The sequence below is a fragment of the Hippocampus zosterae genome, chromosome 1, assembly GCF_025434085.1.
Source record: "Hippocampus zosterae strain Florida chromosome 1, ASM2543408v3, whole genome shotgun sequence".
Taxonomy (NCBI): domain Eukaryota; kingdom Metazoa; phylum Chordata; class Actinopteri; order Syngnathiformes; family Syngnathidae; genus Hippocampus; species Hippocampus zosterae.
In genome coordinates this window covers 8567533-8626851 of record NC_067451.1, presented here as the reverse complement: position 1 = coordinate 8626851, position 59319 = coordinate 8567533, and the positions used below count along the sequence as shown (strand labels likewise).

The 59319-nt window shown below is 44.1% G+C and overlaps 5 protein-coding genes and 1 long non-coding RNA gene across 10 annotated transcripts; all 6 read right to left on the bottom strand.

Annotated features, from left to right (window-relative positions):
- Nucleotides 1-4139: 4139 nt before the first annotated feature.
- LOC127593930 (uncharacterized) lies at nucleotides 4140-4514 on the bottom strand. The gene is made up of 2 exons (XR_007960560.1): nucleotides 4362-4514; nucleotides 4140-4305 (listed from the first exon to the last, which is right to left on the bottom strand). It is a non-coding gene; the product is annotated as an uncharacterized LOC127593930 (long non-coding RNA).
- Nucleotides 4515-12422: 7908 nt separating this feature from the next.
- On the bottom strand, nucleotides 12423-18711 carry emx3 (empty spiracles homeobox 3). 2 transcript variants are annotated; one of them, XM_052085448.1, is made up of 3 exons: nucleotides 18133-18711; nucleotides 14035-14261; nucleotides 12423-13080 (listed from the first exon to the last, which is right to left on the bottom strand). In XM_052085448.1, the coding sequence occupies exons 1-3, from the start codon at nucleotides 18491-18493 to the stop codon at nucleotides 12910-12912; spliced, it is 759 nt and encodes a 252-aa protein (XP_051941408.1). In that variant the 5' UTR covers nucleotides 18494-18711; the 3' UTR covers nucleotides 12423-12909. The 2 variants fall into 2 exon arrangements, with proteins under 2 accessions (XP_051941408.1, XP_051941496.1); XM_052085536.1 differs by having other exon boundaries at nucleotides 14035-14219.
- Nucleotides 18712-21387: 2676 nt separating this feature from the next.
- ccdc69 (coiled-coil domain containing 69) lies at nucleotides 21388-30782 on the bottom strand. Its single transcript, XM_052079348.1, is given in 10 exon segments — nucleotides 21388-22805; nucleotides 24718-24815; nucleotides 25041-25160; nucleotides 25228-25329; nucleotides 25421-25494; nucleotides 26006-26093; nucleotides 26182-26390; nucleotides 26868-26913; nucleotides 30184-30270; nucleotides 30272-30782. Coding segments are annotated over 10 exon segments (1149 nt in total). The 5' UTR covers nucleotides 30434-30782; the 3' UTR covers nucleotides 21388-22642.
- Nucleotides 30783-32841: 2059 nt separating this feature from the next.
- On the bottom strand, nucleotides 32842-34734 carry ltc4s (leukotriene C4 synthase). The gene is made up of 4 exons (XM_052057189.1): nucleotides 34657-34734; nucleotides 34112-34211; nucleotides 33811-34047; nucleotides 32842-32993 (listed from the first exon to the last, which is right to left on the bottom strand). The coding sequence occupies exons 1-3, from the start codon at nucleotides 34724-34726 to the stop codon at nucleotides 33933-33935; spliced, it is 285 nt and encodes a 94-aa protein (XP_051913149.1). The 5' UTR covers nucleotides 34727-34734; the 3' UTR covers nucleotides 32842-32993; nucleotides 33811-33932.
- Nucleotides 34735-34883: 149 nt separating this feature from the next.
- Nucleotides 34884-49031, bottom strand: maml1 (mastermind-like transcriptional coactivator 1). Of its 3 annotated transcripts, XM_052057065.1 has the most exons (6): nucleotides 48639-49031; nucleotides 47583-47913; nucleotides 40298-41641; nucleotides 38304-38543; nucleotides 37513-37642; nucleotides 34884-36479 (listed from the first exon to the last, which is right to left on the bottom strand). In XM_052057065.1, the coding sequence occupies exons 2-6, from the start codon at nucleotides 47904-47906 to the stop codon at nucleotides 35569-35571; spliced, it is 2949 nt and encodes a 982-aa protein (XP_051913025.1). In that variant the 5' UTR covers nucleotides 47907-47913; nucleotides 48639-49031; the 3' UTR covers nucleotides 34884-35568. The 3 variants fall into 3 exon arrangements, with proteins under 3 accessions (XP_051913025.1, XP_051912862.1, XP_051912947.1); XM_052056902.1 differs by having other exon boundaries at nucleotides 47583-49031; XM_052056987.1 differs by having other exon boundaries at nucleotides 38304-38540; nucleotides 47583-49031.
- A 1848-nt stretch (nucleotides 49032-50879) lies between these two features.
- On the bottom strand, nucleotides 50880-58141 carry canx (calnexin). Of its 2 annotated transcripts, none has more exons than XM_052063675.1 (14): nucleotides 57935-58141; nucleotides 57787-57860; nucleotides 56699-56757; nucleotides 56490-56631; nucleotides 56319-56400; nucleotides 54848-55040; nucleotides 54582-54771; nucleotides 54277-54390; nucleotides 54038-54194; nucleotides 53285-53500; nucleotides 52242-52361; nucleotides 51553-51673; nucleotides 51353-51468; nucleotides 50880-51163 (listed from the first exon to the last, which is right to left on the bottom strand). In XM_052063675.1, exons 1-14 carry the CDS (start codon nucleotides 58136-58138, stop codon nucleotides 51104-51106), a joined length of 1848 nt encoding a protein of 615 aa, XP_051919635.1. In that variant the 5' UTR covers nucleotides 58139-58141; the 3' UTR covers nucleotides 50880-51103. The 2 variants fall into 2 exon arrangements, with proteins under 2 accessions (XP_051919635.1, XP_051920384.1); XM_052064424.1 differs by having other exon boundaries at nucleotides 51009-51160.
- Nucleotides 58142-59319: the final 1178 nt, after the last annotated feature.

Genomic DNA, 59319 nt, shown 5'->3' with positions numbered 1-59319 from the left:
TATTATTATTATTATTACTATGAATCCCTCCTGACAAGGAGTCAGACTGAACGGCGATGATCGGACTCGATGTGTGTTAACGTTCACTCAGATGTGACAGTACTTCCTCATTTTAAGATATCATCTTTGTTGGGCAGAATCCCTGAACCTCTTAAATGTCGCTTTTGCCACTGCGCTACTAGATAGCCGGAAAACTTCATGGCGAATGGGGCCCATTGTTTAATTTTGCTTTGTTTCCTCTTTTGCTGCGGTTCAAAATGTCAACAGGGGGCGCCATTTGAGCCAGAAAAGGAGGCCTTGTTAGGCAAAGCTTAAATGGTTGTTTAATGATGCCGTGTCAGGGAGGAGACACCTCATGCCGCTGGGAACCGGATTATCCCCCTTTTGTCCGCTTGGACCAGCTCAAAGGCACGCACAATAACACCCCCAGGACTGAAGCACCTCTTAGGCCCCCCACCGGGGGGGGCCACAACGCCCCCTACCGAAGACCGAGCCTCTTAAACCCACCTCACCCTCCATCAACGGCACAAGGGGACCGCGCGCACATCCTGCCCTGTGACATGAGCTACCGTCATATATCATTGCTGTGATGTCATCACAAAAGATGACAGCATGATCAGCTTGCTTATGTATCTCACATCATAACAGATGTGATGGAATGGATCAAGGGTGTCCAATCCCGGTCCTCGAGGGTCTCTATCCCACCTGCTTTATGTCTCGCTCCTCCAACGCGCCTGATTCAAATGAGCAGGAGCCGTAATCAGGCTTCAACAGAGCGACACAGAGCTCTCTGATAAGATGATCATTTGAATCAGACGCGTTGGAGGAGGGAGACATAAAAACAGGCTGGATGACATTAAGGAAATGTTGGACATGTTATATGATGGACATAGATGATGACTGACATGAGCTGTGACATTTTAGACACATGAGATGACGGACACGTGACATGATGGACTTGGTCGACATTAAACATGACGATTGTATTTGTGGAACGGCACGATCGAATGGACGTGTTGGCACGGGCGGCCATGTTGGTCACACGGCGCGACGAACACTTTGGCGGCAATGTTAGCGTGGCGGCGAGGAGATGAGCAGTCGCCATTTTGTCCCACCGTGCCAAAAAAAAAGATTGGGATGCAGCGGCCAGATGGTCAGCTCCTCCCGATCGCTCACGATGCTGAGGCCGCCTCTGCGACCAGTCAGTGAGCAGCCGCGGGGGCATATGTTTATCACTGCGGCGACCCGGCCATTAGAGAGCCGCTTGTTTGGAAACGTAAAACAAGTCAGGAGACAAGAAACTTGGTAGCTACGGTGGCTGTCGTTTGGAGTCCCTCGGTGATGCCTTCGCTCACGCCGGACATTGAGCCTCTTTGCCTTCCTCAAAACAGCCGGGGGAGGGGGCTACCCCACAGACAGGGCCAGTGTGATGCACACGTGCACGTACATACACAATAAGGCAGGAAGCTATAGACATGTCAACTGATGCCACAAGAAGTTAGTCACTTATTTTGTATGTGTGTGTGTGTGTGTGTGTGCTGTGTGTGATGTGCAAGTGAGTTTTGCATGTGTTATTTTCTGTATTTGTGTGTAAGTGTATGTGTGTGTTATTGTTGTCGTGTCTGTGTGGTGTGTTATATTATAAAATATTTTTCGACAACGCTTTGTGTGTGTGTGCGTGTGTGTGTGTGTGTGTGCGTGTTGCATGCTGTGTATTGGGAACTGGGAAGTGTCCCCATCCCTTCCCGCTCCCTCTCAGTTGCGCCCACTGTTCTGGTTTGACGTTAACACCTCAGATGTTCTCAGGATGCTTTGGGGGTTGCTCATAAGGGGGCTTCTGTGGGTGATAATGAAGCTAACACGTTTTCACACGCATCCGCGCATACAACGCAACGCAGGTGAAGAAACATGTTGACGAATGTTAAAACTTACTTCTTAAACTTTTTGTGTCCGGGGATTTTTTTTTTTTGAGGCATGTATTTGAGTGGCGATTATTTGCGGATTTTCAAGTGTCCGCTGTAATTGACTGTTTGTGGATATTAAGTTAAACATTGTATTCAATATATTTTGGTGACTTAATGTTACACACAGTAAAATACTAATAATAACACCACCAAAAACCCCAACACACACGATTTACTAACCTGACATAAAGATCAATGATGTCGAAAAAATAACACACTCACACCACACGACACTAACGATACATACACAAAAAATGCTAACACTTTCAGATTGTCACACTAACATCATGCAAACATGTGCAAAATTCCATCAATAAAACACAAAACACCCAAATGCACAACCAAAGTAAGGCAATAGTTTGGCGGTGTTTTCATCAAAAGGAAGAATGATGACAAAAGTAATAGATTCATAACGGCACACGGTGTGTGTGTAAATGTGTGCGTGTATGTGTGTATTCCAGTAAAGGTTCATTAGCATGACGCACTTACCAACACGTTTAACACACGCAAACTTGTTAGCGCGTATTTGGTTACGTGGGCAAAAATGGGCACCGGGAACACTGATGCGTGACTATGGTTAACGAGCTAACGCTAAATGTCGACAACACCTGAGCTCTCGCATGCACGCACGCAGCTTGAGCGGAGCAACAACAAACTACAAGTGACGAACATGCTTGCTTTCACTCTGCGACATGCGGCTTATTACCAGAAGATGACAGAGAAAAGAGTTTCAGGGAGATTTACAAATTTAAAAATCCTTTTCATTATTATTCTGATGATATTACTATTTTTATGATAATGTAGGTGTGTTAATTTTGTTCCCCCCCACACACAAAAAGAATTGTGTGTGTGTGTGTGTGTGTGTGTGTGTGTGTGTGTGTGTGTGTGTGTGTGTGTGTGTGTGTGTGTGTGTGTTGGCATGGTTGCATTGGCCATCTGCGTCTGGCGCTGACATTGGCGCTAATCACGGCAGCTAATGGCGTCTCATTAGACGCTGGCCATGATGGCTCCATCAGATGTGTCACTTGTACACAGCTAAATGGCTAAACGGCTCACAGAGCAAACGGCAAAATGGCTAAATAACTCGACGATTCAAGGGCCGAAGGGGTAAATTGCTAAATGGCTAAAAGGTAAACGGCTAAATTGGTAAACAGCTAAGTGGCGAAATAGGTTAGCACATAAGTGGCTAAAGGGCTAATTTAACAGCTAAATGGCAGTGTTGTGTCCAAGGACTGGCAACCCGAGGCCAAGGCCAAGTACTTGACTCTGAGGCCAAGGCCAAGGACTTGGAAAATTTTCCGAGGCAAGGCCAAGGCCAAGGACTTGAGAAATTCTCAGAGGCCAAGGCCATGGACCAAGGACTTGCCTCCAAATCCAAGGACCAAGGACTGATTTTGAAGCCGAGGCCTCGCCGAGGACATGTATAAAACAATGCTATCATACCACTTGGCAGGTCTTCACGATTTGCAACACCCCTCCATCATAACCCCTTGCACTCCCTAACGCTTGAACGAAGTGTTTTTATTCAAAGAGTAGAAATCAGGGTATGTGTTATTACTACTGAGAAAAACAAAAAAGCACATGATATACATTTATGAATGAATGTTTTAGTGCAGTTGTTTCTTAATATGAAGTAAATCAACACTCAACAGGCATGACGTGGCACGGAAGACAAGTTGAGAAATGACTGCATAGAAGTCGATCACTGAGTGCAGAAAAAGCGGTAATCTCTCAGTGATAATTTTACAGTTTACCGGCAGCGAGTCCCAGGGATTCGCTGATCGGAAAAGTATGAGTCCCATTATGCATTGAGAGAGTCCCAAATTTCCAATTCTGAAGTGGTCTACTGATTCAATTGCATATGATAATAACACAAACAACAACTATTCTAAATTATAGAATAACCAATACCGTTTCATAATATTTTTCATAACGATTAGCCTACAAATCTAATGACCAACTTGCCTCGTAATCATGCCTCTCGTCGAATCTTGCTCTCGTGTTCTGCGCATACATTTCAGGTGAGTTTAGTGATACGCCCTTTGGACGATTCATACGAAAAATCAGACTGGCATTCCCATTTCTTAAATATCGTAATTAGTAGACCTTTGGGAGTTTTTTCCCCTGCCATCTCAAACTTTCATCCGCGCAATTCCTCAGTTTGCGGACTAAAATACCCAGTAAGCAAAATTGGTCTGGCCCAGCTCTGGGGCAGACACGGCAGTACACTCGGCCCACATACCTCAATGAATGACGGTCCTACAGTGGCCCACGTCTGGCATCCACGATGTGGGCCGCATTCGGCCCAGATCTGAGCCGCATTGTAAAACCATATCTGGCCCTACTCCGACCCGACCCTGGGCCAGAACAGGTTCCTGATATCAGCCTGAATTCAACCTCAATAAAGCCACATCTTTCATGAGCCATATTTGACCCACATTAAAAAAAAAACGACTGTTATGAAAATATCTTTATTGTAATAATTTGTGAACCTCACATATAACTCCACATGCACTGGAAAAATGCACTTTTCTTTATTTAACAGTGAACACAAAGTCCAAATTGGGATGCAAATTACTCTTGAACTGTATTTTTCTGTCCATCAAATTGTTGCGCTCTCCATGTCCTCTTTTCCTCTCATGCTCTCCTGCCTGTCACCATCCCGATCAGTAGCCAGATGCAGCCATCTTTTCATTGTGACATCAATTTCCTGGTCTGAGGCGCAAGATGTTAGGCTGTTAGGTCTCGCAGCGGCTGTAAGAAAACAAGAATGGACAGTGTGTGTGTCGGTCACGAACGAGACGGTAAAAAGAGACGGCTCTTTGAAGGCTATTAAAAAAGTAAAAAAATGACCATGTATAGTAAGGCGTTTTTAGCCGAAAAAACGACCATGTATAGGAAAGTGTTTTTAGCCGAAAAAAAAGGACCATGTATAGGAAGGTGTTTTTAGACGAAAAAAAACGACCATGTATATTAAGGCGTTTTTTGACGAAAATAACGACAATGTACAATAAGGCATTTTTAGCCCCGCAAAAAAAACGACCATCTATAGTACGGCATTTTTAGCCGAAAAAACACGACCAAGTATAGGAAGGCATTTTTAGACGAAAGAGATTTTTTTAGACGTTTTTTTCGTCCAAAAACGCCTTACTATTCATGGTCGTTTATTTTCGGCTAAAAACACCTTACTATACATGGTCGTTTTTCTTTTTTTCAGCTAAAAACGCCTTATAATATACTGGCTGGTTCGCCGCCCTCCGGGCGGCTCATCAGCTAGTTCCTGCGGAAGGCTGGTAACGTGGGCCTTCGGCCCACAAAAGTGTTGTTGCTTGGTTCAACTTTTTGTTCATCTTCATTGCTTATCGCGAAAATAAAGAGATGTTTTGCTCTACTAAATAACTAACAATTTCATTGCAATGCTTGTGGGTAGACAACATTTTTTCGCCAAGATGCCCGCGCGATCGTAGTGAGCCACTGCCTGAGCGGCGCAGTGGCGGCGCGGTGAAGTAGGTACATTTTGAAAAGGGACAGACGGAAGGACAGACCGCGTGCGGGACGACGCGCAATATATATATAGATTGTGTTTTTTTGGGTTAAAACACCTTACTATACATGGTCGGTTTTTTTTCGGCTAAAAACGCCGGTCATTTTTCTCGGGTTAAAAACGCCTTCCTATACGTGGTCAGTTTTTTACGCCGAAAAACGCCTTACTATACACGGTCGTTTTTTTCGTCGAAAAACGCCTTACTATACATGGTCGGTTTTTTTCGGCTAAAACACCGTACTCTTCATGGGGTTTTTTTCGGCTCAAAACACATCACTGCTAAATGGATATGAAGATGGGATCGCAGCCATGCTAACCACTGTTCCTATGTGACATCCATATTGGCACGGGCAAAATTCTCATCAAAGGCAACGAGTGGACATTGAAATTAAATCGGACTTTGCAATTGATTTTTGTGATGTTTACTTTTTTGTCAATGCCAAAATTGCTCAATCAATGCAGAACATTTTGGTGGTAGTGATGGTGTTGGGGAAGGATGGTGGTATTAAGGGAAGCCATTTTTTTCCTGTGAAAAGTCACCTTGCAGTAATTGTACAGCCTTGCAGCACAATGCTTGTTCTGTCTGTTTTCTTACCATCCACACAAGGAATGCACGACATCCTTACCCATCCTGGTTTCGCATTCCTGTAGGCATGCAGCTCAAAAGGGGCATATTGTATGCTCTTATGTTATACTGTGAGTTAAACGGCTAAATGGGTTGAGGGCTAAATACAGTAGCTATATGGGGAAAATAGCTAAATGGCGAAACAGTCAAAGGGCTGAATAGCCAGACAGCTTAGAAGGCTGAATGGTTAAAAGCCCAAATGGTTAAACAGCAAAATGGCGAAACTTGACATTCTCCCTTCAACAGAACCAGAATTTTACTTCACCAGAAACAGAACCTCCTTTTAAAGGGAACCGCAACTTTCATTACACAGAATTGGGATCTTTAAGTAGCACGATAAGGTGTGAGCAGTTTGCGTTGTTGTCCGTCTGTCCATCTGTCCTGCCGTCCGTCTGTCCTTTTGGCTGTTTGTCTATCTATGGCTGCCACACTGGTACAGCAGCTGGAGGTTCAAAGGTTAAACGTGTTCTGCATGGAGCCGCTTGTCGACAATGACAGGCGGGAGGCGGTCCAGCGGGAGGCGGTCCAGGTGGCCATCTGCAGCTCGGCAGTGTCAGTTTGAGAGAAGAAATGAAGCTCCTTTTTTACAGAGCCGACCGTAAACGCATCACAAGGGTGGTGTGTGTGTGGCCACACACACACACACACACACACACACACACACACACACACACACACACACACACGAGTTTTGCATCAAAAGAGATCAATAGTCAGATGATGAAATGGATACCAAATTATCCAGCAATCCATCGACCCATTTTCTGATCCGCTTATCCTCAAGAGGGTCGCGGTAAGACGTGCTAACCAGTCGATCACCGTGCCGCCAGCTAACTAATTAAACAGCTATATCAGAGTTCATGAGCAAGCTCTGCAAAAGCCTGATCTCGATCCTAGTTTATTTGAATCAGGTGTGTTACAACAGGGAAAGATGGAAAACATTCAGGACGGCAACTCTCGAGGACACCTATGAGCTAAATTATTCATTCATTCATTCATTCATCTTCCAAGCCGCTTGATCCTCACTAGGGTCGCGGGGGGTGCAGGAGCCTATTCCAGCTGACTTCGGGCAACTGAATCGGTTGCCAGCCAATCGCAGGGCACACAGAAACGAACAACCATTCGCACTCACACTCACACCTAGGAACAATTTTAGAGTGGTCAATCAGCCTGCCACGCATGTTTTTGGAATGTGGGAGGAAACCGGAGCACCCGGAGAAAACCCACGCAGGCCCGGGGAGAACATGCAAACTCCACACAGGGAGGCCGGAGCTGGAATCGAACCCGGTACCTCTGCACTGTGAAGCCGACGTGCTAACCACTGGACTACCGGGCCGCCCTGAGCTAAATTATTAAGCGCTTAAACATCTAAACAGTTAAACAGCCAAAGGGCTATATGGTTCAACTGATCAATGGCTCAATAGCCAAAGTGCTAAATAACTAAATGGCTACATTCTTAAATGGTTAAAGGGATAAAAGGTTCAAAACGAAATGGTTAGACAACCAAAGGGCTAAATAGTCAAATGGCTGAACTGCTCAATGGATAAATCATCCAAGACTAAATAGCTACATGGCTAAACAGCTAAGTGGCTAAAGGACTAATTGGCTAAACTCATACAGTACATGGTTAAATAGCCAAACAGCTAAATGTACAAAAAAAAAACTAAACGGCAAAAAGCCTCAACCTTTCCTCCATCAAGGTGAGTCATGAGTCGGTGTTGGTGCGGCTGGATGGATGGCCGCTGAAGTTGAGGATGAGGAGAGAGGAGCGTTGGCTAAGAGCGCCGATGCATATTTGGAACCGTGAGTCGCCGCTTGGAATTGAAATGGATTTCCATGGGACAGGAGAAGTGAACCAATCTCTTTTTTCGTCAATGGATGCTACAGCTTCTTGTTGACTTTGAAACTTAGCTTGTAGCCGACGTGTGCACATTTTGAGCATGACGTCTCTGATCCACTGGATAAAGGACACTTTGATTCTCTCCTCTTTCATCTCAAACTGCTTCAAACAACAAAGCGTGTGACGGAAAAGTGGTTAGGACTGCACGACTGTCCGTGTATTATGTTATGTGTTGTGTTTATTATTTTACTTTATGTTAACCGTTTTGTAAAGCGCTTTGTTACAGCTGCCGCTGTTGTGAAAGCGCTATATAAATCAGCATGTATTGTATTGTATTGCATTGTATTTTTTTTTCCTCTTTCGGGTGCATCATCGCCTTCTTGTCAAGTTTGGTGGCCCTGACTGCTGCTCTAAAAACACTATCAGAACCACTCAGCAAAATTTATTAGCTCAATTTGAATATTGTGGAAGAGCCAACCACACATTCCAACCTCGAATTTATGTTAGCTTTCGTCTTGCTGTTGTTGTTGTTGTTGTGTTGTTTCAGGTTTCTGAAGAGTCTGCTAATAATAGTTGTGCGAGTGTGTTGCGTGTTGTCGCCAGCGCAGTTGTAAAGTTGTAATGTGAAACATATGCAGGCCAATCTGTTGCGTTATTTATTCCGTACGTGCAACCACCGTTTCACGCATCATCTCTCGGCGCTGCATGACTCTAATTAACGCGTCATTAAAAGCATAATTCGTATCATTATCCTTTCGCACTCCACCAGCCAGCAGCAAGGCGACGGGGCGTCAAAGGAGGAGAAGAAGAAGAAAATGTGTCTGTGAAGAAGCCAATTTGGAAACCGCAGCACACTAAAAAAAAAAATCTAATGCGCCGCCAAATAAGCAACAACACAATTGAGTCCAAAAACAGCAGTGTATGTATGTATGTACGTATGTATGTAACATAAGATACGGGCCCCCATCATTTGTCAATTTCAAAGTCTTATAACAAGGAAATTGCGTAGAAACGAAAGACCATGAAGCTGAGACGGTGTCCTACGAAACTGAAATAGTAGTCGTTGTTCCCACAGAACAGATTGAATGCTGGACATTGCTCTGTTCATTGCATGTTCTCTTTGTTGGTGACGAACATCTGAGCTAATATCCATTAGCCTGTCTATGGCGTTTCACATTGTATATTAGCCTCCAGCTAACAAACGTTTGCTATACAGTGGTACTTGTACTTACGAACAGCTCTCCATACAAAATTTTCAAGTTAGGAAATGCCTCAACAGGCAAATATTGCTTCTAGTTGTGAAAGAGATTTCAAGACACGAAAGGTGCTCGCCTCTGTGGCCATGAGCTATTCTGATGATTTTAGGTAAATGTGAAGCCCCAGAAAAAATGTTCACCAGTTGGGCGATCGCTCACTATGCTGATGTTTGCCATATTTTTCAAAGTATTGTTAAAAGCTGACAAAAGCAAACGTCATTGGATCAATTCTTTACAAAACGCCAGGCAGAAACCACTTCTGAGAGAGAACATGAACTCAAGAGGGCAAAAAAAACAAAACGATGAGGACGTAGTTAAAAGTTAAATGACCATCATTTTTAGTCTTTATTCTTTGATTTTTACACTGTCCACAGCTTTCATTTATTGTGTAATAATCTAATTTTAACATGCATTTGTTACATATTTTGATGCATTTTTACGCTTTAGGAAACATTTATGTCTGAATTTTGCGGGGGCTTGGAATGCATTAGGGCGTTTACATGGAAAACGCGTCTCTACTGACAACATTTTCTCGTTAAGAAATTTCTTCCGGAACCAATTAATTTCATACAGAGATGTACCACTGTAATCAATTTCGTTTGAACATTTTAGTGTAGAAATACACAATGTGTAACGGTTTCTCTTTTTATGTGTCAGTTGTCCAGTACACTCGGATTGGAACCATCAAACACATCGCCTTCCAAATGATTATGAAAGTCACATTTTTCTCTCGTTGTCCGAAACGGTTGTTGCAGATGAGTCGTGTTCAAGTCATCAGCCGTAAAGAATTCAAGAATTTAAATGTTTCCAAACAAAAAAAAAAAATCTGGAATGCCCTCCGCCCCATTCTCCCGAGATAAACGAAGCTTGAATGTATGTCTGACACATAATTGACGGGACGAATATGATATTCGTCATCAACATCAACTTAACAACACAGTGTTGATGACAACACCTTGACGCGTTCAGACTACGATATCCATTGCAAGTTGTGTTTATTTTGTTGCTGCCGTTGACGACGGCCAGCGAACGGAGCCAACCGGCGCTTTTGAGCAATCGCAAACACACGCGCACATATTTGAGTAATGTGTCGATCATCACAACACCGTGGGGGCCTTTTTGAATGGGAGGCGGCCATCTTTGGCGCAGCGGCGTGACATTGAGGCAAATCGCTGCGCTCGTTTGCATGCGGGACGGGGCTAAAAAAGCCGAGCACAAACATTTTCTTTCGATTTTTGACATGTGTTGAAAGCCGGGCAAAGAATGTTAACGTCCAACGAGGGACGTCCGAAGATTTTCAATGAAATGTTCAATCAAAGCGGTTCCGTGCATTAAACTCGTGCTCCTCCCGAATGTTGGAAATAATCACGAAAAAGATCAGCGTCAACTAAGAACGTGAAAGACCAAATCGCAAGTAACATTGACCCAAACGACACCGCTGAAAGTTTCGCGACCTTAACAATAGCCGAATAAAAAACATCAATGAAATCACCCATTTTAAAAAAACTCAACAATGTTTGAAATGACAAGATTAATGACATCAGTGACATTCCGATTGACATGAATGACATATCATATAATATACGTTAACCACGAAATCAACTGCTGGCCATTCTGCACACATTCACATCGCTTCCTATCAAGCTAACAGCAGAAGCTGGAATGTGCGCGCGCAGACACACACACACACACGCTCACACACTTGAACTAATGAGTGAAGACAACCTCATTTGAATACAAAAAGTGTTGATTAACCTAACAAGCTTCAAATGCTCTCACTCCTCATTGTCTAACTTTTTAACTGATTAGCATCGCTTTCTTTCTCACACTTAAACACGCACACACACACACACGCACACACACACACACACACACACACACACACAAACACATGCGTGCACACATATGTGTGCAAATATGAATACATATATACTGCACACAGTACGTACTACACCTATGTGCATGTAAATTCCATAGAAGTATATATATATATAGTACCGGTATCTGCACATCTATACACATATATTAAAAAAATGTGAGTGATGCTGGATTATCTTTTATTTCTTCTTCCTTGTGACTTGAGTTTAATTAGCATGTAATTATAATGTCATTATGAGGTGTTAAGTCATTTACACCTTTGAATCTTCTTTGGCACCAAATCTTTTCAGGGCCAAGTCGATGTTTTGCGCGCTTGTCTGTTTTTGGTCGCCGTGACGACAGGAAGTCATCTGATGATGTCTCTGGTACATTTAATTACTTCAGTTGCCTATTTGTTTGTACAGGTATTTAGGTGAATTTTAAGTACCTAAATAGATTCAAATACTTTATGTCCCTCTATGTGCTTCATGTACTGAACATTCAGTTACTTGGATACATTGGGGAAGAAGGCAGTACTTTAATTGCATGTATATTTATTTCAGTTTCCCGTACAGCGCGTGAAGTTTTTACTTCATGTACATGTAAGCACTTGTAGTCGTGACTTAACTTGTGGGCAGGACACAAGCTGTCAATCAAGCACACAAAGAAAATTGCTCAGTTATTAAGATGTCAAATGAAAACTAGATCACTTTCTTTGTTAGGATGAAAGTTTAACTTTGAGTGCTCATTTCTCTCTGCCATCTTTGGGTGTCCTCGTTCATTTCCATGGAAACACAACACGTCATATTTCATTCTATTTTTAAAATTGATTTTTGGCTGGGAGGAAAAAAAAAACAAGGCAAGGAAAACTTCATTCTATTGACTTTTATTTTTCATACGTGAAACACAGGAAGACCAAACTGTTCCATCTTTCTGGCCCCGCCCCCTTAGTCACAGGAAGACCGCTTCAAATCACTCTCATTCCGAATCAACGAGTGCATGACAACATTGTCACATGACCTCCGAGAACGAGACGGCATGATGAAGAGGACGATGCCAAAGAGCGATGTGAAAAATCCCTCCTTTCATTTCGGGCTAAGTGTGTCCCTTGTTGGGTCAGTCGACTCTTGGAAAAACAGCCAGAAACTCATCATCATCAGAGGGTCCCTTTAGTTTTTCAGGCTCTAAGTTTATTTTAAGTTTGATGGAAATCCTGCAGTGTATACGTGCGCGTGCGTCCGTGTGCTGGTCTTGGTCCCAGATGTCCACCAGGCTGGCGTTCATCTGTTCACAACAGATGCCATTTGCTTTTATTCGCTTTATTAAAACATTTATTTTTTTGAAGGAGATACATGATGTAAAAGTGACTTGTTAATATTTTGCATGAAAATAGTTTCTTGCGTTCTTGGAGTGCCTGGAATGAAACAAGCTAGTTAATCTGGAGGTGGGCGACAATTCATTAAAACACGCCTTTAGGTGAGGTGTCCTCACTTTGGTGAGATTGTGACGCTGCAGTTTGGCTCATACATAACCCCGCCCCCCGCAGCAAGTTCTTCAGCCAACGGCATGGCAGCTAGGTAGCAAGTGACCTCGCATCACAAGAGAGAACGCAAGTTTCCGCAGGGGGTTGTGCTCATGGTGATTATTGACGCACCGCGTCATGCTAGGAGGCTAACGGTAGCTCGCACTGGAGAGCCTTTTTTTGTGTGTTTGTTGGCACACTTGTAAACCAAGAATGTTCCTTCTCCTTCATCTCAGTCCGAATGGATGGCAAACGTTAGGCGTCCGCGCAGCATTTCCACGCCACCGTTAGTCGTGTTAGCTCAGTGGTCGTCGATGTCGCCGACGCATTCGGCAGGGTTCTGCTGCGTGGCGGCTCGCCATCTGCTGACGTGCTGGCTGGCTTTGGAACGCTTGTGTTCCGCCTCGGGGGCTTCCTCCTCCAACTTCTGACGCTTATGTTTGGTTCTGCGGTTCTGGAACCACACTTTCACCTGCACATAAACATGCACACAGGTGTCAGGACAGGCTAACTTGGCTACATGCTAATATATAGAGCGTAAGGTGACTAGATGTCCACTTTTTGAGATCGTTTTGCTTCACTGAACGCTGTAACATGTCAATCATGATATGATACCACTTGAATGACGACGTGCCTCCTGGCTTAGAACCAAAACTCACTATCACGCTACAACCAACCACACCTTATATTCTAGAAGACACTGCATGACATCTTACACCTGAAACACTTGAACGACCACACGTTACACTCCAGAACCTTACGTTCTCTCGACATTTGACACCTGACACACAAGAAATAACCTTACAATCCATAAACTGGGACCTTCCAACCTAAAACCAACCTTAGACTGTAACCCTGACACCTTAGAACCTAGAGTAACCTTCCCGTCAGTCCTTTGACACAGTAGAACCAAACTTACATTTGAGAAAGCTTTAACCCCATACAACCTGGAACCCAAATTAAATTCGGGCAGGGCTGTAGTCCACTTCTATCGAATCCAAGTCAAGTTCAAGCCACAAAGGTCTGAGTCCAAATCCAAGCCTAAAGTCCAGATGAGATCAAGAATAAACCTTAAGACAGAAAAATACAATTTTCACGACTACAATATGGGAGAAATTTCATTCTGCTCAACTCTTCTTAGGTGGACCCTTTAGTTTGATTCGAATGCGGCTCTCGACCCGCGGGTTGTCGACCCCCGATCTAGACCATCAACACTTAACAGTCTGTCCAACCTTACATTGGAGTGTCAACCTTACAAATTAAATATATATTCTACATACGTTTACACATTATAACCAACCCCGCATTCTATACTTTTGACGGCGTGAACACGAAAACTTACCGAAGATTCGAACCTTCTACCCAAGAATGGACCACACTTTGACCCTAGAGCCTAGGACCACTTCCAGTGTTGCAGTTTGCTCACCTGTGTCTCCGTAAGGCAGAGAGATGAGGCCAGCTGTTTCCTCTCCGCGCCGACGACGTAGTGGTTTTTGTCAAATGCTTGCTCCAGACGCAGAAGCTGCGAGGGAGAAAACGCTGTGCGGATCCGTTTGGGTTTCCGGGAGAAAGCGCCATGGAGCAGAAGGTTCTCCGCACCGCCGTCGTCACCTGAACGCACCATACGGGAGGTCACAACCAGGAAGTGGGCCACTAACAGGAAGTGAAGCTCACAGGAGGGTTTAAGTATGTTAACATGCTAATGTTAGGAAACGCATTCACAAGACCCAAACTTAGAAACAAGACCAGGAGTCCTCAAGAACCCCTCTTCAGCCTGTTTTAAATGTGGCTTATCTTGAATCCTCAAACAACATACAGACTCCAACTATAGAAAGAAAAGGATGGCAAGAAACTAGCAAAAACATGTTTGATTGGATTAGCATCACTAATGTGCTAAACACTTCCATGAGCTTCATTTCCTGTCAGATTGGGCTATCTTGATAACGATCCTGATCGTTTGAATCTGGTGTATTGGGGTAGGAAGACATCAAAAACAGGCGGTACCCCTGAACTTGACCCACTCTTTCACCCTAAAACCAATACTATACCCCAGCATTAACCGCACACCCTAGGACCAACCTTAGGCACTAGATCCAATTTAGGAACAAAAATCAACCTTAGAAACTTGTGTAGCACATTTGACAAAAATGTACTTGACTTGACAATCCGACCCACTTGGATGTACATTAAACCCGAGGACCACCCGTGCACCCTCGAATAAACCTCACTCTCAAGAACCAACCTGGACACCCAAAGAAGAAGCTTAAATCTTCGATCCAACTTTACACTCTGGAATCAACTTTCCACCCTAGAACCAGCCTTACAAACTAGACCCAACTTTTCACCTGAGAACCAACCTTAAAAACTAGGGTTTACACTCTAGGACCAACATAATCCACCCTGGCCCAACATTATAGGAAATGAAGCTCAAAGCAGTGTTTAGCACGTTAGCGATGCTATTCCAAGCTAAGCCATTTTCCCTTTTTTAATTTTTTTCTTTGTCATTTTATTGATTTTACGGTTGGAGCCTGTGCGTTGTTAGAGGATTTGGGATACAGTAGGAAAAGTAAAATCGTTGATCTAATTTGTTTGAAGCGCGTGTGTGGCGGCTAAATGTCGGCCAATGGCGTGCGTGTGGTGCGGTCCTTCATTGCAACGTTTGATATCGTTTACATAAAAACAAAAGTGTAAATGGTCAGCCTGAAAAGATCGTCCACGACCATCACGCCGCACGCAAAAACGTCGGTTGACTTGGTGGCCGCCGGGACAAAGACGACAACAGTGACGGCGAGCGCCAAGCGGCAGACATGTCGCATTCACATGCAAAGCACACACTGAGGATCAACGGCAAACCGAATTGCTGACTCATTCGCTAGCCACTATTTAGGGAGTTTCATTTCGGCGATATAGAGAGTTCTGTAAAGTGTCACTTTGTAGTGAGCCGGGACTCGATAACAGGTGAATGATTCCAAACGAAGTCCATGCTGTTACTTTCCAACATCATCTTTTCCATTGACGTTCCGCACAGCGATAGAGAACAAGTCTCAAATTATCACTAAAACATTGTTTTCGCAAAGGCTCCGCCTTCATTGAGGAGTGTCATGATAAAAAGATGGAAGCGTATTTATGCCACCAGATTCGGAATCTGAATTTACTAACTGAATTTTATCATCATCAAAAACCTTCAACGTAAACTTTTAACTTTAAAAAGTCAACGTTGGCCTCCAAAAATCAACATGAAGCGACAAATGTGGCTGCAAAATGGAGCTTCTGGGTCACTAAGAGAAGCCAGGCCAAAGCAATCAACCTCAGACAACCGGAAGTGCTTCACGTGACCGCCTCAGTCTGGTTCACCTGGTGATCTTTGACAGCTGAATGTTGGAATTTTCCAAGCTGAAAAGTCTACATTGAATATGTTAATGGTGATCAAATTCAGTGTGAATAGATTCAGATTTTCAATTTGATGGCACACATATTTCCATACAATGATCGGTAAAATACGCACAGGAAGTAATGAAGAAGTGGTGGGCGGGGACATTGCAGGGGAGCAGCAGATGGCATTGATGAGTGGTTGATGACGCTAAACTAGCGTCCCCAGAGCACTAGAAACAAGTCGGGACTTGTGAGTCCGCTCGTTCCAAACACACCTGATTATACTCATTAGCGTTTTTTCACCACACGCTCATGTGCCTGTTATAGCCACCAACGCCTGCCTGCCTCCCTGCCTCCCTGCCTGACGTTGGTTTACACGCGACGGTGCTGAGATGCTAACCAGATGGGTGACGGGGTAAACTACTTCTTGTTTCTCGTTAGAACGACACTGAAGTACACACGCACACACAAAGTATTTAATATATGAAAGAAGTGTGTGCTAACGTGCTTTTGTAAAAAAAAAAAAAAAAAAAAAACAGATAACGGATGGATGAATAAACTCCTCAATGTGAATGATAAATCAAAAAATATAAATCGAAACAAAATTAAAAAGGATTAATAATCGCCTACAAAGACACATAAAATACGGTCACAAAAACATGCAACTCTCAGCTGCAGGTACACGTACACACAATCACAAAAATGACACATTTTTAACATGAACAAGTACACACAAACGCAAATATGCACTACTGCCCTGCGAGAACACCCACACTTACACACATACAAATAATCAAATAAATACGACACTCAAACTCACAACGAGAAAAACAGACGCGCGCGCGCACGCACACACACACACATACACACACAAGCGCGCGCGAAGAGGCCTTCTACGAGAGGTTGCTGGACCCAAACTCTCCATGAAGGCCTTGAGGCCCCTTCCGTCCTAAGTCTGGGCATTACGTCATCTTCACGTCAATATATGTTTCGTATGATATCATTATCATCGTGAATGATCCATGACGCCAACACAAGGATGTGTCAGTCAAATTTTGATCAACTCATCCCCAAAAGAAATGGAAAAAAAAGCAAATTCATTCAACGCAAAGCACGTATGCATAAATACCTGTGACGAAATATCAATACAAAGTACAAAACACAACAAAAAATGACAAGTGGCACTTCAACTTGAAATGCCGTTTGGCTTTTTTTTTTGCGAACAAACACGTGATTTTCAAAATGATCAACAAACGTTTTCATATTTAATTTGGTTGGAAATTGGAAGTATTATTTTCTAAAGATTTTCAAATGCACAACTATTAATGAAATCGACAAGTTCCACAGACGCGTTGAGGTGATTTTTTTTCATGACAAACGTTCTTACGGGAAATTGTTGTGTCAACAAACAAGTGCAAGAGTAAAGACAGTTTTTCATCTTTGATTTTTTTTTATATTCACACAAAAAAATAATACACGTGAGTAAAACTAACGTGATCACGAGAATGTAAACGTCAGATTTGGAATGATGCATATTTTGACAAAATAGCAATGAATTCATCATGTTTGCCGTTAGAAAACAATCATGACCATTTTCGTTTCATCGCTTCATAATTTTTCTCATTACGTTTTATCTTTGAATTTTTAATGTATAATTTTTCACGATTTCTGATCCCATTTTCTTTTTAGGAGTGTTAAAAGTGCTTGTTTGGGGTCAATAACAACAATGACGAGTACGACAAGGAATCATTCATTGTTCGTGTCTCATTTATGAATTGTTCTTGAAATCAATAAGTGAATAGCTAAAGATGACAACAAATCATTTTTTCATTGTTTTGTTGTCAAACAAATTGATTTAAAGATGCTGATGTATTTTGCTCCGTTATAAAATCATGACTACAACATAAATGCTGGCTCATGGCAACAGTTGAGCACTTTTCCATCACGTGCAAGCGACTTTCAAATGAAATCATTGCCTGGGTAAAAGTTTTGCTGAGCTCTTTTTTGCTTTTTTGTATGAGAAACATTTGTTATTTGGACCCAACATGACGTCATGCCTTACACGTCTTTTTCAAAGTCAAACATTTTGTCTCTGGGCTTCGTGTGAGACATTCTGCATTTTGGGTCTTGTAATTCTTCCTATGGTGCTTACCTGCCTGCGTGTGCATGTATCTGTGGTGGTTGTGGAGGATCCACGAGGCGGGGGGGCCAGCGGCGGCTGCGGGTGGGTACAACAGGCTCACCCCGAGTCCGGGATGATGTCGGCCGAATACGTGCAGTCCTAAATTGTGTCCGGCGGACGGGTACGAAGTCCGGACGGGGGAACCTACGTGGAGTGGGTGCAGGGCCTCCGGGAAGCGGAGCGCGGTTGGCCGGATGGGCTCCTCGAAGGCAGCCCGGACGGTTTGGAAGCAGGCGGGCCGCTGCCGCTGCTGCTGCTGTTGCTGTTTCCCAACCAAAGCCTCGATGGAGAAACACTTCTTGACGCCTCCGAGTTGCTGCGGCTGCAACATGGCGGCCGGACGGACCCCCCGATTCCCCAACACCTCACAACGAAACCATGCCGCTCCCCGGACCACCTGTGCCCGTTCCGCGTCCTTGTCCTGGCGCTCGTCAAGTCGATCATGTGACGAGCGATAGAGGGAATTAAGTCCAAGCGCGAAGTGGCCCCCCACACCTTCCCCCCGCAAAGAAACTTCTCCCCACCGTGTGTGTGCGTGTGAGACGCGCAACTCACCTGCCAGAGCTTCGCCCTCCTTGGCGGAGGTGCACCGCGCACGCCACGCATGCGCACAAGGCGATAAGTAGGAGGAACAACCAAGTCCGGCTTGCAGCACTTGTCGGCCTTCTCAAATCAACACGAGTCAAAGCCCCAAAATGACTCAAATCTGTCAATCAAAACCAAAAACCCGAGAATCTAAATCATCCCAAATCGAAAACAGTCCCCCAAAAAACAATCAAAATAGATGCAATTAAACTATCAACAGTAAATCTTTTTTTTTACCAGACTGCATTTGTTTCAAGTACTCTATTATAACTCCATCGAAATATTCGTGCATTGGATCAATTACATGAGGCTAAAATTACTAAACCTTCAAAAACACCAAACAAAAAAAAAACATACACATCAAACACACACACACACACACTCACACACACACGCACACGCGAGAGCGCGCGCGTCCTGTCCACATCGAATTTTAAATGAATATACAACTAAACATTTAGTGTTCATCGATATTTTTTTACATCATGTACATCAAGTATCAAGTACAACTTTATTGTCAACATTGACAAATATAAAACAAAATACATTGATTTAACGTTTTTGTTTTATCTTAAAATCATATGATTGTCAGTAAAAGCGCATCTAATCCAATTAAACTTACGTCACATTGTTGATTTGAATAATGAATTGATTGATGCGTCACAAACTTTCAAAGCATTTCCGATATATTTTGGTAGTTTTGCTAATTGTCAAGAGCAAAAATGTGTGAAATAAAATTCGTAAGTCATCATTTATTGTTTTCACTCGTTTGCACAAGTAGCCTATATGCGTAAACACTTAACACTCGCACTCACACGTGCATTACATACACACACTTCTGCATTAAAACAAGTTGTATCCTCCCCGAATTTTAGGAAGAAATTCGTTAATAACGAATGTCACGACTGCGTACAATAGTCATTTTGCAATATGAATCATAATGTCATTACGCGTACGTTGAAAATAACAAAGAATGTCGGGACTGAGCTACATAATTCTGATGATTTCCCTGTTTAAAACACTCACGAACAATCATGTTCAACATACATTTGGGTGCCCAAAAAGTTTTAACTGTTTTAAGCGGTAGAGAAAATGGATGGATGATGTCGCGGGATTCGAAAATGGCACTGCGTTTTTCCGAATTGGCTGTAGTTTTTCAGATCTTCCACTTGTTTTAATTGCTGAAAACACGGAAATGTTGACATTGGCATTCTTTTTATGTTCCAATTTTGCTGAGACGGTATCTGTCCTTTCAAGCATATCCAAAGGGTATTCTGTCATGTTGGATGCGATATCGGCAAATACCCTAATCTTATCGCTTCTGTGTGTATTAACTGTTAAAAAAATATATGATCTCAAAAACTCGCGCCGATTCAGAGAATCGAATGTCATTGTTTGAGTATTACACAGAAGTCTCTGAAATATGTTTAGCCCCCCCCACCCCGCCCCCCAAAAAAGTTTGTCAAGTGTTATTTTTGTTCGAATGGTTTTGAGTGATATCAGTGAATCATTCTTCAAAGTGAACGTAAATTATACGAACGCTTCATTATTGTGTTGAGTGGAAATGCAAAAGACACAAGAAGGGAAAAAACTGTTTGAATCGCTTAGGTTACTTATTAAGATTAAGATATCCTTTATTTGTACCACACTGGGGAAATGTACAGCCTCCAGCAGCAAGAATGTAGGTAGAAAGAAGAAAGAAGAAAAACAAAACAAAAGAAGAAATAAAGTAAAAGGAAACTAGAACCGAGGTGGAGTCCCAGAGGACACCACTAACATTGCTACAAAAACCACCAGTGCTTCCTATGTGTTTTTTTTTTTTTGGGGGGGGGGGGGGGTTGTCCTTGTTCCAGTCAAAACGAATATCAGACATAATCAGCAGAAAAGTTTATTGGTACTTCTTCTTTGACTCAGTATCACGCAAGTATCTCCACTTGTACTAAAGTACCAACAACATTTGCCACCTGTCCGCCATCTCTCTCCGTGTCCCACCTCAACGGAACCCCGTGTGAACCACTTCGTCCTCGTTCGAGACATTAGCCATTAGCATTTTGTGCCCCGGGCTAAGACCGTTTTTCTCATTAAAGGCGGTGCCAAGGACAGGGACACGCCCTCTCATTAGTCAACAACAGGAAGTGGATTTTCTGCTTGTGTGCGCGTAAATGCAACAATCAAGAGTGTTCGTGTGTGTGAAGGCGGGAACGTCTCCGACAACTCTCTGTCACCCCCCAGTGGCCGAACGGTCAGTCACAAGATAAAAACATTAAACACTAACATTAAATAAATCGTAGTGGGATTAATATAGAATTAAACAAAACAAAACATAAACCAGTTCAGGGTGTTCCCCGCCTAGTGCCCGAAGAGAGCTGGGATAGGCTTCAGCACACCCGCAACCCTCGTGAGGATAAGCGGCTTGGATAACGGATGGATGTTAATCAAGAGTTTTGATTCTTTTGGAAATATACTTTTTCAAAAACATAATTTACACAAAATAAATACATTATTGAATGATGGGCCTTAAAAATGACCACATATCTTGAAATACGAAAGAGTTAAAGAAAATATACAACTGTCAAAAATCTACAACTTCTTCCTAAACAATTTGTCAGACAATACCATTTTTGGAGTCGTGGGGCATGATTATTGTGTTCTCTTGTTTTATTGAGTCATGGCAACAAAAATGTGAGCGAAAGCTCACAACATGAAGATAAAAGTCCAAGATGACAGTTCAGTCCACAGAGTTAAAAAAAACTTGTAAAAAAAGTGCAAGTGCGTGACGATTCTTATTTTCACAACAAAAATGCATCTTTGGCAAACAAACCACCTGAAAAATGTTTCAAAAAAACATTTACAGGAAGTTCTTTAAAACAAAAAACAGTAGAATCAAACAAGCAGCTTCGACTGAAGCTGCATGCTCATTGCTTAATATGCCAATGTCACATGCCAACACTAAAAACCTCATTCTTAACTACAAAAACTACATGCGAATATGCAAATACGACACGCCAACATTTAACGTTTAGACAAGAAACGTTAACACCACAAACTCGTTCCAGAAGAAGCTTCATGCTAAAATGTGATGTCAACATTTAGCATTTTAATGAGTGAATACGCTAACTACAACAAACGTCTTCTAAGCTAACAAGATACATACTAGCATGACATCAATATGCAACCTTTGATCAAAAGGACACACCAACACTACAAATTTGCTCTAACATTTTGTGCGCGTGTACGGAAATGTGATATTGACATTTGGCATTTTCCTGTGTGAATTCACTAACACGACAAATATTAACTAGAAGAAACATTCTGACATAAGGACATGCTAATGTAACAGTCACTTAACTGGAGGAAGCCACATGCATGTTGAGGTGTAACATCAACATGTAGCATTGTAACGTGAGGACAGGGAACCGCGAAAAAGTCCTTCTTAACGAGAAAAAGGTACATGGTAACATGTTAACGTGACGTGTCAACAAGTAGCATTTGCACATAAGGACACATGAACATGACAAACTGGTTCTGAGCTAGTAGGAGCTCCATGCTAACATGCCACATCAACATGGAGCATTCGAACACGTGAAGATGCCAACATCAGTTGTGTCAGTAAACTCAAACCTCACCATTTAATTACATATATTTTTAAAAAAGCTACGTGCTAATATGCTCGCATTTCTGCAAGCTGTGAGTGATATCATGGCCGCATGACTCAGCATCAGGCAGTCCTGAAGTTTAGAATTGTTTGTCGTGTCCTGTGAAAATAATAAAAAAAGATAAGCGCGCCTGTTGCACTTGTGAAATCAAACCTTTCAACATTGTCCAGGGAAGAAAAAAGAAAAATGTGTCATGGGACTGGGTGTTGTAAGTGTGGCCAACGTCCGCAGGGGGCCGATCAGGAGGGCGCGATGGCGGCCGCAGCCATGTTGAGGATGGGGCACGCGTCTCTGTGATTGAGTTTGAAGAGCAGCTGCTCTTTCTCCCGCGTCAACGTCTCGTTGAACAAACGCTGACGCTCCAACGACGCGCGCGCCTCCTCGCGCTCGCGACACGTGTGCCTGAACCGCAAAAAAACAACAACACTTACCAGATGCTTATTTGGATTGTTTTTCCCAATCCAATTCAAGACGGGTCAATTATATGCAGATTTTCGCTATTGGCGGGCCGGGCTGGTCCCGATCCCCTGCAAATAGCGGGGATTGAGTGTTTTTAATTAAGGATCAATACAGAAAAAAACCAAAGCCCCAAAATATGTGAATCTGCGGGTGTTGAAGAGGGAGTATGCAAGGGGTCCACGGTTCAAACTTTCTAGAAAGAAAACACGTGACTTGCAAGTAAACGTTGAGCTTGGGCCAGCCAATGCCATTTTGGCTTCCTGATTTGAGTATTTTCATTGCAACTTCAATTTGATTTGTGCAAGTAGAAGAGACGTGGGTCACATCAACAAAATTGGTCCTTCTATTAACTCATTCACTCCCAAAGACGTTTTTAAACGTCTTTTCAGACTAGGTCCAGAATTGGCTGGTACCCCTATCATGCATCCTGTAACCTGATCACATGATAAGCTGTCCACTGTAGGAACCGCTAGCTGTCCTTGAAAGGGTTCATCTTCATTTTTAAAAATATACATTGATTTTTTGTTTTTGAGGGGGGGGGGAGTTTTGTTGGAAGAAAAAAAAAAAGTTCAGATTTTAGATGTTTGCAGGCTGGGTTTTGAAAAAGACAATGCTTGGCTCAATGCTAGGCCCATCATGATGAGTGAAGAATTTGGACCTTGCTTTCCCTTTCCTGGATCCAGGTCACCGGAGGCCCCCCTCTGGATCCAGGTCTGGAGGCGGGGCTCATTTGCGAGTGCCTGGTGGCCAGGCCTGAACCCATAAGGCCCATAAGCTGCTTGAAAGGGCAACGTGGGCCCCTTTTTTCATGAGCTCACCACCTGTGGGAGGGGCCAAAGAGGTCAGGTGCCCTGTGAGCTGGGGTCTGATCCCTGACTACAGAAACTAGCTCAGGGACACGGAACGTCGCCTCTCTGGCAGGGATGGAGTCCGAGGTTGTGCGTGAGGAAGAGACGTTCCAACTCGATATCATCAGGCTCGCCTCCACGCACAGCTTTGGCTCTGGTACCAGTCCTCTCGAGAGGGGTTGGACACTCGTCCAGTCTAGAGTTGACTTTAACTCATAAGTCAAGGCATCCCAAAGGTGCTTAGCTTGTTGGAAGTGGAAGCACCTGGCCGGTCGTTCCCTGAGCCCGGTGATGGGCGGCCTTCGTGTGAGCCAGAGTTCATCTTAGCTTACTTATTTTGTTGGTTGTTGCGTCGTGTGGACCTGATGTGGACTTTTTTCAGCATTTTTTGCCCACGACATTCCTCAAGGAGGAAACTCTGTGCTTGGCGGTTGCGCCTTCTCGGCAGCATGGGTATACCGGCACGGTTTTTGCCTGGGAGGAATGTCGGCGCCATTTGACTGTCTTTACTGGACAGTCGCTTGTGTCTTGCGCCTGTAATGGGCAGCATTTTTCACAGCCCCACTTTGTTCAGCGGAGAGATCCTTGCTGTTGAACGGTCTGCGGCTGGATGGATGTAAGGCTTGAGGAGCCGACGATGAGAAGAAAGAAGCGTTAGCGCGGAGTGCCGATGCGGATGTGGAACTGGGAGTCGCGGTTTGGAATTGAAGCGGATTTACACGGGACAGGAGATGTGAGCCAATCTCTTTTTCGTCAATGGACGCTACAGCTTCGTGTTGGCTTTCAAAGCTTAGCTTGTAGCAGACGTGTGCACATTTTCAGCATGACTTATCAGCATGACCACTGGTGAAAGGACACTTTGATCCTCTTTCATCTATAACTGCTTCAGACAACAAAGCGTATGCAGAAAAGTGGTGAAGATTGCACGACTGTCTGTCGGCGCGAGGTGGGTACACCCTGATTGGTCAACAGCCAATGTATCGATAAGCAACCCGCGGACGACTTACTGCAGGACGCTTTGACTTTTGTCCAGACGAACTCGCAAGTCTTCGTTCTGCTGCAATGTTTGCACCAAGTGGTCCTCGGCACACAGCTTCTCTTCCACCTGAAACACGATGACGAAATCACCTTGGCTGACATCACCTAAAAACTTGCGAAAGTGCTCCCCCTGATTTGCTGATCTCACCTCAACTGACGCAGCAACTACATCAGCAAACTACCGCTAGATGACGCACTATATACGTCGATCGTCCACACACCACTACGACGTGGTACGAACGAATACGTCCGACATAGCGTCGCGAAGTCGCGTGTCGAAGCTCGGCCTTACCAGTTGCTCCATGTCTTGCAACTTCCTATTTTGTTCCCTGAGGCGTTCGCTCTTCATCTCGATCACGAACAGTAAAGACTCCTGCTCCGACTCCCAGAATGCACCTGGACTGCCGTGCGCCTGACACATTGCGTAAACGGTGTTGAGGTGGAAGTGGCCGGTGGTTGCCACGGAGACAGGCGTTTACCTGAATGTTCCTGAGAAGATCTTTCTTGAATGTGGACTCTTGGACACGCTTCTTTAGCTCGTTATAACGCTCAAGCTCCGTCTTTAAATGGCTCACCTCCACCTACACGCACACGTGTGCAAAAACACACACAAAAGCAGGCTGATGACAATAACCGTGGTACGCACGCGTATCAAATGGTTGCCGCGGTTACCTTCAACAGGTTCTCACTGATCTGAAATTTCTCCGTCAACTGAACTTTGACCTCCTCATGAGCTCGCTCAACCTCTGTAGAAGACAACATGGCTGTGAGAGACATGCACACAAATCCTCCCAATACAAAGCTTCAAAGTACCACAAAGAATTGTTGGGCTGAGTCAAAGGTGGATCGACGCAGGGCGGTCAGGCCACTTACATTAAAAGCGCGACAATCAAATTCTACTCAAGCTAGCGGCCGTAATTTCCTGACTACATGTAAACAACACGTAAACAACAAAGTGGCGAATTGATGACCTTTTGCCTCTGCGTCTTAATAAATGTGTACAACATCTTGTTCTTTTTGAAATTCAGTGCATGCGTCTTATACTCTGGCTGCGCTCAATCGTCCCGGAAGTCACAAAATTAATGATCAGAACTATTCAAAAACAAAATGGCCGTTTAATTCAAAACAACAAATCCAACTGAAAACCAAATGTTATTTCCCGCTTGACTTTAACATTTGAAGAAACAGGCTCACAGTCACACGTGCTCCCAGAAGCCTCACGCAAACATAACACACATAACATGGGGGGGTGACTACCGTGCAAGTGTTGTTGGTGTTGTTGCGCAGTTTGTTGCCGTTGCTGTTGATGAACGGCACTGAGCTGAGCGCACGTCTCCGTCTTGACCTTCGCAAACAGACAAGTGCACCCCCCCACGCCACGTTAGCCACCGAGCGCGTTTGCCTCTGCATGACGCGCGTCGAGCCGAGCCCACCTTGTCGAGTAGGGCGAGCACCAGCGTGCACACTTCCTCGTCGGCGTGCTCCTTGAGAAGCTCCGCCCTCTCTGCGCCGCCGTTGGCCGAGAGAACTTCCTTCAGGATCATCAGCTGCCATTCCAAACGCTCCAGATGCTTCTCTAACGCCGCTGCCGCGTTAGCATTAGCCAGGCCGCCACCGCGTCGCTCAGAATGCGCACGCTTCGCTGAGAGAGACCGGCAAGTCACATGGCGGCAACCACAAAGATTTTATCATCTCCTCTACTAGCACGCACGCACACAAACACAGCAGCGCATTAATAAGCACAAACATATCGTCGGCCACAAAGCAATTTTTGGAACACGCCATTTCTTGATACTGTAACAAAAAACTCCCACCAGATGGGTGAACAAGTAAGCGAAAGGAAAAAGACCCAATAAAAATACGAGTGTGTTCTATTATTTTTTTTCCAAAAATAGTGAAAAATGACAAAGGTCGTTACGCTATGTGGCCGACAATATACAGACAAACACACAATAGTGCAAACATACATTCAAACACAAAGACGTGAACACACACTGACACAAGCCCCTTTGCCCCCCCCCCCCCCCACCACCACACACACACACAGACACGTGCGCATGTAAACTGACAGCTACATGGCCCGTGCATGACACCTACTACCACAAAAAAAAAAACTGACCTCCATCTTGTCGGCTGTTGTCTTTGTCATCTTTCTTACTTTTCTTCTGAAACACCAAGAACGAAGACACCGGCCAACATGTTAGCACAGTCACCAAAATATCGAGCAAAAGACGCTTGCCATCAGTTGGCGCTTTGGTCAGGAAGTCCGATGAAAATGTCGGAGCGCGGAATGAAATCAGGTGCCTGTTTCAGTTCCACTTGGCAAGTAACAAATTACTTTTTTTTCTTTTTGAAATCATTTACCTCCCACTGAACATTGAGCAACCCCGCGCCCAGCTTTAAAATTCATCTTAAAACTAATTTTTATTCTTTGGAGATAGATTTCTTCTTTTGAGTTTTACTAGTTTTGTACTTTCTACTGTCTTTCTTGTTAATTTATTGTTTTATTGTTGTATGAATTATTTTTGCTCCATGTACAGCACTTTCTATACAATGGTAGATGTTTTAAGGTGTGCTGAAAATACATTTGAGTTGAGACTATTATTGATATTGTTTAAAATGTCAAATGTGTTTTTTGTTCTATAAGCTCGGTGGAAAAACACTGACATCAGATTTTTTTTGGAGGGGGGCGGATGTGGACAGACATTTTATTTGAACGCCACACAAGCATCAGAGGACCATGCTAAATGCTAGTTGTTATGCTAGCATGTCAATCCGGTCACATTAAACAGCCTGAGCACGTCTGCGCTACTAAACCAATTAAAGCAACTTAACCAATTAAAAAGATAAAAACATTTTAGTGCTGACCACGCGCCACTTTCTATTCTAGGCGAAAGATTTACGAACGCAGCTCTGACACTTACGTAAGAAGCTCTCGCGCCGCACAGAGTAAGAAACAGGAAACAGACAAGTCGGGAGTCGACGCGTATGAAAGGAAGCCATCAACGGTTTTGCGATGTGGTCTGCAGGGGACCTGTTGGCATATTCACGTCTAATGTATTCAGGAGATTTTGGAGCGAGGGGGTCATATCCATGAATTGCCATCCAGGTGTCTTGAACAATGTTCAATCAATATGGTTTATTTTTAGGCCAATGCTGATAAATGTAAAAAAAAAAATCTGATGACCAATAAAATATAAAGTGCAATAAAATAATATTAGTGCATTATATTTATCGGGGAGATATTGATCAGCCCAATATTGGAAAAAATATGTCACTTTTATCGGTCTGATAACCCAAAATTAGGACGTATTGAGGGTGATATTGAAAGCCGGATTACAATACACGAACATAGAACCAGCCGAAGTCTCCTGAATTTGAAAATCACGACTGCAGACCCATTCGATTGAATGAGAGTTGCAGCCAAGTCATGCCTTTTGTTTTTAACAGTGCTTTTACCTTCCTTGCTGATGATTACCGTACACTTGTGTGGATTCAAACGTTATATGCTTTTAAGATGCAACAGGATGGATGAAGATATACACACACACACACACACACACACACACACACATATATAAACGGTGTTCCAAAAGTCTTGGGCACATTTGAAGTCCTCATACATACCTCCTTAAAACCCTCTCACGCAAGTTTTTTGTAAAGCTATTGATTTTTTAAAATTTCTTTTCAGATCCATTAATGGCATTTACTCAACCACAAAAGGCGTTTTGTGTGCTTGAATTTGCAAAAAGTGAATCATGGACTGTTGTTCAACGTGCATTTCACTGAAAATTCGGAAAGAAGCCACCAGAGCTCCAAAGTGAGATGGCATGGTAAATTCATAATGGATTGGTGCTTATGCCCAGCTAAAAGAACGGGACGCCCCTCAACTTCAGAAGATGTGATTGAACAAGTTCGAACTGCTTTCCAGCGGAGACCCGTAAATCGATCAGAAGAGCCAATCGGGAACACACCATGTGAATTCTCTTTCCCCATCTTTCCGTTTCCTCGTTCTATAACTCGGTGGTGGCCTCGGCCATCCATTATGGCATTGTCTGCTGGTCAGGCAGCATCTCAGCCCGGGACAGAAAGAGACTGGAGCGACTGGTCAGGAAGGCCAGTTCTGTCCTGGGTTGCTCCCTTGACACTCTGGAGGAGGTGGGCAACAGAAGGATTCTAACTAAGCTAAAAGCTATGAATGCCAGTCCCTCCCACCCCCTCCAGCCCGCCCTGACAGCACTTGGTAGCTCCTTCAGCCAGAGACTGTTACACCCGTGCTGCAAGAAGGAGAGATACCGACGCTCGTTCCTACCGACTGCTGTCAGGCTGATGAATAAAAAATAACAATCATTCATTCATAATAATAATAATAATTAAATGATGTGAAGGAAAATTGTAAATAGTACTGCAATTTATCCATTTGTGTTCATATTGTATTTAATTGAAAGATGTTTGTTGTTTTTTTTCTCTTTCTCCTTTCTTCTTTCTACATACATTCTTGCTGCTGGAGGCTGTAAATTTCCCCAGTGTGGTACGAATAAAGGATATCTTATCTTATAGATCAAGCAAGCCACTGCTGTTGTTTATCATGGTGTAATTGTCTTTAATCTGTTAGATAATTGTCTTTGATCTTTTAGATCCTTTTTCGAACTCTTAAAATTCAGTTAACATCTCAGTCTTACATCTTAATGTCGTACAAATTTTTATTGTTCAGTCGGGAATAGAGCCCACATAAAAATTATTTTGTGTTCAGGCCAGTGTTTTCCAAGGACCATGTATATTTGTAATTATCGGTTGAAATTTCTCATATTTTTTGGGGGGTGGTGCCTTAACGCTTGCAGTAACAAAGATATGAATTACAGTCACAACATTTGGCTGACTTTGTCCTTTGACAACATGCACACCATTAAAAAGTCGGTAGTCAACTATGTGAACCCGTTCTTGTTTTAGTTTTGAAAGTCACTGATTGGACACGTGACATTGACGTCATTTAAAAATTACGAGCTCAATCAAAAATGTTTGTTTAGACATGTTGGTTGGAGGATCTTGCTTCATTTATTTAAAGAAAAAAAACGATCCAATCGTTTTTAAATCTGAAAAGACTCCGTTTTGTTGCAGTTATCAAGAACCTCGTTTCGTTCCAAATGAGCATAACATGTACGGGAGCCGTTTAACTCAAAGCCTTGCGCGTGATGACATCATTGTGTTGGTTCATGAGTTCATGAATGTTGATCAGATTGAAAACAGATGTGCGCCCAACAAAGTACAACTTGGGCCGCGTTTGTACTCTCAAACGTGTCGTACTTTGCCGAACTTTCTCGTCGCCTCGTGCAAGTTACCGTGAAAACGTTCGACTTTTGGCTTTGATGGAAGTTTGGGCGGCTGCGGAGCACGCCGCCCGGGGGCCTCGATCCCCGGTGGTCAGCGGGGCTCACCTTGCTGTGTCTGCAGCCCATGCCTGCTGAAGCCGCCTCGCCTCTTGTCGCCCTTCTCGTCGCTCGGCCTCGACGGCGTCTTTTCGGGGACTCGTTGTTCCGTCGTCCTCCGCCGTGAAAAAGCCGAAAAATTTGGCCGAGCTTCAGCAAAGTTACTGAACGCCCCGCCGCCCGGCTTGACGTGTGATGCGTTCAAAGACGCAGCGTGGGGAGAACTTCGGCTTCCCTGCGGCGCGTTGACTCCCCGCATTGGAAACACTGTTAAAGAAAACACAACATTGCAAACATCACATTCTATAAAGACAAAACTTGCTTACATGTGTTCCTTTTGTGCGTTCTCTAGACTTTGTTTGTGTTTTCAAGATAGAGACTTCGGGAAGCCCAACGTGAATGTGTTCGAGTTTGACTTTGAAAATACAAAATCTGAAGACTGACTCCACTTTATATATTGTATTGTGATTGAGTTAAAAGCAGATCATAGCGTAACTCAAAGAAGGGAGAGTTAAAATTTTTGTAGTGTCATTGAAGGCATCAGCGGCCGAGGCCGGGACATGCGCAAGAGGGAGTTTCTTGTCTGCGCTTCAAAATTACCGTATTAACCGCAAAACATAACCCGAACAACTACTACTGGCATGTGGTTATTCAATTGGAAGCAACACTTTTATGAATGTAAATTTAGCAAATAGACACGTAAATGGACTGAAGTTCACTTTTCCATAATTTAAAAGAGCTCAACAATTATTGGGATCGTTATCCAAAATGTTATTGATTTAGAAATGTAAGGCATTTGTACTAAAATAATCCTATTTCACTTTTTCAAATGACGGTTGGCCCACTGAAATACATTGTTGTTGCATTATGCAAAAGACAAAGTGAATTACGTTAAATATATAGACATCTTCATTAAAGTCCTCTCAGTTGCACGATGTAGATGCGTTGCCCTTCAAATTTAACACAATTGACAATCCAAAGTACTCATCAAAACAAGGACCAAATTGTCTTATAACACGCGTGATAATGGCAAAGACACGTTTGGACACTTTTGCAACTTCATACATAGCTCAAAAATCATGCAATCAATTTTGCCGTCTGCTAATGTGTGAATGCAAAACGCCTGCCATATCCATGACACTTCAGATAACAGAACCCTCTGGAGTACTGCAATAAAATCTCGTGGCTCCCTCCAGTGACATTAACGAAAAAGACAGCTTGAGTGATGTTTGTGAAAGAAACATGAAAGGAACTCTGGAGGCCCGGGTTTTTGTTGTTGATGTCTAATTTTTATTTGCTTATATTTTGCCTTCTTTGACTCGGAATTGCCTGAATCTAAAGTAACAAAGAGTAAATAAATCAATCAAAAACAAGATGACTCAAATGTGAGGAGCGCCTCCAGTGGATGCCATCCGTTACTACATATCTTGAAGACGCACCTCTCCAAATAAAAATGTGATTGTGATTAACTGGACGTCAGCGGTTGGCCGCGAAAGCAAGCAAGCAAGCAGCTGTCATCCGTGGACGGAAACTTAGTCGCGTTTCCCAGAACAACAACTGCTGCTCCAAATAGACACGCGTAATAAATTCCACACGGGAGTTGCCACACGCGGGAGAGACGGCTCGTCAATATTGATCACAACTAAAAGTGCACATGTGGTGAACATTACGAGAATAAAAATACAAAACAAAAAAACCAAGTCGTCTTTGTTGGGCTTCTTCTTCATTTGATACAATTGGAATGCGGTCGCCTGTTAAGCAACCGAAGGTCGCAAGTGCATCAAAATGCTTCTTAAGAAAGAACAAAAAAGTTGTTTATTCACGCTCACAAAAGAAAGTGTGTTTGGCGCTGACATTATCAAATACTTTTATGTAACCGGGAGGGAGAGGGGCGAGTCAATTTCTCTGGAGGAAAGTGCACACGCCAAGATTTGTCAAGGAGCGCCCTCGTTTCAAGGTGGCTCCACCCACACTGCGTACATTTCATCATCACGCCAAACTGTGTCATTATTTGCACCAAAACAATGACACCACCGTCTTTTGTCTAATTTGACTTCCTGTTTGTTTTGCGTTGATTAGATATTTACAAGCTTTTAAAAACAAACACGTTTCGAATATACCGCATTATCATCCTGTAAAAGATAACGTCCATGTTTTTTTTTTAATTGACGGAGTTAAACGTACTTTTTAGTTTCTCCTCTAGATGGCCAATTACAGTACCGATTTATAAGGCAATCCCGCTCAGGTCTTACATGATATGGTCTCATAGGACTGTGCCTGCGGTGTCCCCGAATGGCCTGACAAACTTACGTTTAGCGGCGTGAACCATTGTTTTCCTGCAGTGGTTTTTCAGTTGTGTTTTGAAATTCCGCAGCGTTTTGGGGCTTTTTTTGCATTTGTTTTGTTGTTTGTAACGGTTGCTTCCACTTTGTTGCCGCGATTGCAGCATTCCTTTCCTGTGTTTGTAGCGTTTGCAGCATGTCTTACCTGCAGGAATTTTGTTTTGTGGGTTTTAGCTAACGTGTGTTTGTATCAAATTTTTGATTTGCAGCATTCCTGAGTTAGCAGCGTTCGGCTGTTTGCAGCGCATTTCCTCTGTCGGCCACCGTACTCTATGCAATTAAAAACAAAGTCTTCAAAAATTGGACAGATTGCATTTTTATTAGTCGCTGAAGTTGGGCCGATGACCAACGGCTCAGGCGGCCTAGTTGAGAAGTTGGAGTCGGCCGGCAAGTCGCCAGAAGGACAGCAAAATGCCGATGCAGGAGAAGCCGATGAGCAGCCAGAGGAAGCCCGCGCTCACGTAGAGCGCCCGCAAACTGACAAATGGCAAACAACGTCATGACGTCATCACTGTAAAGTCATACAAGGTCGCCCTGATATACAGTACGACTTGAATTTTTTCTGTGACCACGCTCGTAACTCAAAACATCTTCCCACTTCTTTCAGATGAATAAACATGAGTTTCAGGGGTTCCAGGGGAAAAAAGTCATGTTATTTGTAATGACAATAGTAAAAACATACAGTGATTATAAAATAGAATTACCCCCAACAATTTGAAATTTGCCATAGTTTTGCTCAGTGTCTTGGCCAAATGTGGGCAGTTGATCAGACAAAAAATACATGGAGACATCTCAGATTCTCTCAACTCTTCAACCCCTATTTTGGACTGTTTACAGAGGATAAATATATTACTGGTACTGTAGTGCCATTATTGTCTGTCTGTACGTGTTGCTTGCACTGTTGATCTTAAAGGGGCATTTTATTAGTCCATGTATTCATAGAGATTCCCTCTGTTAGCATTCTGCTAGTGGAGGCTAAGTGTGCGTGTGTGTGTGTGTGTGTGGGGGGGTTGTATTACACAAACTGCCACTTAAGTTTATTCTGAAATTAAACAAAACAAACTAAGATGGCAGTTAACAAAAACGTCAAGCCTTTCAAGGGTGGTGGGGGTTACGAATTACCCTGATTGTCACGTGAGGTGAGCTCACTGCCACCACGAGGTGCTCATATCTAAAAGCCAAAGGGGGAGGGGAGGGGGGTGGCTCGAAAATAGTCAAGTCACACGTATCTCAAGGCCCCACTATACTAATAGCGTTTCAGAAATGTCACGGGACGTGAGGTATGCCAACTGACCGTTGCTGCGGCGACTCTGCGTAACCTTGAAAGTAACACAGACGCGCCATCACGTAGGCCGCGCCGCACGCGCAAGACGCACCTGGGGGACACGCACAAGCACACGCGATTCATCACGTACGTCACCGCAAACTACACGCCCCTGTGAGTGTAGCTGTGACGTCACCTTGGCTGAAGAAGACTCCGGACGTCCACAAGATGGCGATGAATAGAGGGAAATATTCTGAGCAATTCACTCTGCGAGTTCATCAGAATTGAGGAGGAGGCAAAGGAGGTTCATCATGTGACGTCATGCACTTACTGGGCCCTGAAGACTCTCTCAAATTGGGGAGGTCCACTCGTACACGGGGGTGACACGCGAAACTTCCTCCGGGCGCTTATCACCTGCAAGGAGAAGTACGCTGCGCACAGATATACACAATATGGACTCAGACACAAATTAAACAATTACACTGACACAAATTGCACACCGACACACGATTAGTCACGAATAACCATAAAAAAACAAAACATTTTTTACACACCAACATATATATCAGATAAGAAAACCTTATTTAGTCTCGCAATGGAGAAATTCCCAATTCACATCAGCAAAGTTATGAAAGGAAGTAGTACAACAAAATATAGTAGTTGCTGGAAACGCAGCCACTCTTGCGGCGCCATTTTGAAGTCAAAATAACAAAACTATATTATATAATATAAATATACAACAATGGCCAAACTCCCATTCAAACGAAAACCACAAACACAATTTAACAAAAGTTACAAAAATGACAATTACAAAACACGTCCAATTTGGAATGACAGCACCCCCGCCCCCTCCTCCAAATTGGCTGCCTGACTCACCTTGCTCCAGAACGGCAGCGACAGTAACGGCAGCCAGGCCAACAAGCTGATGATGCTGCTGCTCATCCATGGTGTCTTGTCCAGTGTGCGGTCTCGGCAATCGGTTCCAACACTGTGGCCTCAAGTGGGCGGGGCCCCCAGCACTAATGTCAAATTATTGGCAACGCATGCAAATACAGTCATGCAATTCATCCTTACACATTACACACACACACACACACAGGAAGTGTTTTTGGAGTAGTATATTTACAAGACATAATTCTCTTGTTTAACACGAACATATCAAAAGTAGAAAATACTTACAAAAATGGTCTGCCATATATAAAAATAACATCTATGTCCAGATCGCAACATTACATACAAAAAATAGATTTAGAAACATTTAAACATGAACAAGGTGGCGCATAAACTCCGCCGGCCGGCCAATGGCAACGCATTCTAGTCCGAGTGAACCGTGCATTCATCAACCTGTGTGAGTGCAACCGGGAAGTCAACGTCAAACTCAACTCAAGAATTAATTGTAACATGTAATGTAACATTTGACATCACGAAACATGTGAACAAATGGTGTCATGTGGCATCACAACTTGTCTGATGTTACATGTCAGGTTAATGTCATGTGTGACGTGTTGCACAACATATGCCCCAGGTGGTGTCACATGATGAATCACGTGATACAGATGTCACATGATGCATGTAAAGTGTTACATGACACATCGTAACATCACGCGACGTGTCACATGACACTGCTTGGGGGCACATGTGCGATGTGCCATCTGACGCTTCGTGGAACATTTGATAACATGTGATGTCACATAAAACGCATGACATGGTGACAACTAATACCCGGGACTCGAGACAAGATGCGGGCGGGTCGCTCCCAGTTGGTGGTGACGGAAAGCGTGTCGGCGTCTACTGGTGAGAGGCGAGCAGCTCGTCAAGGTCAGCCATCCACTCGTGAGCGCTCTGCCCCTTGAGCAGTGACTCCACCAAGTCGCTCTCGGCGGCGAAGCTCCCGGCAGTGGCGTTGTAGCCGAAGGAGAGCTGCTGCTGATTGGCCGTCCTGCTGACCTGGTAACCTTGGTTACATGCCAGGCCTTGCCGCCCGCCACTGGCCGTCGCCCCAAATGCCACGAGGTCGGGGAGAACGCTCTGATTGGTCGGGTGGTTCTGAGTGGCTTGCTGTTGAGTCTGGGGCGGGCCCAGATTTTGTGGGTTGGGTGGCGCCCTCTGTTGGGTGCTCTGCATCATGCCCGCCCCAGGCCGCCCGGTGGGGTTGGTGTTAAAAGCGGTAGCGGCCATCTTGGGTATGCGAGGTTGCTGCTGCTGCATGTGGAAGGCGTTGGTGGTGTTGGTGAAGGCGTTGGGAGGAAGACCGGCGCTAGCGGGTGGCGTTGGTTGCTGCCAAACTGCGCTCTGAGCGGCCTGCATGTTGGCGGGCATGCGGGCGGTGGCCATCTGCTGCTGCTTTAACATGGCGGCAGCGTTGGACTGTTTGCTGAGGTGCTGCTGGGACAACAGGGTGTGCCTGTACAAGGGCTGGCGCTGTTGGGGCGCGTGCCCGCCGCTGCCATGCCCACCGCTTGGGTGAAGGGTCATGTTGTTGTACAGCACCTGCTGGACATCCACACCAGCTCCGCCTCCGCAGGAGGTCAGCCCAAGGTCCACCTGACTAACCGTTGGCGGTGGAGCCGCGCCGCCAGCCGACATGGCACCGGAGGCCATGTTGAGTCCCATCATGCCTTGTGGCTGAGGAAACATGCGCTGGCTGGAGGGTGCGGGGCCTCCCATGGAAGACACGCTGGCCAGTGACTGAGACGAAGCTGAGGCGGACAAAGAATGACACGCGTTAGTCGCAACAAAAGCATGAAAACCTCCCTTGCATATCATTAGGCCGATTTGAAATTCCTATCATAATCGCAAGAACAACATTTAATTGTTTCACGACTAACAGTTGCCTTAAACACCTGGAATATGAGTCACAAGGAAGACATAGCAAAGCGTATGGCATGTGAAATTCATATAGCAACAACACTAACTCAATAGCTCACAAACAAGAATAACCGAAATAAGAGAAGAGTAAGATCGTAGGGTTGATGTTTTTGTCGCACGACATTATCAATAACTGCATAGCACAGCTTTTGATTTGCAACCTTTAAAACTTGGAAACATTAAAAACATGATCTTTTTCCAATCAGCTGAAAGCGACGTGATCAGCACCAATTTCCCATCACGTGCCATGCTTTTTGTTTTAACGCATTTTGTATTTTTTTTAAACATTTCATTGACCCTGTGATTTCACATATTTACTTGCATTTGTGTATATGAATCCAACTCATAACTGATCTTCATAATTGACTTGACATCAAGGTGTAATATTTTAGTGACGTCTCTCAAGTTCATGCAGTTAACATTGTGACTTAAAAAGAAGAAGAAAAAAAAGGAGAAGTGATATTGACGTCAATGACGAAACAGCCGTGTTGTACGCAAATGAGCGCACTGGCTCATTTGCATGCCACTGCAAGAAAAAAAATTATATTTGCAAATATGTTTTGGGAGATGTGTGAAGAACACCAGGAAGGCTGAAAGTAGTGCTCAGACTGTAAGTTGATATTATTACTCTTTGTGAACAACTGTGTTGTTGTTTCTAAGCATACTCCCCCCAAAAATTTTATATTTGTCCTTTCTGCATCTGCGTGTCTCTCTCTTTTTTTTTAATTTGGTAGAGCTGGCAGTGAAAATATCAAACAGATTTTGGAAGAAAGAGGGAAAATACGTGCTGTAGAAATAAATACATTGGAGTGGAATTGAAAAAAGCCTGTTCTGTGATGGAGCACATATTGATGATTTTCTGACCTGTAAACTGGCTGACGGGAGCCTGGGCAAAAGCGTTCTGATTGGCATTCTGTCCGGCTTGGTCCTGGTACTGAGGGGGTGGTCTGGTCAGGTGTCTCTGGAGCTGCTGGTCCTGCTGACGTTGTTTCTCCTGCACGGCGCAACATGAACAACAGAGTTTGTCACCGGCGAGCGTGTGGTCGGAGAAAAGAGGAAGTTGCATACGGGTCAATAATTAAGACGTCTAACATTAACAAGGTTTAAATTGTTTTTTTTGGGTAGCTTTTTAAATGTACAATGTAGCTTGTTAATTTTTTTCATTTTATTTATTTTTCAATTTTACTTTGAGCTATTTTGTTTGTTTTTTTTAAACCTTGGTCCCATGAGAAATCGTGCAAAGTTTCTGAGCGTCAGCGACATGGAGGCCCATGAGCCTTTTTGGAAGGAATGTAGTGGAAAGGGGGCATCCCGGTGGTCAAATGGTTAGTGCGTTGACCTCACAGTGCCGAGGTCGTGGGTTCGGGTCCGCCCTTCCTGTGTGGACTTTGCATGTTCTCCCCGTGCCTGCGTGGGTTTTCCCCGGGTACTCCGGTTTCCTCCCACATTCCCAAAACATGCATGGCAAGCTGATTGAACAGTCTAAATTGTGTGTGAGTGAATATGAATGGTTGTTCGTATATGTCTGCATTGCTGGGAACTGGTTCAGGATATACCCCACCTACTGCCAGAAAACAGTTGGGATAGGCTCCAGCATGCCCTGCGACCCTTGTGAGGATAAAGCGGATTGGAAAATGGATGGAGTGGAAAGTGACCTGTTCAGCCATCATCTGCTGTCTCTGCAGGTACTGCTGCTTTTGCTGGTCCAGAATCTGCTGTTGCTGTTGTTGCTTGAGTGCCGCCGCCTGGCTGCTGAGGTAGGCCGTATTGCCGTGGTTACTCGCCATGGCGTTGGGCCCGGGCTGGGCCGCCATTCCGCTACCGCCCGGCGCGGACGTCAGGGTGCTAGCGGGATTGGGCCCGTGTGGAGGCGCCGGGTACGAGTTCTGGTCCTGCTACAAGAAGACACAAACAGAGCGTGACGTCCACATATCAACCAAAAAAAAAAAAAAAAAAGTATGGCCGCAGCTAAGCAATTTGGTTCTAATCCATGTCTTATCATGTATTTTCACAATTACTTTTTATGAACCAAATATTGTACTTTTTAATGACGATCATGTGAGTCATGTCAGTTCCCCGGCATCGCACTGAAGTCAAAATCATTAAAATATGAGAGAGATGTACACATCGGCCAATATGAAATACATGTATCGTGATGTACTTTTCAGTCATTTTGCCCGGCCCTATCTAATGACATTTTTCTAAACACACACACGCACAGATTCTGAGTGTTGTCTGTGTCAGTTGGGGCCTGCAAGAAGTAGAGCAAAATAAACCCCCAATGGACTTTGACTCGAGTTGACTGCTGGGAAAGGCTCCGTCCGGCACGGATGGATGGATAAATGAGTTACGTTCAAGCAGCTGGTTGGAGGCAGTGTCTAGCACCACCTGCAGGACAAACTCTTGCCCAATCACCTGCTGGGCTAAGGTTAGCTATGAGCTCATGTTAATAAGCAGCTGTATCTCGTGAGCAATCTGTTGGTGTTTTTCTTTTTAAGCTTGAGGACACTTTGGGCCATGGACAGACTTTTTGTAAACGCACACACATTTATTCCTTACTTTACTGCATAAGATCAGTTCTTATTTTATTTTTCATTTTTTTAAACTTGCACATTTCAGTCTACTCGCCCAATTTTGTACATTTTAAAGCAAGCTAGAAAATGAAATACTTGCTCAATAGTCCCCTTTTGTTTTACTAATGACCACATGATGAGCAGAGTAACTCCACCATGCCAAATCTAAATGTGGTCATTCTTTCGAGTTCCGTAAGCCAATCAACGCCAAACCTAAGAAAGTGTCGTAAAATTGCCGCCCTTTCCAAAAATTGATGAATGACATCATCTGCTAGAAAACACACAAAAAGAGTGATATTTTCAAATGTTGGGTCGAGAATGAATCCCATTGTGCCAAGTTGTACAATTCAATCAAGCAAATAAGGAATTTGAAGAACTTTGGTTTTCAAGGGTTTGAATTGGCCATGATAGAGAGAAAAGAAAGAATAAAACAAACAGTAAATGAGGGCCTCAATAAAAGCAGCTGGGGGGGGGGGGATTGTCAGTTTACTTGGTTACCTAAGTACTCAGCAGAATATTTGATTGATTAATCAATTCTAAAATGATTTGTTTGTGACAGCCTTATCTGCACCAAATTATTTTTGTAAATAATCTTTCAATTTTTTTCTCATAAATCCGATCACCGGTATATTAAAAAACATCCCTTTATATCAGTCAAGCCATTAAGTAGACCAACCAGTTGATGATTCTGCAGTTACTGGTTTGGTGTGAAACATTCAGAGAGAGAGAGAAAAAGAAAAGAAAAAATATTGACCATTCTTTTCAAAGTTAAAAGATGTTTGCAAATGCCTTATTTTGAAAAAAAAAAACAAAACAAAACAAAATCCAAAACAAAAACAAAAATGAGTCTGCTTTCGTGGAGGAGGACAGAAACCAGAAGTTTCCTATTAAGAGGCAGAAATTCAGAAGATTTGGAAAATATCAAATTCGACCAGGACTCTTAACGAGTAATCGATCATCAAAATTATTTCTCAATTAATTTCATTATTGATTAGATGTTAATTAACCACTGAATTGTTGCACCTCGAAAGTCTATGACGGACATCCCTGAAGTTGTCCGTGTGCGTGCGTGTTACCTGCGAGTGTGTTAGGTGTTGCCGGAAGTTCATGTTGTTCTTCTGCTTCATTTGCTGCTGCTGCTGCTGCTGCTGCTGCTGCTGTTGTTGTCTGAGCAAGCTGAGCAAGGCGGCCTTGTTCTGGTTCTGGCTGTTGGCGGGCCGGGGTGGACCGGGCCCGGCCTCAAAGTGGGAAAGGGGTTTGGTGTTGTTGTAGTTCAACATGGCCGCCTGGCCCCCCGGCGCTGGCGCGTGGTTCAGAGGGGGCCCCTGAGCCGGGTGGCTAAGCAAGCCGGAGTGGCCGGCGGCCCCTGACATGTAGCTGTTGGCCCCTGCCTTGGGCGAGCCCTTGGGGGGCTGGCCAGACATAAGGCGCTGCTTCTGCGTGCTGGAATTGAAGTCCTGTGGGTACAAGGAGGGGGTGGCCGGCTTGTCCACACCAAACGCCGGCCCCAGCGGGCTCTGTGAGGGGGCAGCCATCTGCGTCCAGGGCGGGGGGTGAGCGTGGGGGCCCCCCTGGCTGTGGAACTTGGCCCCGGCGGGCGGCGTCTGTCTGTGCTGCAGCTGGCTGTGGAGCTGCTGCGCCCGCTGCTGCTGGGCAGCCAGTTGCTGAAGCTGTTGTGCGGGGGACAGGTCTTTGGTGAGGAGGTGATTGGGGGGCGCCGGGTGCTGCCTGGGCGGTGGCGCGGCCAGAGAGGAGGCGGACGAAGTGGCTGCCGGAGAGCTGGTGGGGTGAGAAGGAGGGGGAGGCCCAGAAGACGCCGAGCGAACGTGAGGGGACCCGGTGCGCGAGTCCTGCTCAAAGGCGGACGGGGAAAACTCGGCTTTCACGCTTCCCAAATCCAGAGGAAGGAGACTCTGGGAGGACTGGCTGCCCGCCACTCCGCCACTTCCTTGGTTGGGCGTCATCTCCAGAGGGTCTTTGCGGTCCTCGAAGCCATCGTTGAGGATGTCCTGGATGTCCTCGTAGGGCACGGTACAGTTGAGCTCCTCCATGAGGTCTGACCACTCCTGCTCATCTAAGTTGAGGTCCGGGAAGAGGTTGTTGTTGTTTCCTCCTGCCGACGGCGGCATGATGGGCAGAATGTCGTCGGGCTCCTGCTTCATCTCCTTGCGGTGGAAGTCGCCCACCGCCGCCTCCTTGGCGCCATCTGCTGCCAACTCGATGGCGGGCCCGTGGGTGCCGTTGGAGGCCAGTGCGTCGCCCAGACCCAACTTGGAGTCCATGGGGGAGCCATTGGCCTTGGCGGCGGCATCCATGCAGGCCTTCTTGTTGTGCGGGAAGCCGTCCGAAAAGCCGTTGACTTGCTCGCGGCCCAAAGGCGAACCGGCGCTTTCCAGCTTTCTCTTGACCGTTTCCTGCAACTGCAACGCAAACCAAAAATGGGGCCCATGAAACACACGAAGGACTTCAATTTCTGCCATTGAAATGAATCAAAATGCTCTGAATCCATTTCATCCAATCCAAGCCGAATTGTTTTTTTTTTTGACAGCCAGCCAAGTGTTCAGTCCAGAAACATAACAGGATTTGCAGTAAAACAAAAAAATGAAAATAATACAAAGATTAATGACTTGGGAAGGAAGTAAATTATTTTAGTAATTGACTGTTCTGTTGATTAATTGATGAATCAGATGGAACTTTTAAAAATTCCCCATCGAAAAGCAAATTCACTCTGTTAGCAATTTTTTTTTTACTTATTTACTGTAAACATTGTTTGTACAATACTCAATGCTCTCAATATATTCAATGCATTTAACTGTATTAGTATTATTTTAAGTGTGTTTAAAAATCGTAGACAGAATTAAGTGCTCTGAATGTTTTAAAAAATATTCCCATCTCGCAGATTTCAATTTGTACGGGGGATGGGATGGTAACCCATGAGGGGAGGAGGTGGGGTACTGTATCCCAAGCGTAGGAAAACATGAGAGACAAACAGCGACAGAAATGCTGAGTTTGGAAATATACATGAACCCAAAATAAAATCCAGAAATAGCAAAAGCAACAGCTGAGTCAGCACCGAGTCATTTTCATTATTGGGCCTTCAACGAAAAATGGAAAATTATTCTGCATATGGTTGTCAAGTGTTCCATTTACTACAACATGATGAGCCAATGTCATCAAAATTCTAGACATTTAAAGTTAAAATATTTGAATGTAAACAAGCATGTTGGAAGTACAAACTGAGTGACCTGAGGATACACGCACTATCTTGCCCACCATAAAAACGAGGCGGACTGCTTCCTCCATCGGGAGGCTTGCACAGACCAGGACCTCGGAGCCAGGACAATGGGCATGGCCCTGGTTCTGGTCCACCTCTGCAGCAATGGTCCACATGCCACTGGCCCACTTTGCATTGGAGCCAAGGATGTGCCAACTCTTTCCCTTTGAGAAGTCCAGCCATAATAAAGAAAAACTACAAATTCTTTTCATAATATCGATTAATAAACAAACAACCATTCACACTCACAATCACACCTACGGACAACCTGGAGTTATCAATCAACCAACCAAGCATGGTTTTTGGAATGTGGGAGGAAACCAGTATCCGGAGAAAACCATCGCAGGCATGGGAAGAACATGCAACTCCACACAGGAAGGCCGGGGACGGATGTGAACCCACGACTCACCGTGCCGCCAATTTATCATTACACAAATGGTTATTTCAAATATTTGTTTTTAAATTGTAGAAAAAATATATAATTTAAAGCGACATGTACAGTACATAGTATGCTTCACAAGTTTGCCCAAGCCTGGTCTCCACTGATGTGACAAACTCGGAACCTTCCCCCATGAGCTGTAAACATCAAGTCACGTGACAAGTGGGCCAGTAACAAGTGAGTAAGTGAATGTGTGTGTGTGTGTGTGTGCACGCGTGTGTGTGTGTGTGTGAGAGAGAGCGTTTTTGGTGAGTCAAAGTGAGCTGAACAACCGAGTGATTGAAGTTTCAGAACTTGAAATTCTGGTATGACTCCACCCCTGGTAGCCATGGAGATGACCTTCTGAGAGGGACAACAACATGCCAGTGTGTCTGCTTGTCTATCACAATGGCTCTGACTGCTCTGGCATCTAATCACGTAAACCTGCAGCTAAAGACAAATGCTACCGCTTCTATCTGGATCCAAAAACCTAGATGGATCTCTAGCTCTGTCTTGGTCTGTATATCTGGACAAATTTATTTTGATGTATTTGACTATCTACTTACAGCCCATCTCTGAAGGTCAACAAGTCAACAAGTCAAGTCAACAGTATTTATAGAGCACTTTCAAACAGCCATCGCTGCATACAAAGTGCTGTACATGGAGAAATTTAACATGCACAATAAACAGTAAGACAAATTGGTAATAAAGGCGGTAGAAAGCACCAAACAGTAAAACCAAGAACAAATCTAAGTCATGCTGAGTCGAATGCCAAAGAATACAAGTGAGTTTTGAGGAGGGCTTTGAAGATGGGCAGCGAGGAGGCTTGCCGAATGTTCAGTGGGAGGTCATTCCAGAGAGAGGGACCAGCAACAGAAAAGGCTCGATCCCCTCTGAGCCTCAGTTTAGTTCTTGGTACTTCAAATAATGTCTGGTCCACAGACCTGAGGCGCCGGGCAGGTGTGTAGGGGCGGATGAGCTCAGAGAGGTAAAGTGGCGCGGGATTATTCAGAGATTTGAAAACAAAGAGGAGGATCTTGAAAATAATTCTAAAATGAATGGGGAGCCAGTGAAGGGATGCCAGAGTAGGAGTTATGTGCTCCCTCTTACGAGTACCAGTCAAGAGGCGAGCAGCGGCATTCTGGACCAGCTGAAGGCGCTTAATGGAGGACTGGCTGACTCCAAAGTAAAGGGCACTGCAGTAATCGAACCGGGATGTGACTAAGGCATGAATTACTGTCTCAAAGTGTTCATGTGAGAGTTTAGGTATTATCAGCTGTCTAAGGTGAAAGAAGCTGGATTTAACAACGGCACCAATTTGACGATCGAGTTTGAAATCACTGTCCAGTTTAAGGCCCAAGTTTGAGACCGTTGATTGATGAAGGTAGCGATCAAGCTATCAGTCAGGACCACTCTATCGTTGTGATCTATAATCAATTTATCTATTTGAATCTATCAATCGATTTGGATCTATCTGGAGCTGCGAAGCTACAGTATGTGCCAAATAGTTTGTCATCGTGTGTGTAAAACCTAACAGCAGACTAAAACAACGAAGAAAGATGCTAATGCTAGCCCTCTGCCTGCGGTGGAGGTCACAGAGCATCCTTGACCCCGCCCTTTTTTGTTTTTGTTACGCCGATGAACAAAACACAGTAACAATGCACAGGCGTGTTATATGATTGAGCCACTTGGCTCAGAGTGCATTGAGTGGCCCAGAAAATTCATTATTGAAGTTTTAAGCATGTGAATGTTATCATATGTGTTTCTGGTGCCAGATTCATAGATACTTCCATAAATAATCACCGATAATTGTCAGCGATCGACTGATTAGAGCATCCCTATGACAGACAATTTAACAATAATCACAGGCATTTATTCTTTATCATCTGCAAAGAACAACTAAGATTACTGCCATACTGACGAGCCGCTGAGACGTCAAAACTTTTTTTTAAATCCATTTCACCAGGAAAATATCCAACAGTTTAATTGATTATTAGAATATTGTTTAAACAAGACATGTACAAATGAATCAATGAGTAAAGAACACCTACTGCTAAATGCTTGCTCTTCACTCTGGCACAAAAATGTCAAATATTCATGATGGCGCTTGGATGGAATGCTAAGCTTGAACTGGTCACATTTTATTTTGTCTGCTGTTTATCTCATTTCAACCCATTGTTACAGGCATCCAGCTGTTTCTATCTCGATGTTCATCTGCTCTTTATCTGGCGATAAGTGTATGTTTACATCTCGAGGTCCACCAGCTATGTGATGGATGCTTAACTCTGCACACAAATTGCCGTGATCGAATCAGAATTTTCGGTGTCAGATCAGAGCGAAGCAGAGAATGTCTCCATACTTATTTTACTCTGACAAAAGCACCAAACTGTTGCCACGCCGCATTTACAGCGTCTGACATTGTGACTTTTTGGGCGAGGCATGTTGTGGTTGCCAGAACTGGCACTCGCCAGGTAAGTATATTAAGATTAAATCTGACAGGACAAAAAATGTGTGCAGCAACATGTTACTTTCAACATTTTTGTTTATGAAATTTGTAGTGGTCCCGTCAGGCCAGAGGCAGTGAACTTAAGATGGCCTAACATACTGTCCCGTAGTGACCCAGGACCACCTATAATGTAGAAAGAACCCCGAGGGATTGTCCCCGCGAGCAAGTATTTATGGCACTAAAAACGAACCTGGGTTCTCCCTTTGGCCGTGGTATAGTAAGGTATCTTGGTTGAGCAAAGTCATTTTCAACCTAAAAGAAAAAATTTTCAGAAGGCAGAAGTCATTGTCGGAATGGGCCACTGTAGTCTTTGCTTCAAGACAGTTTTACAAGAAGTGTATGTGCAGCTTTATAAAGTATTTTGGTGCTGATAATGACTCCAATTGGAGCTATTTGGATTTGTTGGAGTATGAGCTGTTTTTTCCCCTTTCATTGAAGTACAATGACTTAGGCTAAATCCAAAAAAGGTAATGAGTGCATTTTTATTCTCATTTTATCGCTTCCAAGCCAAGGGCGTCAGACGCCTTTGAACACTAAATCTTCTAAACCTTTCCTAGAAGATAATCATGTGGACTGAGATGCGTTAAGAGTAGATTTGTCTGGATAATCAGGCCGGACTATCAATCTGAAATATTAAACGATTAAGATTGTTTCATATTTTTCATAGCAATTAGCCTCTAGATCTAATGACCAACTTCAAGTACTTGCCCTGTTATCGTGTTGCCCGTCATATTCTCTTTAGTGTTTTGTGCATGCATCACACGGCAGGTTGGTAATACGCCCTCCTTCGGATGATTCAAAAGAAAAATCTGACTGGCATTCCCATTTCTTAAATGTAGTAACTAATACACCTTTCTGTGTTTTTTTTCTCGCCGCCATCTCTATCCATCATCCACGCGCTTTCTAAGCGTGCAGACAAAAATAGCAACCCGCATGTGCAAATGTTTCCTGTTCCGCCCCCCCAACCCACTTAATAAAAACAAAACAAAAGTAGAATAGAAGAAAAACTCTCACACACCACACCACAAACACACATACAGGCACAGTGAAATTGCGGTGACCACACAGGAGAGATTCTATCGCGTACAGTCAACTAGTGCGCAGTGATTTTTACCGTACCGTACAAATGATCCCACCGAAACAACACGCTACCGGAAAGAATCGTTACCGTGAAATCCTCAGGCGTGGAATAGTTACCACCTAAAATCTTGGGTCTGTGGGGAAAACCAATGTCTCTTCAGCCATTTGAGTCTACGAACTATGACGTGAATGGAATGCAGCCAATTGAAGTGGGCTGACCGACCAACAAGGAAGCAGCAGTAAATAAAACATGTCCTACCTACCCCTATGACTATTATTATACAAAAGTAGGTACCCTTGACTGCAGAAAGTATCTTCCAAAGCAAGTCTATTCTAGACACTGTCACCCTCTTTTCACTCAAGAGTCACAAGTAGCGTGTCACACGTTGTTCTTCTCAAGTAGAAAAAGGTACATGTACGCTGCGAACGATCTAAGCGACAATCAGTGCAGGTTCATACGAGGAGACACCGGGTTCGTCCCCTGTGAAGTGCTGCAACAACTTGCTGATTTTTCCAGTATTGAGCCACCAATTGGTCAATTTTTAGGCTTTGTGACATGAGGCTACATTTGAGTAATGAGCTAGATTCTGTTGCACCAAGCACTCGTAACTCAAAATGTACCGAGCCCCATTACGAAACCAGCTCATGGCTTGAATGAGTAAAGACCAAAATATTGTTAGGATGCACCCGACAGTTCCAATAATAGTCCTGGAAAAAAATTACTCAAATGAATGTTCTTACTTAATTTTAGTAGTCATAATATGAATCGTAGTTTTAGTAGTAGCAATTGTAGTAGTACTTATAGCTGTAGTAGTGATATTGTTGTAGTAGTCATAGTCATGATGTAATCAGTAATTGTACAAGTCGTCATAGATTTAGGAATTGTAGTAGTAACAGGAGTAGAACTTTTTGTGGCATTAATACTTGGAGCCATAGCAGTGTTTTGATTCAAGTAGTGGTCGTTGTGTCAACAGTAGGGGAAGTGTTTTTTCAATCAGCATAATTCTAAAATTAAAGAGTAAAATAAAACATTACAACAAAAGAAACCAGTATCTCACTGAGTGGTGGTGGGGTTTTACTCACTGCAATTAGCGTGCTGTTTCGGCTTTGCTCGGCGGCGACTGCGCTGCCGTCGCCGAGCTCCGCGCCCGTCGCTCCAACACCGCCACCTCCTCCTCCGCCGCCGGCAGCCCCGGAAGCCCTCTGCCCAGCCTGCTCCCCGGCGCTGGCCGGGGGCTGCCGGTGCTTGTTGGACCTCTTGGCCTTGGCCTGCAGGCAGCGCTGGTGCAGGGCAAGGGTCTGCTGCCTCTCCAGCTCCAGGCTCTCCAGCGCAGCAGCCTCGTAGCGTCTCTCGCAGCTGTTGTGATGCTGCCGGAAGAGCTCGATTCTCCGCCGCAGCCGCTCCATCACCGCGCTGTGTCGCGGTGTAACAAAATCCGCCATCATCAATACAAAAAATGGCTTGCTGGCTCAGGTTAGGTCCATAAAACGCCAACTGTGGCTCTTGCTTATGATAATTATTGCTTTTGTGGCTAGGAGCGTCCGTAACCCTCTCCGTCCGTCCGTCAGTCTCTCGACCCTTACAATGCCAGCCGTGCTGCTGGCTCCATTGGAGGAGACCTTTGGGATTGCTCACGGCCTTCTGTCACCGCCGGCCGGTCGGCCGGCCGTCCTTCCGTACGGCCTCTTGGCCGGGGAGAAGAGCGAGACGCGAGGCCGAGCTGCGGGGAAACGAGCAGCGACAAGCCGCGTCCAAGTTGGCCAGAAAGCTAACTAATTAGCGCATTAGCAACATTTGTGTTGTGTTTACATGCTAGCACATTCCTCCACTCGCTAGAAGTTGCACGACTGAAAAAAAGTGGCAATTGAAGCGGGCCCCTTGGCCCGAGTGAGCTCACGGGGCATAGGGCATGTTGTAGGGGGGAAATTTCATGTTAACTCGGTGGCAACTTCAGTCGCTCGATGGATGTTAGCTGGGTGCTAAGCTAACGCGAGCTAAGCCACTCGGCGACTCTTTCGAGGGGACTTACTTGTTCGCCAACTTCGGAGGCCTTTCCGGCTCGGTTGGCCCACAAAATGGTGGCCTTTTCGTTTAGGGGGCTACGACAACATTGTCCGCGTGTGTCAAAAGGGACTTACTGTGAACGTGGGGCTGGGCCGTGCGCTCTCTACGGCATCTGTTGAGGCAACAGCTGATCCTCCGCCCGCTTGGCCGGTTGTTCGCCTGGTCGCCTCCTCCTGCGGCCGCCCGCCTCCCTTACCACCCTCCCCCCGTGTAGCCAAAGCTAGCTCTTTGACTAGCTCACTAACTCTGCTCGGGGGACAGACTGACTGACGGACTGCCTGCCTGACAATTTTGTTAGCTCCCGAGCGAAGCCAACTCGGAGCGAGCTCCTTTTTTAAGAGGTCGCCGCAGGTTGACGGTGCTTCTCCCGTTTTAGGGCTGCTTGTGGCTCTGTTCGTGCTCGTCTATTGTTTTCCAGTGGACGGGCAGGTTGACGCCGCCATTTTGGTAACTTTCTCTTTTTTTACTCGATGTGGAGAGCTATGTTCACGCCCGCCCCCTTGCTGGTGATGGACAGCACAAGGGCCCAATATACGGCAGCCGATGGGTACTCACCCATGCGAAAGGGAAACGACAGGCATGGGAACAATTTCTCATTGATTTGCCGACATTTGTTTTCCATCCCATAAAACTATTTTGAAATAATTCATAGCCTCAATTGTTTTTGTTTTTTGTCATTAAAATTTTGGGATTTCCCACAACACTCTCGCTATAATGTACATATACACACACACACACACACACACACATTATATACATATATATATATATATATATATATATGCATGTGCACACAATTTTTGTGATTTTTCAAATGTTTACACAATTTCTGAAAATGCATTTTGGAAAACTATTTTTTCCAGATTAGTTTTGATTGGTCGAAAAATATTTTTTAATGCATGCATTGTATTTATTTAATTTGCCCAAGAAAAAATTAAAATGTTTAATGATTACTGACATTACGTTACACTGATTTTTGGGGGGTGACTTTTTTTTTTTTTAGACAATTAGATTTTTCATACAGAAATTAACAGCTCATGTGTCGGCAATTAATACAAGTGCACAGTGTTGACTTTAAAAAATCTCCAATCCATCTAGAGCAGCTAAAGAAGAAGAAATGCAACAGTTCCATGTTCCATTTGGCCTTTTTATTCATCAAAACACACATCAGCGTCTGTCACAGTATTTCTAGTCAAAGTTGGACCTTTCTGGCGGCGTCTCGCTCGCCACACTGCATGTACAGCCGAGGAAGAGGCTGGGCCAACACTTTAGTTTCAACACAAAAAGCTAAAACAAAAAATCCTAAGTAATAATTATAAAACAAAAAAAACAAGCAGCATTTAGCGAGTGGACCTGACATACAGTGTGTTAGCAGGAGATATCACCATGATGGCGACAATGACGCCATGGACCAAAAGACTTTCGGTACTATCACGGTCCCTTATATAATTATGATATCATGATTAGGCAGTCAGGAATGAGTGAATGATTGCAAATGTAGCGACTGTGTTCAAAATCATTCCCCACTACCAATTCACTATATCGGGATGCTTATTTTGCAAACCTAAATATTTTGTAAAATTTTCACTATGTATAGGGAATAAGTAGCCAAATAAAAACACAAAATAAAAAATAAAAATAAAAAAACAGGGGGGGGGGCCCCCGACTCAAGTTCCATTGCTCGGGCTAAGCTAAATAGCTAATGAAATAGATGCACAGACAGAGTGACGCCTCAAAACAGGATATGCCAGTCAGCCACTTCCTGTTCAGTGCAGATACGTTGAAGGATTCGATCAAATAATTAAAAACCAAAAATTCAAACCATGTTTTTATCCACCAACCCTCAGATTTCGTTGCAATCTCATGATAGATTTACATGTGACAACAAGTGATGTCATCAACGTAAAGGAGAAGGAGATGGCGACCTATTTTTTCAATTTCCTCAATTGTGGTGAAATGAAAATTAAATGAGCAAAATCATGAAAATGGAGAGTTACTCTACATAATATGTTTTGTTCACCCATCTATGCCAGTGACGTTTATTGTCAGGAACAACAATGACATGCTCTTTCACTGCTTGGCAGGAGGAACAATTAAACTGTGGAAGTACCTTTTGCAAGTAGTTTTTTTTCCTCATGTCAAATACATGCCAATCATAAGAAATGGTTGCCAGGGGCTAAACTACCCAATTACATTCCACAGACTGTTTTGATTCGTTTCACCGCAATTGAGGCTGATTAGCAAGTGTGTGACATCCTCCCGGTGTCGTCTGATTGGCCATCCGCCAGTGCAAGGGGTTGGAGTTCGCTGTCATATTTTGTTTCGGAATGATGCAGGAAGATGCAATGGACTTGTATAATCTCTTTAAAATAACAAAAACAATCAAAAAAAAACCTTACAGCTAAGTCAGTCCTGCCGGCGCTGGAATCATCGGCGCTTTTCGCTTTCATTCTTTTCCCGCCCGCTTCCGAGTGAAGGCAGAGCGGCCAAAGATGAGGGAAGGGCACGGGGAGGGGGGTGGACTCCAGGTTGAGAATGATCAGTCCTTTCTGACCTTCCTGTTCCTGGGAGATCTCCGCAGTATGTCATCCTCCAGCTTCTGAAACAAAGGAAACAAGTCACATCCAAGTCCTGATGGCAAAGTCCTCTGAAAAGAAAAGTTAACGGGGCTGGCTGATTATTGGCCATTTGCCACGATTAGGCCGAAGTGAAACATCTCATATATTCTTAGCGGCTTCCATAGTTCAGTCTGTCCACTAGATTAACATAAAGGTGTTGTTCTTGTCACCTCCTCAGCCGACGCCTCCTTCTCCTCTACATCCTGGTCGCCTTCCACATCCTCTTCGTCGGCAGGAGTTTCATCGTTGGCCTCCTCCTGCACACCTTCGCTGTCACACTCACCGTCTGCACATAAGCACGCACGGCTTGGGTCACGCCAGCACAAAGGATGAAAGGTCAAAGAAAAGTTTGCTCGGTGCTATCAAAGACCTGGGCTGCTCTTCTCCGCCTCTTTAGTCTCCTCTTTGACCTCCTCTTTGGCCCCCTTCACGTCAGGCTGAGGTTCGTCTGTTTTCTTGTAGTCCGCGGCGTCCGGGGCCTCGCTCTTCTTCTGCACGCAAATAACAGTCATTGCCATCATTTCGCTCTCAAGAAGAGGAGCGTCAATTGTGACATCACGTATGACTTATATGTGAGCCGTTTTGCTGGAAGTACAATATCATCCTACTTGAGAAAACGTTTTTGGAAAAAAAAATGGTCACACTTGTGCAACAAAAAGTCGTCAATTTCACAAAATTCTCATTTCTTTGGAAATAGTGCATTTTCGACAGAAAACAGAAAAAAAGGCTAATTTTATTTACAAAAAAAACATGGCATATGTGGTACATTTTTTTTAAAAACAGTCCTATTTAAGACTCGAAATATTTTCTTTGTAGAGCAGTGCAGTTTTGTGAATCAATATCATCCATTTGCAGAGCAACTTTCTAAGTTTGTGGAGCCTTTTTGTTTTTGCACGTTAATCCCAGGGAACTGGAGCAAGTGTTTTATTAAACAATTACTCCATTTCAAGCTACAAAAAAAAAACAAAAAAACAACAACAACACTCCGATACTCACTCTCAATCGAACGTTAATAATTTGAGGTTTCAATTTTTTGTGTGTGTCTGCAAATGCGGTTACCTTTCCGGTGCAGCAAAAGACGACGATGAGGATGAGTGGCAATGCCACGGTCAGCACATAGACGACCCAAAGCCAAGGACGCTCCTCTGCCGCATTCATCATCTGAGCCGCTAGACCTGGCTGCCCCAAAACATTGCAAAATGTGTTTAAGGAGGGGGTCACAAAACTCTCCATGTCACATACATTTTGGAAAATAAGTAAATTTGAAGGACAAAAAAATAAAAATAAAGTGTTTCCGAAAAATAGTTGGATTGTGATATTTCTGGAAAAAGGCTATTTCCAAGAAAGTTCTACACATCCAGAAATAAAAGGTCATTTGAGATTAAATTCAAGTATGTCCAAAGATGTCACTTGAGAAAAGTCATACGGTTCCGAAAGTCATTTTTGAAAAACAAACAATTGTGTATCTCCGAAAGTGTTGAAAAATTACTCTATAGGCCATTTGAAGGAAAGGAAATATGGTCTTAAGTCATATTTCCAAAGAAGTCATTGAGAAAAATGTCATACATCTACAAAAAAAATCTTGAAAATAAAGTTTTACCTGTATGAAAAAGCCATACAAGTCTTGGAAAAAAAAGTTTCGGTTTTCAACAACAACCAAAAAGGTTACTGGTACTTCAACAACAAAACACCAAAAAGTTATAACCAGTTCCGCTAAAGACTATAATTAGAGAAAACAAGTTTTATACATTTCCCCCAAAAGTTACATTTCTGGAAATAAAGTCGTACAAATCAAGTTATGAGGACATTTGTGGAAAAATTGTACACTTAAAATTTTTAAAAGGTCTAAACTAAAGACTATTTGACAAAACAAGCGTTAAACATTTTCTCAAAGAGTTCGTGCTTTTTCCACAAAGGTCACATTTCTAAAACAGCTTGTTCAGAGAGTGACATATCTACAAAAATAAAAAAAAGTTACAAAACTGCACATTTAAAAGAGAAAAGTCAAATAGTGCTACGAATATCTTCTTATAAAAAAGTACTATTTATGCCAAAATGAATGATATGCCTTCTATCTTGCATAAAAGCGGTGGATTCGGTACCTCAGCAGCGCCCTCAGCCGCCTTCTTCAGGCCCCAGCCGTCGTTGGCCCAGCGCTCCGCCACATTGCGGTCGTCAGTGACCAGGAAGTTGTCGAAGAAGATGTCGGATGTCATGGACCACAGCTCCAGTCCCACGGCGCTGATGGCGCTCATCCGGAATGGGTGCTGATCTTCGAAGAAGTCCGGGTTGGCAATCTTGCGTGGCTTCCACACGCCCTACAGGACACACACGCAGCCGCAGTCACAATCGGGCCTCCGAGGGGGAAAAAAAAGATACAGCCCCCTTTCCCTCCAAAAATTCCATCTGCAGCAATTGTAAATCGGGAAAACGTGTATGACTGTCCCTCAGAAGAGACTATTATTTTTTAGGAAGAACAATTACGCCGTCTTAACTTTATAAAGACATGCTCACGCAAAATATATGACTAAGTGAAACTCCTCAACGCCAACATAGTTCCTTGGCACCAAAGCCAACCTCACCTTTAACAAAGCTCTTTGGAAATGAGATCCCACAAGATGGCAGAATACTATTTTTATCTCACGAAAGCTCCTCATTTCCAACATACTTCTTTGGAAGTGAGATGACAGCCAAGTACTTTTTTTTAATCTACCTAAAACTCAACTCCAACATAGTTTCTTGATGGCAAAGATGCCATAAAATGGTGACGAAGTACCACTTTTATCTAGATGAAGCTCCCCAACTCCTATGTAGTTCCTTGGCATAAATAGAACATCTGCGGTTTGACAGGTCACCTGGTAATTGGGGTTGTCGATCATGGGCGCCTTCCACTTGCCCTTGTAGTTGGGGTTTTCGATAGTGGGGCGCTTCCAGGTGCCGCAGCCAGGCGCCGCCTCGCAGGCCGGGTTGGGGATCTGAGGCGCCTCCCACTCGCCGTCCATGTCCTCATCCCTGACAGACACATACACACCCACAGCTCACACATGGAGACATGGTAGCTATTTAAACCTGACCAGCCGCTGCGACACCGCACCAGTCCTCGGGCTTGACCGCATCTGGGTCTCCGATGTACTCAGGCTCATCGTCCAACCAGCCGGCGGGTTTGACGGCATCCTCGTCGAGAATCTGAGCGGGAGCATCCTCGTCCCTGTGCGCATGCCAACAAAATTGTGACATTTCAGCTTGAGCTGGGCCATGAATCAACATGTTTAATTAATTGTACATCCCAAAATAGAAAACTTTGGTGAAGCATGGCTAAAACTTGCAACACCGCATTTATTAAAAAAATCTGTAATCGAGCACATCTGATTTAGGAGGCTCCGTCATTTATTGACTGACCAGTCTTCAGGCTTGGTGGCATCTGGGTCCTGTATCTTGGGCCTCTCGTCCCAGTCTTCCGGCTTGTGGTCGTCGGGGTCCTCGATCTCAGAGGGAGGGTTGACCGGGGGGGTCATGTCAGTCAGCAGGTTGCCGCTGTTCACCACCGTTTGGTCCACCAGGATCTCAAACGTGTTATCGGGGTTCAGCACTAGGAGGGTGGATGCAAACGAGTCAATCATGTGGACATATTTGTGTCTGGGTGTGTCCGTGTTTGTGCAACTGACCGAGAGTGTAAAGGTGTGTCTTCTTGTCGGTATAGTACGTGCGCAGGTCAGCGTCTGGCTTCTTGGAATGTTTCTCCTCGTATTGGCCCGTCTTGGGATTCTTGTGTCTGAAGATGAAGTGCAGTTTGTAGTCCTCACCGCATTTGTCCGGTCCAAACATGATGGTGTACGACGTCTTGTCCACAAACTGGGACTGCGCGCACATACACATTTCAAACACATTTATATCATTAAGTACACCCAGGACTTGTAATAGTAATAATAATAGCATAAATAATAATACATTTTATTGTGAAGCACCTTTTGAGACGCGCATGGACATTAAACCAATAAAACAATTATACAAAAGAAATTAAAAAAAATACAAAGCCGTGTGTTTTCAGTCAGTAGGCGATCTTAAATGGGTGAGTTTTGACTTTGGATTTCAAAGTGGTAAGAGAGAGTTGCAGAGGTCAGGTGGCAAAAAACTTCCAGAGCTGGGGAGAAACTCTTGTCGCTCCATCGTTTTTTAATGTTTTACATGTGTGAGTTTCTGATTTCTAAAGAGCTTTAAAAAAAAAACAAAACATTTGGAGCGAACAGAATGAATGGACAGACGAGTATTTTTGTATTCTTTGAGAAGCCTGGTGTGCTTGTTTCACTTTGGTGGCTATTGAAGTAATTACTGTTCTTGGCATTTCGATGCGACTGGTTTTCAGTGTTTACATGTGTGATTAACAAGCACTTTGAATTTGTATTTTTCAGGGAACACGTGTATTCAAAATTCATGTGTTGTCATTTAAAAGCATCAAAACAGCTTTTCTTATGGTTGAGACAGATTTCAGTTTTCATCACATTTGCGTGTGTGCATGACTGTTTGTGGCATTGTGATGCAATTTTCTTGAATGTGTGTTTACTTCTAACATACTTGGTAAACTAAAAATGTTGTCGAACATCATTCAAATCAGCCCATCAGCCATGTCTGAAATGCAAGTATTCTTGCGTCTACAAGGCACAAACAGTTTTGGCCAAAGGACAAGGTTGCTTTCATCTTTACAATTAGGGACTAGTCCTATACTGATAGGATTAAATGAAATTGCATTCCTGAAAAGAGACAATTTTCTATGACTAACCCCTCTGCTTAAATGTCATCAGAAAAAACTAGACAAAAATGTCATCAGTTTTCATCAACTAAAACGAGACTAAAATAGTCATACGGTATTTTGATTGAAACAAGAATGAGACTAAAATGTGCAGCCTTTTAGTCAACAGAAACTTTACTCGACTAAAAAGAGCATGACGAGCCTCTGCAACACCTCAACTGTTATGAAAAGGAAATCGTGCCATTTTGATGAATCAGCTTTGTAAATTGAAACTTTTTGAAGCTGATGCCTTTTGCATTGAAAAATTCCTTGCAAGTTAATTTTCAGTGAAGATCCCTGCCCTAATATGCAACATATAATTTAGTAGGTTCAAGGGTGCTGATACTGACCAGGTCCAGTTCAGGCACCTGAGTGAGCAACTTGACGTAAGCGCCACCGCAGTCGATGCCGGCCTGGAAGTTCACTTCGTACCTGAACACACACCACATTATCACAATCCCGTAAGTTACTCAAGGGTGTTTCAAGTGTGTGCGCGCATGCGCGGGTTCATGCTTTCTTACTGAACAATGAGCGGCATGGTGTCAAAAGTGAATGGTCGCAGGAGCAGGGCGGAGATGGCGTGATGTTTGGCCCGCGACTTAAGAACCAGACCCTTGTCGCCGGGTAGCTTGCTGTCCTTCATCTCCTCCACCTCCCACTTGCCTGGACCAGATCGTCACCATCATTCGTCATTATGATCACCATAATTATGTGCGTGCAGCACACCCACCATCGTACTTGGCGATGTCCTCATCGGTGTCGTCCTTCTTGGCACTGGATAGCACCCAGCTGGAAGGTGATTGATTGACAGCCATTAGAGATCGTGCCAAAAACATGGTTTCACATTTTAGAATCCAAACATTCAGTGGCAAGCAGATGTTTTCACCCCCCCACTGGGATGGATAGAGGAGGGAAGCGAGAATTATTCATGATGCACCACCAGTAGATGAACATCTTAGATTAGAGATCAGCACTGTGACCGCACACAGTGGGCTCCTACAAAAAAACTGTACTGGCAGCAATCTCACAATGGCTTCAAGTTGGACAATTTGAAGCATACACTCAAATGCATCATCTATATGTACAGAATTCACAGAGTAAGTGTTATCGTAGTTAAAAATGTGGGGGGTTTTTTTCCATTCAAAGAAAGTACACTTAGCTCAATGCAAAACACGACAGATGGGTTAATGACTAGCACTGGTGTCATTGTTATAACCTTTTAGATATTTGAACACAAAACAAGGGAGCAACACAGTCACGCTCCGCCAAGAACACCAAGGTGTGCGCTACCCATTTGCCTCATTGCCAAAGCGAGTTGAAAAGGACAAGTGGCGAGGTAAATATTTTCCATATTTACAAACCCAATTCAAAGGATTTTGGGATGTTGTGTTAGAATTAAAAAAAGAATAAACGATCAGTCTGCCTTCACGGAGGACCATGGAAATATGTCCTGTTGAGAAGCTGTGGGAAAAAGGTATCTAAACCTTTAATTGATTATCATTGACAAAAATAATTATCGATCATAGCACCTCTAATTATAAACTCCTGCAACATTATGCACACCGAGCTTGAATGAAGGAAAAATTAAAATGGAATAAAGTAATGATTACATTGAAATGTGTTGAAAATGTTGAACAAAAATCAATTCATTGCTTCAAAAAACAATTGTGTAAAGATCAGGCCTTAGACATGACAACATTTTGTTGTTCTTAATTCTGAGGTTGGGATCGATAATGACACTTCCACTCATTTCAATGGGGAAAAATGATCTCAGGGCATCACTGTATAGTGAGTCTGTATGGCAAAGTTGCCGCTCACCTGTCCAACGTTCCGCGGTCAAAAGATTCAGCAAAGTAGTGTTCTCCCATTGGCTCCGGAGCTTTGTAGGTCACCTGCGCCGCCACCACCACGACATTGTTACACATTACGTCACCAACAACTAGCAGCAAATCGACAATCAACTTACAGTGGGAGGAGGCGGTGTTTTGGGAGGCGCCGGGGCATCATGGTCGTGCTCGTGCTCCAGTTCCTCGTCGCCTCCCTCCAGGTCCAGGTCCAGGTCGTCGTCCAGGACGTCTTCGTCATGGTCGTGGGCTCCACATGCCGGCGCCAAGCTCAGGCAGAGGACGCCTGTCGCCAAGACTACGCACAACCACGCTGTACGATCCATCGTCTGCACTCGACATACAAAAGGAATGAAGAGATCACAGGCTTTGTTTATGACACGCGCACAAAATCGTTTCATGTTACTGTGGCGATGGATGTGCGCCATGGTAACCAAGGCCCCACAGGGCACACTAGTCACCCTTGTGACATCATCACACCATGGGACACACGTGCACATGTTGAAGCAGACGCGCATGCACAAAGATGTGAACACATTCACAAAAGGCCTGAGGGGATTGCCCTCGTGGTCACATGACAAACTAATGCATGGTGGGAAGCTGACTGAACCATGGAAACAAAAGTCGCATGAACTCCAGGACATATTGCCAAAAAAATGTGGCTCCGCTGGTTTAAGATTTGCTTGTTAGCCCACAGACGCTAATCAGGCTAATGGGATTAGTGGGATTGGTAATAGGAACGTAGCCGTTAGCTTGGCAGCCATCTGGCACACATGAGTGCTTATATTGTGTGGGTGTGTTTTGTAGAATGGTGGGTGGGGGGCCAAAACATAATGCCTTTCAGGTTCATTTGATAATTAACAACATGGTTTGTTTGTTGAGGCTTTGTTTCTCCAAATACACAAAAAGAAAGAAGTTTCATCTGTGCTGTATGTTGTACATAGGGCATATTTGACAATAAAGATTACCTTGACCTAAACAGGAACAAGAATGTATTGCCCTCCTGCCCCACCCTCTTCCCACAAACATTCTGTAGGATTAGAATGTGCTTTGAAACATCATAGCATTGGACAAAAACATAAATGCCATGAAAATCGGTTAAGAACTGAGAGTTTTTATTTGATTCTCAACGTGGATACAGCACTGCGAGTAGGAATGCTCCGCCTGACCAACATGGCCGCTACACCACTAAGCTAGGTTACAGTGTACTGGTGTGTTGCATCTTCCATTCTCATCAGTGATGAGAAAATTCCTGATAGCTTACAGAGACAACTGCGCCTATTTACCAGAAATTGAAATCACCTGAAATAACCTTTTAATTATTGAGAGAAAAACACATTTCAAGAAATACGACCATGTCGATAATACAAAAGCCTAGAAGGTACAGTATTAAAACCACAAAGAATACAGATATCAGTATGAATACCCCCCCTTATATTCAAGTTTCCTGCCATCAACGTGCACGCTGACCAGGCTGAACCAGATCCACCGGACAGACTGGATCCAA

Coding starts and splice junctions, on each gene's coding strand:
- maml1 (XM_052056902.1), bottom strand. CDS start 47,945: ATGATGGCGGATTTTGTTACACCGCGACACAGCGCGGTGATGGAGCGG. Junction 37,643..38,303: donor AGCAGATGATGGCTGAACAG/GTCACTTTCCAC, acceptor TGCGCCGTGCAG/GAGAAACAACGTCAGCAGGA. Junction 36,480..37,512: donor TCCCGTCAGCCAGTTTACAG/GTCAGAAAATCA, acceptor TGTCCGCCTCAG/CTTCGTCTCAGTCACTGGCC.
- ltc4s (XM_052057189.1), bottom strand. CDS start 34,726: ATGGATGAGCAGCAGCATCATCAGCTTGTTGGCCTGGCTGCCGTTACT. Junction 34,212..34,656: donor CGCTGCCGTTCTGGAGCAAG/GTGAGTCAGGCA, acceptor ATCTGTGCGCAG/CGTACTTCTCCTTGCAGGTG. Junction 34,048..34,111: donor GAGAGAGTCTTCAGGGCCCA/GTAAGTGCATGA, acceptor ATGAACTCGCAG/AGTGAATTGCTCAGAATATT.
- canx (XM_052063675.1), bottom strand. CDS start 58,138: ATGGATCGTACAGCGTGGTTGTGCGTAGTCTTGGCGACAGGCGTCCTC. Junction 56,632..56,698: donor GGACATCGCCAAGTACGATG/GTGGGTGTGCTG, acceptor GATCTGGTCCAG/GCAAGTGGGAGGTGGAGGAG. Junction 54,195..54,276: donor GCGGTCAAGCCCGAGGACTG/GTGCGGTGTCGC, acceptor TGTGTCTGTCAG/GGATGAGGACATGGACGGCG.
- emx3 (XM_052085448.1), bottom strand. CDS start 18,493: ATGTTGCAGCCGCAGCAACTCGGAGGCGTCAAGAAGTGTTTCTCCATC. Junction 14,262..18,132: donor ATACATGCACACGCAGGCAG/GTAAGCACCATA, acceptor ACTTCCTGTTAG/TGGCCCACTTCCTGGTTGTG. Junction 13,081..14,034: donor TCTGCCTTACGGAGACACAG/GTGAGCAAACTG, acceptor GTTTATGTGCAG/GTGAAAGTGTGGTTCCAGAA.